General features: G+C 53.4%; 1 protein-coding gene across 1 annotated transcript; it reads right to left on the reverse strand.

The window, feature by feature from the left end:
* Positions 1–25,347: 25,347 nt before the first annotated feature.
* On the reverse strand, positions 25,348–58,701 carry Kiaa1755 (KIAA1755 ortholog). Its single transcript, XM_071607379.1, has 14 exons — positions 58,552–58,701; positions 49,300–49,497; positions 47,378–48,722; positions 46,717–46,914; positions 42,200–42,323; positions 39,816–39,909; positions 38,907–38,993; positions 37,207–37,323; positions 35,162–35,260; positions 34,158–34,306; positions 31,632–31,770; positions 30,345–30,467; positions 29,446–29,667; positions 25,348–26,261 (listed from the first exon to the last, which is right to left on the reverse strand). The coding sequence occupies exons 1-14, from the start codon at positions 58,552–58,554 to the stop codon at positions 25,560–25,562; spliced, it is 3,600 nt and encodes a 1,199-aa protein (XP_071463480.1). The 5' UTR covers positions 58,555–58,701; the 3' UTR covers positions 25,348–25,559.
* Positions 58,702–70,368: the final 11,667 nt, after the last annotated feature.

Consider the following 70,368-nt stretch of genomic DNA (forward strand, 5'->3'; position numbering starts at 1 on the left):
AAGACTAGACTCGTAGGCTTTCTAGAACATTCCAAAGACATTGTATTGTTCTGAGATCACCATCAAAGGAGTATGAGCAGAGCAGAGAAGTCGTCTGCCTTGGGTTTGAGCAGGATGTTCTGAATGCTGTGCAGGAAGCACACATTGAGGGGAGTCTCAGAGCTGATGGACAGGAGAGGGTGCTACTGCAGTAATCCAGGCACAAGGTGAGAGCGGGGGCTGGGGAGACAGTGAGCTTCACCCCAAAACTGAGTGTGGGTGTGAGAGAGAGCACGGGAGGAGAATGCAGGGTGTTGACCCGAGCAGGGGACTTGTCATGGGTGGGAAGACTGCAGGAGCCGCCGGTTTAGCCTGGGACGTGTGACGTGAATTGCCTCAGACGTCCAAGTGGGGGTGTCAGACGCTCCTCACTAAATTAAGAAGCCCCGGGGCCACTCCCCAGTTAGCGGGTGACCCGACAGATGCACTGGACTGACGGATGCACTGGACTTTCAGAGCAACACCGCTTGGTGAGGAGGCAGGAGGATGGAACACAGCTTGGTCCAGCATGAACGTGTGGGCCTTCTGGGACTCTGTTCTCACTCTTTGCTCAGCTGCTGCTTCTCGAACTTTCCATCCTCCTGCCTCCTCACCAAGCGGTGTTGCTCTGAAAGTCCAGTGCATCCGTCAGTCCAGTGCATCCGTCGGGTCACCCGCTAACTGGGGAGTGGCCCCGGGGGCTTCTTAATTTAGGGAGGAGCGTCTGACACCCCCACTTGGACGTCTGAGGCAATTCACATCACACGTCCCAGGCTAAACTGACGGCTCCCGCAGCCTTCCCACCCATGACAAGTCCCCTGCTCGGGTCCACACCCTGCATTCTCCTCCCGTGCTCTCTCTCACACCCACACTCGGTTTTGGGGTGAAGCTCACTGTCTCCCCAGCCCCCGCTCTCACCTTGCGCCTGGATCATTGCAGTAGCACTCCCGAGTCGCTGGGATGACAGACGCGCACCGCGGGGCCCAGCTCTCTGCTCAGCTCCTCAGCACCGGTGCCTCATCTCCCACTGCCTCCCGTTGGGCCTCTGCTCCAGCCCCACTCCACGGCCGCTGCTTTTGTCCTGCGACACTCTGCGTAGAGCTGGACATACTCAAGGCAGCCTGTATGCAAACTCAGGTCACCCCGAGCACCCCTCCCCAGGGAGGCAGAATCCATCGGCTGCTTTTGGGTAACGCTGCACCAGGTGAGTTGGTTCTCTTTAAGTGGAATTTCATGCACGCAGAAGGCTCTGGAACCATCCCTGCTGCTGAACGGTGAGGAATGATTTGCGAGTCGGTCTCCGAGTCTGTGCAGTGGGCATCAGGTCTTCACCTGAGCCCACGGGGAGAGATGAGCTGAGAAAGCCCAGAGCTGCCGTGTCCTGCCTCTGGCTGGGCGGTGGCACCCCCCTCAGCTGCTTTCTGGATCCAGCTCGGATTGAATTGTGCTGGACCCAGCCTGCCCGCGTCCTCCGCGTGCCCACATCTCTTAAAGGAGCCCTCCCCCAATCAGAGACAAACCCCTCCACCGCAGCCCAGGTTCCTTTCCTGGGAGTCTCCTCCTCCCTCCCCCCTTTCTGTCTGACCTGCTGCCCATCTTCCTGGCTTTACTCAGGCCCTTATAAAGTAGATCTTGAAGGCGTGGACTTCTGGACTCCACAGGTGCATGGACCCAAGTATGAACCACAGGGCATGTGCTGTGCCCCAAACGCTCACTCCTGACTAACTACATATTCAATCCCTCAGAGGCACTATCATTTGCCCATTTTACAGACAAGTACACTGAGGACCAGACAAATTGCAAGGCCAAGTTTGGAGTCAGAAAAAAGCAGCCGTCAACCCTTACCCACCATGCTCTGTTGTTCAGAGACCTTGCCCTGTGACAGTAAATTCCTAGGGTCACTGCCACAGGCAGCACCCCAGGCTCAAGCCCACGCATATTTCAGGTCCAGGAGAGTCAGGCCTTTTGGGGTGGCCTCCAGGGGAGATATGTCCAGGCAGAAAGCAGGGGAGGCCAAAGTGGGGCCAGGTTGGTGTCAGACAGGGTGACTGAGCCAGGCCAGGGTCACTTGCTGGTACCTCCCACCCCAGCCGAGGCTTGGCTGGGCCCGGGATGAGGTGAAGCCCTGTGGGCCAAGGAGGGGCTGCCCCCAGAGACAGCCAGGCCCTGGAAAGCAAGCCTCCTCCCTTGGCCAGCTCAGCGTGCCCAGCCCTACAAGGGCCTTGGTGGCAAAGCCACTGTCCCCAGGACCAAGCCTGGGCTTCTGAGGACATTCAGCCCCAAGAGCATGTATCCCCCAGTCTCTCATCATGACCCTCTCCTGATAAGAGACCCTTGTTTTATCCCTAATCACATATTTTGACCCTTTATTTTCCCCAGAGGGAAGAAACAGGCAAAGAGTCCCAGAATGCCTGCCAGGACTTCTAAGCTGTCCATTTAACACCGGGGGAAACTGAGGCACCGAGCAGGGAAGTCACTTATCTAAGATCAGCCAACGAGCAAAGGGTGGCCCTGGGACTAGAACCCGGGTCTGACAGTCCCCCTCTCCACAGCACCACTGCGACTCCCAGAGAGGGTGGGGGAGACTGGGCGGGACCTGCGCATGCTGGGACCCCCCCAGAAGGGAGTGTGACCATCACCCTCCAGCCCTGCAGACGCTGCCACGGTGCCAGAGCCCGCACTGTCTTTCACAATGAGAGGTTTGGCTCAGGGCCCTTCAGGGGACGAAAACCATTTTCTTAAGAAAAGGAGAAACCAAAAGAAAACGCAATCAGACAAACCCACGATGGGCAGGCCTCCCCCACCCGCTGACCTCTGAGCCACAAACTCAGACGGGGAATCCGAGGTGACCTGGTGTCCTAGTCCATTTGTTCTTTTGCTCATCCGGTCTGTTTGACCACCTGCGTGGTGTCTTTGGGTCCTCCCTTTGCTGGGTCTTCAGGTTTCAGCTCTGTGCAAGCCAGTCCTGATTCTCCAGGAGACCCGAGCTCCGAGCTGGGGCAGGAACAGACGTGGGTGCCCAGAGAGGGTGTGGGGCCCAACCTGGGCACAGCCTGGGCAGGGAGGGCTTCCAGGAGGAGGTGACCCGGCATCGGCTCTGAAGGCTATGTGGGAGTTACCCGGGTGGGCAAGAGGGAGCAACAGGAACAATATCCTGAAAAATGTGGCCTCCCCAGGGAACGGGAGGGGGTCCTCATCCCAAAGGAGGTGTGGGGGGGAGGAGGCATGCATCATGTGGGTCTGCTGGCCACTCAGGCTCCAGGCTTAGGTTTCTGAAGGATCAGGAGGAGGCCACCAGGATACTGAGGAATGGGCCAAGGAAACTCAGCAGTGATGGAGAACATGAAGTCCAGACCCCCAAGTTCCTGGCACATCCACAACTCAGAGCCAGGGGGACTGCTTTTCTGAACTTATATTCCCTACCGGAGGCTCAACAGGTGATGGGATCCAGGGTTTTCGAGTCAGAATTCAGTGATAATGGCGACGTTGAGCACCCATCTGGGCCTGGCCTGGATCACGCACCTCACACACATGGGTTCTAATTCTTGCCCCGCTGTCTGCGATCCAGGCCAGGGAGGTGGATGACGTTTGGCCCAGAGTTGTAGAGCTGGTGCGAAGTGACACTGGGATTGGACCCAGGGGTGTCTCCCTGGAGCTCTAGCCAGGAATGGAAGGTGTCCTGTAGGGGTCCTTCTTGGGTGGCATTCCCAAGCAGACCTGAAACAGGATTGGGGTGAAAGGGGTTTATTAGGGAGCACTCCCAGGAAGCCCCAGAGACTATGGGATAGTGGGACAGGGAAGGAAAGGAAGCCACTCCCAGGGGTGCCAGCCAGGGAAGGGCTCTGGAAGGGCAGAGAGTGCACAGCTGGGGTCGCTGCACCTCAACAAGGGACTGGGGAGGGGCACTTCCAGCTCCCCCCATGCACAGGCAAAAGGACTCCCATAAGTCTGGGCAGACACAAGTGGGGGCCGCTGGAGATGAGCACCCCTGATGTCCTGGAGACCGGGAGGGGGATCCACAGGCACTTAGAAGAGCTGAGCAACCATTCCGGTCCTCGGCCAGTCTTTGTGGTCACTTCATGGTGTGAAAAATGCTCTGCACTGTCGCACGTGCACACCTGACGTGCATGCCACACACGTTCCCTGAAGCAGCGGCCTCCCTGCACACCTCCCTGTGAGGAGGCTCAGGGCCTAGAAGTGCATGAAGCGGCCCTGAGTGGAGACAGAGGTCGGATTGCTGCTGAGAAGAGCTGTGGGCGCCGAAGGGCAAGAGTGTGGTTTTCTGATAACAGAGGGATTGACCTAAGTGAGGGTGTCAAACGTTACTGGAGGAGGAAGTGATGTCTGAACTGAGAGCGAGAAAGGAAGAGGCACAGCAGAGGCTGTGGGAATGGCCGGTGGCCCCTTGGCCCCAGAAGCCCCTGTTCAGGACACCTGGGCGGAGCCCCGTTTCCTCATCTGCACAGAATGCAGAGGGGGCTCCGACCCCCAGACACCCACTGAGGAATGAGTGCAGCAGCCATGGCAGAACTCTCTGGGCCCTCTGTCCCTGTGACCTCGAGCCTTCCTCTCTTTGCCCTCTGTGGTCAGACTGTGACCTCTCGACTTATCAGCCTGTCCCTCAGGGCCCCACTCAGTGCCTGGGTTGCACAACGACTGCCAGTTCCTGATGGGGCAGCCAGCTCGGGCTCCCTGCAGGCCAGACAGTCTTTGTCGCCTGCTTAGGAAATGTCAGCCCACAGGGACACTGACCTGGGGTCAGGGCTTTGAGAGTGTTCTAGAAACAGTTCCATTTCTGGAGAAAAGCTGGCCTTGGTGACAGCAAGACTGGTGTGGGTTCTGGACTCAGGCTGCTCCGTGTCCCAGGACAGCCTGTCATATCACGGTCATTACCTCTCATCCTTCTGAGGCCTCTGCACCTTCAACATTTAAAGCAATCGTTAATGTTTGCTGAGTCCCTATTATGTCCCAGGGGCTCGGGGAGACCGCAGAAGCCCTGCCAGCCAGGGGCTGACATTCTGTCCAAACAAACAAACAAGCAAACCAAAGACACATCCCGTCCGACACCTTACACAATGACGTTGGATGGTGACTAGTATGTCCCCCCAGAGGGTCGGAGGGCTGAATGACAGGGAGGTGTTTAGGAAAGGCCTTAGGGAAGTGGGACAGGGAACCACTGCTTCCCTCACTGGGGAAGTGTGTCCCAAGCCCAGGGAATGCAGGACACCAGGTGGCACTGTGTTTGAGGCCTGACTGGAGCCCCAGACAGTGAAAATGGAGAATGAGTTGGGCTGCACACCAGGGAGTGTGTGTGTGTGTGTGTGTGTGTGTGTGTGTAAGACACAAGCAGAGGGAGAGACAATCAGACTCCTGGTTTCCCTTTTTTTTGCCACCATCCCTCTTCCTGGCATTAAAAAGCCACAGATGATCAAATGATTTCAATGTGAAGTGAAAGGACACCTCCGTGAGCACATCATGCAACTCCATCCAATTAACATCACAAATGAGGGGAAGCCACCAGGTGGAGGGGCTCATTTCTCTGGGGTTCCAGCTCCACTCTTGCCCCTCCCTGAACGTCAGAAACTTCCATGAGGGCCTTGGCCTGCCCCTGGCCGGAGCGGGAGCAGTTACTGCCCTATTTTGTGAAGAGAGATTGAGGCCTGGAGAGAGGGAGGAGACTGGGACCCAGATCTCCTTATGGTTTTTTCCTGGAAAACATTCACCCTGGCCTTGGGGAGGTTGGAGCTGTTCGGAGGGCTGCAGCTGACCGCGGCCTCCCAGTGGCCTCTAGGGCAGGACTGAGGGCAACTCTTTCCTCTAAGGGGCCGGGTGGTTGGTTTCGTAGAGCAGGCCCCACTCTGCCCTTGTGGTTTGAAAGCAGCTACAGATGATATGGAAGTGAGTGCGACTGTGTGACAATGAAAACTTACTTATTTATAAAATCAGGTAGTGGACCTGTCACCGGGAGAGATCTGAGGAGTTCCAGGAGAGGGGGACCTCGAGTCAGGACAAGTTGGGTCTTGGAAAGAATCAGAGGCACAGACAGATTTGTTCACGAAGGCAGATACACAGTCAAGGGAGAGCGCGGGTGATCTCAGGCCTTTTAGGGTCAAGCAAGGAAGATGTATTCAAGGGAGAACGAGGGCCATCTCAAGGGCAAGAGATGCTTTGGGGTTCTCCGACATGGGAAGGTGTGTGAGGATGACATCAGTCTGGTCATTCTGGGGACCCTTAGGCTGAAGTGTTCTCTGTGATCTGATGTGTAGATACCACGAAAACTTCCCTAAATTACAGTTTTCTTAAAATGTTGTCTCGCTCTTTGCCTCATCTATTTATTGCCTGAGCTGATTGACAGCGCGCAGGGTAATTTTCGTAAGTGGATATATTCAGGGTACCTAGAAGGTTTACAGATTTCCCAGAAATTTAGAAATGGCTGACCTCGGAGAGGAACAGGCTTCAGGGGTGACGGGCCTGGAAATGCCTGCAGAAGCCACTGAAAAATCACGTTCCCTGTCCTTCCCTTTGTCCTCTTTCTTGGGTTTTGTTTTTAATTTCTCCTAGCCTACCTCTGGCGCCCCAGGCTGCAGCCTGCCCAGGGCTGTAGGGAATCTGACCTGCCAGAGATTCCGGGGCTGCAGGGCACTCAGCCACGGAAGGCTGGGGCCTGGGAGGTCCCTCCTCCCTCTGAACCTGTTTTTTTCTGAACAATGAGGGAATGTCTGAGAGAGGCCTGTGATGATGCGATGCTGCAAGGGCAAGGAAGCCACCCACAGTGGGGGTGGCCTGGGAGCTCGGGCAGCTCAGCCCCAGCGAGGCCCCGGGACCTGGTACCCTCCTTGCACTCTAATCTCCTGGTGCGAGACCAGCACGGGTTCTGTGAGTCAGGAGTCAACCAGACAGGGCACAACCAGAGGCAGGGTGTCGTGGTCTGTGACATCACAGCAAACACTTGCCGGCTGAGTCAATCCCCGGAGGCTGGGATTATCCCGAAGCAACAATGTCGCTTGCAGATCCGGGGACTGATGTTGGCTGATACGGGGGAGCTCTCTGGGCTGTTGGCCAGAGCACCTCCATGTGGCCCCTGGGTGGCCTCTCTGCGTGCATTAGCTTGAGCTTCCCCACAGCATGGTGGCCGGGTTCCAAGAGAGCAAAAGGCAAAGTCATTTTTGTGACCTAGCCTCGGAAGCCACTGTGTCATTTTTGTTACTCTAGGGTCAAAATAGTCAAAAAGGAAGGGATCATAGATCCCCCCACCCCCAGCTCAACAGGAGAGTCAAGGTCACACTGTAAGAAAACCATGTGGGCTGGGAGACATGGTCGCCTCATCTTTGGAAGGTATGATCTACCCCCTGGGGTGGGATGGGACCCAGAGCCTTGCTTCATTGGTGCACAGCAGCATCTGTCCTGTGACCAGCGACCTCCTGAAGACTCAGGCGAGCCTCCTCTGTCCAAGTCCGATGGCTTAGTCTGATTCCCGTGCAGAGCGGGTCCTGGGCCGTTCGTGGCAATGTTATCTCAGCAGTGAGACTGGTTAAGCCTTTTCCCAGCAAACAACGAAGGAAACAAGGCAAACAGCCCCCACCCACACAGCTTCTCTGTGACCCCAGCAGTGGCAGAAGTGTTGCCAAGCAGATGGGGGAATGGTGAGACAGGCCAGCTGCGAAAGGCCTCCCAAGCCAAAGAGGCCTTTGTGTGTCGAGGGCCAAGGGTGGAGCCAGAGGCCTGGCCTGGCCCATGGAGCAGGGACCCTTAGAGGGGAGCTGAGGGGAACATGGCCCTGCTAGGGGCCGGGGCACCCCAGGGTCACACAGCTGCGAGCAGATGCAGAGCAGAAGGAATCCTTAGGATCAGGGCTGCTGCGCCTCAGTTAGATTACCAATGGCCCCCTGGTCCGGCTCCTTCCAGAACTCCTCCACCTTCTCCTCCTCCTCCTCCACTGCCTTCCAACCCTTTCCCCAGCAATAGAGTGACCCTGGGGACTCCCAGGGGACTCAGTAAGGTAGCAGCAGAACTGGGACTTGAGCTGGGGCTCTGGCCCTGCGACCTTCCACTGAGGTGGTCCCACAGAGGCCTCTGGGGGTTCAGAATCCCTTGTCAAGGGTCTACTTATTTTTTTAAATATTTATTTTTTTAGTTGTAGTTGGACACAATACCTTTATTTTTATTTATTTTTATGTGGTGCTGAGGATCGAACCCAGGGCCTCGCATGTGCTAAGCGAATGCTTTACTGCTGAGCCCCAGCCCCAGCCCCAGCGGGTCTAATTATTAATAACCAAGCCACCTTAGGGCACTTCGTGTGCTGAGCATTGCACGTGTGACCTCACCCAACCCCACCACAGCCCTGAAGGCTCAGACTCTCGCAGTTTCTCTACGCGTCAGAGGAAGAAACGTGCCTTACGCAAGGACCAGCTGAGCTGGGTGAGACCTGAAGCCTGGCGCATGCTGAGGGCATAGTGCAGGAGCCCTTGCTGAGGGTCCTGGGGATGCGGGCACTTCCCAGCCCCTGTCCAGACACATTGGAGCTTCCAGATGATTGACAACCAGGACTCCCAGGGGACCCACCTGGATGAAGCTGCCCTGGTAGGGGTTCCTGGAAAGTTTGGAGGCAGGTGGGTCCTGCAGGCACCCCTTCCGGAGTCAACCTGGCAGGAAGAGCCAGGATAGGTGCCCCCATTTAACAGATGGGCAAACCAAGGCCCAGAGAGGAAACCAGGTCACCCTCCATTGGAGGAGTTGTGGGTGGGATCAGCTGCAGCTGGGGCTAGCTGCTCATGTCCTGCCCACGGCTCCTTCCCCAGGGTGAGCTAGATGTGTGGGAACCACGAGCATCGGGGAAAGGCCAGCAGCTCCTCCCTGCAGATTTCAGCTGGTCAGACAGCCCATGACTCATCCCCAATCCCAGTGGCCCTAAGGCTGCCTTGGCCTCAACATTTCTGGCCTCAGCCTTGCTCTTTGGCAGTGAGGTAGGCATCAGGGCACCTGCTAATGCCCAGGGAACATTGTTCTTTGATACAAGTATCAGATGTGTAAAGTGGCCATGTCAGTTGCTGGCCAAATGGAACACTGTGGGGCGGGGAGATTGATGATTATACGTGATTATACAGGGGCAGCAGGCATTGTGGGGACTGTCCATGGCAAACAGAGGTATCTGGTCATCTTACTGAATAGTCATTGTTTAACTCAAAGCATTAGAAGCACTACTGTCAGACACTCAGGCATCGGCCACAGGTCAGGGTTAATGATTTCTGGGGCAGGTACATTTTGGAGAATTCCTCAAGTCCTGAGGTACCCGGAGGGGGAGTCAAGTCTATGTGCAGAGGTAGAAATGAGACCTTCTGGGCTCACATCCTGCTCGTCCCACTCATGGGCTGTGTGAGCTCAGGTATGTTACTTAACTTCTCTCTCAGCTTCCTCACTGATAAAACTACCGTAGGACTGTAGTAAAGAGGATATGACATAACACGAGTCAACTCCCCACAACAGTACAGGCTCAGTAAACAAGAGGCCATTATCATTTTGTATTAATTGAATGTTATTAGTTAACTATGCTGGTGCTGAGACAGGTGAACCTCAAGGGCTCAGCCACGGTCCTGCCCTCAGGTTATGGGTAAAGTGGCCATGTCAGTTGCTGGCCAATGGAACACTAGAGGGCAAGGAGTAGAGGCCATGTTACAGGCATGAGAGCCGGGCACGGAGGAGACACGAGGGCTGTGGAGTTCAGGGTCACAGGAGGGCCTTTCGCACTTGGGTAGGGGCCTCTGGGTAGGCTTCCTAGAGGAGGTGGCCCCTGGGCTGGGTCTAGTCAAGGCCCTTTGGAAGATAAGTCATTGGATGCTCTGTTTTGCTTGCTCTGTGTGGTTCTGGGGATCAAATCCAGGGATCAAATCCAGGGGATCAAATCCAGCACATGCTAGGCAAGCACTTTACCACTGAGCTACAACCCCAGACTGGACCCTCCTGCTTCTAAAGAGGTTCCCCCCACCCAGAACTGGGGATTGAACCCAGGGCCTCACACATGCAGGGCAAGTGCTCTACCACTTTAAAAGGTTTCCGGAGGCCCCATCTTGAGGTCTCAGATATTGTTCTTTTTCCCACAAGTTCCTTTTGAAGTCCTTGAGCTCCCGTTTCATCTGGCCATTGTTTCGTCCAGGTCGTGAGGACAAACCAAAGGGGGATGGACGAGGGGGTGACAGGTGAGATGGGTGGTGAGTGGTGGGACCTGGGTGAGCGGAGCAGCTTGGCTGGGTGGGGCCGGACCCAGGGCCAGGGCTATTGCCACCTCCAGGTCTCGAGTCTGGCTCTGAGCCTGTCGGCTCTAGACCTTCATCAATGCTATAGTGTCCCCCAAAGTCTCATGAGTGGCAAGCTTAGTCTCCAGTGCAGCAAGGTATAGAGGTGGGGCTTTTAGAAATGATCCAATCACGAGGGCTCTGGCCTCATCAGTACGTTGATCCATGTGATGCACTAGTGATTCCAGTGGACCACTGAGGTGTTGGAAACTAGGGAGGAGGCCTGGTTAAAGGGGCTAAGTCCTTGGAGGTGTGCCCCCCGGGGACTCTATCTTGTCCCTGTCCCTTTCTTCTCTCTCTGTTTTCTGGCTGCGATGAGCTGAGCAGCCTCCCTCCCCCACACCCTTCCACTGTGATGTTCTGCCTCTCTGGAGGCCCAAAGCCATAGAGTCAGCTGACCTTGAACTGAAACCATGAGCCCTCATTTAAGTTGCTTTTCTCAGTTATTTGTCACAGTAACGAAAAGTTGACCAATGCCCTCCTTGAGTATGGACACACAGTGGCCCTCTGAGCTTGAGTTTACCCACACGCTCAGCTCAGAAAGCACCTGTCATCTCCGGTTCCCAAAGGCAAATGCTGGGGAAAAGAATCTTCCTGGTTAGCATGAGTCACATGTCTCTCTCTGCACCCAATCAGCCTGTGTCAAAGCAGCCAGTAGCACTGGGCAGAGAACTAATGGGAGAGGCTGGTGGGCATTCCCTGAATGGTATCTACCGTTTGAACAGGCAGAGGGGAGAGAGCTTCTCCAGGAGGCGGGCACAGCACGGGCAAAGGCTTAGCAGTGGGGCATGGGGAAGTCTCTGTGGAGAACACTGAGGGGCTAAGTTTCCATCAGCCTCCCTGTGGCTACCCGCCCAGGTGCCTGGTGCCTCGTGCCCCAGAAACAGTCTGGAGAGAAAGTCACAAGTGAATCAGCAATTGAACCCCAGCTCAAAGCTCTATTTCCTTTTCCCAGCCCAGGTTTGTGTGTCTGCGGTGTAGGCAGGAGTGGGGGCAGAGGGGCAAGGGAGAAGGAAATCAAGAAATAACAGGCTTCGCAGGAGCACTAATGACATTTTAACTTGAAAATTGCAAGGAGAGAGAGCTGTGGAGGCATATGCAAATTTCATGTAGATGTGATGCAAATGAGCCTGCCTGCTCCTGCCTGGTGCACCTGGAGGTGGCTCAGCAACAAATCCTAACAGACACTGCATGGCTGTGTGATTGATTATCAAGGCCAGCTGGGATGACAACTGCACTCCTTTCCCGGGAGCTAGGGGAGGGATGAGACTGTTCCTAGGCAGCCCTGAGTGCCCTCTGATTAGGGACCTCTGAGGCATGGCCCTATCTAGTTCAGGAATAGTAAATTTGGTATATATCGACTAAATATATTCCTGTCGACACCCATGGCAGACGTCATTAATCAATCATAGAATTCTTTCCTATTGAACGAACCAGGTGTTCTAGGCAGCCCCTACTAATCAAAGAGTTGGCACACAATTTTTAATTCATTCATTCATCTGACACACTTTATTAGGTTTCTTCCCTGTGGCCAATGATACTTGGAGCAGGTAGACTCAGTTCCCATTCTCACAAAACTTAGTTTGGTAGGGTATATAGATATTAATAAAATATTGCAAATGGCAATTGAAAATATGTGTTATGAAGGAGAACTTTTTTAAAAAAATCATTTATTTTAAAAAATAACTTATTTGTTTGTTTGTTTAATAAGTTGTTTATTTGTTTCAGTGCTGGGATTGAACCCAGGGCCTAGAGCCTGCTAAGCATGTGCCCTATCACGGAGATACACCACCAGCCCTAAGAGGGGGCTTTGACCTCTTCAGTGAGGCCAGCAAAGGCTGACCCTGCTGCTGATATCTGAAGAATAAGGAAGGCTTAGCTGTTGGACAGGTGAGAGGAGAACATTCCAGGCCCGGAGGCCTGGGAGAGCTGGTAGCTATTCTATGCTCATCCCCTGTGACCATGTTTTTCCCCACTGGCTCCTGTGTTTCAGGGCGTTGAGGATGTGTTTTTAGTAGTTTATTGAAATAGAGCTCACATAACACTTGTATGGTTTAGATTTGAGGTGTCCCCCCAAAACTCATGCGTGAGACAATGCAAGGAAGCTTAGAGGCGAGATGATTGGGTTAGGAGAGCATCACTCCCCTGGTTGAGATGAGCCAAGTGGTAACTGAAGGCAGGTAGGGTAGGGCTGGAGGGGGTGGGTCACGGAGGGCATGCCTTTGGGGTATATATTTTGTATTTGGTGAGAGGAGTGTCCCCCCACCCCCACCCCCACTTTCTGGTGCCATGTCCTTAGCTGCTTTCCTCTGCCACACCTTTCCGCCATGGTGTTCTGCCTCATCTCAGGCCCAGCGGCCGTCCATGGACTGAGACCTCTGACACTGTGAGCCCCAAATAAACATTTCCTCCTTGAACTTGTTCTTGTCAGGTCTTTTGGTCACAACAGTGAAAATATGACTAAAATACCATGAAATTCACCCATTTATGCGGCTCAATGGGTTTTAGTGTATTCACGAGTATGTGCAAACATCACTACAGTTGGACTTTAGAAGATTTTCATCATTTCAAAAAGAAATGCTGTAGCATTCAGGAACTCTCCTACCCCCAGACCTAAGTGAGCCTAATATATTGTCTATCTCTATACATTTACCTATTCTGGACAGTTTGTATAAATGGAATCATGTAACATATAGTCTCTTTATGACCGATTTTTTTCATTTATCATAAAGTTGATAAGATTATCCTTATTGCCACATGTATCAGTACTTGTTTCCTTTAAAATCTTAAAAAATTGTTGTAAAATATGTGCAACATAATATTTGCCATTTAACTATCTTTGGTGCGCAATTCCTTGGTATTAATTATACATGCAATGTGTAACCATCACCCCTATTTCAAAAACTTTAGAAAAAAATCACTCCAAATAGAAACTCTGTACCCATTAATCAATAACTGCCCATGCCCCCTCTCCTCCCAGCCCCTGGTGACCTCTAATTTATGTCTCTATGAATTTGTTCTAGATATCTGATATGACAGAATCGTACAATAGTGGTCCTTCTGAGCCTGGCTTACTTCTTTCAGTGTAATGGTTTTAAGGTTCATGCCTGATACAGCATGTGTCAGAACTTCATTCTGTTTTATATGGATATAAATTTTACATTTACCTACTGCTTGATCTATCTGTGGAATCTGTTGTTTATCCATTCATCTATTTATGGTCATTTGAGTTATTTCCGTGTGCACCAAGAATCGATGTACAAATCTCTGAGTCCCTGATTTCAAACCTTTTAGGTATGTATTTAGGAGTGAAATTACCTGATCATTCAGTGTTTAATGTTTTTATTGGGGGGGGGGGTACTGGGGATTGAACTCAGGGGCTCTCGACCACTGAGCGCCATCCCCAGCCCTATTTTGTCTTTAATTTAGAGACAGGGTCTCACTGAATTGCTCTGCACCTCGCCGTTGCTGAGGCTGGCTTTGAACTCCTGATCCTCCTGCCTCAGCCTCCTGAGCTGCTGGGATTACAGGTGCCGCTTCAGTGTTCAATGTTTTGAGGAATCACCAAACTGCAGTGTATAAAGGTTCTAATTTCTCCTCATTCTCACCAATATTTGTAATTTTCTGCACTTTTATTATTTCATCCTAGCTGATGTGAGATGGCCTCTCACCGTGGTTTTCGTTTGTCTTTCCCTAATGACTAATGATGCATCTTTCCATGTGCTTCTCAAGTTCTTTACCATTTATTAGTTGGGTCATTTGTCTCTTTTGTGTGTGGAGTTGTAGAAATATTTTGTGCATTCTGGATAGTAAACCCTACAACACATATGATTTGCAAATATTTTCCACAAATATTTTTCACTTTCTTGATAATGTTCTTCGATGCACAAAAGGTTTAAATCTTGATTAAACCTAATATATATATATTCACTTCTTTTGCTTGTGCTTTTGGTGTCATTCATTGCCAAATCCAAGCTCATGAAGATATGCTCCTGTGTTTTCCTGAGTTTTCTAGTTTTATCTCTTCCATTTAAGTCTGTGCTCCACTCTGAGTTAATTTTGTATATGGTATGAAGTTGGGATCCAACCCCACCCTTTTACATGTGGAAATCCAATTGTCTCAGCACCATTTGATGAAGAGACAATTCTTTCCTCATTGAGTGGACTTGGCATCCTTGCCAACCATCGACTGGTCATGGACATTTAGATTTATTTTTAGACTCTCAATTTTATTCCATTTGTCTGTGTTTAGCTTTATGGCAGGACCATATTGTTTTGATTACTGTAGATTTGGGGGAGGGGGTGCTGTTAGGATCAAACCCAAGGTCTCAGGCAAGTTCTCTACCAGTGAACTGAATCCTCCGCTCTGGACTACTATAGATCTGTAGTCTTGAAATTAGTAATTTGTTTGGCTATTTGGAGCTTTTTGCAATGTGATATAAATTTGAGGATTAGCTTTTTTATTTCTGCAAAAAAAAAAAAAAGGCTGTAGGACTTTTGATAGGGCTTACTTTGAATCTGCAGAGTGCTTTGGGTAGCAATATTGATGTCTTAATAATGTTAAGTCTTTCAATCCATTCACATGGGATGCCTTTCCATTTATTTAGGTCTTTTTAAATTTCTTATTTTAGCAACGTTTTGTAGTTTTTAGTATATAAATCTTTACTTCCCTGAGTACTTTATTCTTGCAGATGTTTTTGTGAGTGGAATTGCTTTCTTAATTTCCTTCTGGATTTTTCTTGCTGATATACAAAAACAGAGGTAATTTTTGCATGTTGATCTTATTACTCTGCAACTTGGTTAGCTCTAGTAGCTGTCTTGGGCATTATCTGGGATTTTCTATATATAGGATCATGTCATCTGTGAATAGAGATAATTATACTTCTTCCTTTCCAATCTGGATATCTATTATTTCTTTTCTTATCTGATGGCTTTGCTTAGAACTTCTAGTTCAATGTTTAACAGCCATGGTAAAAGTGGACGTCCTTGTCTTGTTCCTGATATTGGGGCAAAGTTTTCAGTCTTTCTTTCACCATTGAATTTGATGTTAGTTGTGGGTTTTTTCATAAATATCCCTTTCTCATGTTGAGCCAATTCCCTTCTATTCCTAGTTCCTGGGTGCTTTTGCATTGAAAGGGTGTTGGATTTTTTTTTCAAGTTTTTCTAAGTCAATTGAGACCATCATTTGTGTGTTTTTTCTTTCATTTTATTAATGGGGTATGTTACATTGATTTGCTTATGTTTATGCATGCCTGAGAATCCCACTTGGATATGCTATGTATACGATGCAATCTTGGGTTTGCTAGTATTTTGTTGCAGTTTTTGCATCTACATTCATGTGTAATTTTCTTTTCTTTGTGATTTATTATTATTATTATTATTATTATTATTATTATTAGCTTAACATAGAGCATTGTCTCATAGTTCTGGAGGCTAGAAGTCTGAGATCAAGATGGCCCCAGAGCTGATTCCGTCTTAGAGGTTTGGGGCAGAGTTTATTCCGTACCTCTTCTCTAGCATCTGATCATTTGCTGGACATTTTTGATGTTCCTTGGCTTGGAGGAGAATCTACCCAACATACATCTTCATCTTTAAATGGTATTCTTCCTGTGGGTGATGGTGTCCAAATCTGTTTTGTGGTAAGGCTCACTCTCTTCCAGTATGAGCTCATCTTAACTATTTAAGTCTGCAATGATCTTATTTACAAATAAGGTCACATTCTAAGGTACTGAGAGTAAAGACTTGAATATACCACTTTTTCCGGGGGTGCAGTGGGGTGGTGTAGTATAACCTACAACACTCTTTTGTCTGGTCTCTCTCAACTTTAACTGAAACATAGCATAGTACTTTTTAGACTATTTCTTGCACTACGTTCTCAAGGTCCTTTGTAAAAGTTACAGAACACATTTCTAGATATTAAGACTTAAATTTAAACATGCACTTATTCATCTACTCTCTTTCATATATAGGAAGCCATGAATCCCTCTCATTTCTGTCTCTCTTCATGTATCCATGGCTTGAGGTACTCACTAGGTTCCACTTGATTTGGGTGATGTATTTATATTCTTAATATCCTTCCTATAACCTAAGAAGCATATTTGGACTGTGTTTCTAGGATCTCTATGTTCACTCCTTCCCTCTCAGGAACCCGAATGTACCTTTCCACCATCTTCTAATTTCCATTGTTGTGGATGAGAAGTCTGACGTTAGACTGACTATTGTTCCTTCACAAGGAATTCATTATTTTTGCCTAAAAGTTGGTCATTTTTTCCACCTCAGGATATGTATGGGGTCTATGTTTTTCTACCTGTTTGACTCATGTGCCCACTCTGCTCTGTGAATAGCTGGGAGATTGGCAGGAGACGGTGAGGTCTTTATCTGGTTTTGCTATCAGGATAATGCTGGCTTCCTAGAATAATTCAGGAAGTGATTCATTTCTTTTTATGGCTGAGAATATTCCACGGTATGGATGTATCACATTTTTGATAATCGTACATTAGCTGATTGACATTGAGTTTCTTCCAATGACTTTCCTTTTCCATGTTATTTTCATAAATGCTTATTTTTACACTTTAAAAGTAACATTTTTACCTTTACCTTATATCATGTACAAAAATTAACTTAAATTGTATGGAAGACTGAGACATAAGAGCTAAAACTCTTAGAAAAACAGGCAAAGAGCTTCATGACATTGGATTTGGTTTTAAAAAAAATACTTGGGTGTAACAAAAAAGCACAGGATACAAAAGAAAAAAAAAACGGATTAACTAGATTTCATCAAAATTTAAAATGTTTGCACATCAAAAGGTACTATAACCAAACAAAACAGTAGTACACAGAATGGAAGAAAATATGTGCAAATCATATATCTGGTAAGGATTTAATATCTGAATTATGCAGAACTCCTACAAATCAACAACATAAAATCAAATATCTTTTTTTAACAACATAAAATCAAATGTCCAGGCTATATGGACAATGACCAAACAGACTCCATTTTACCCTGAGATTCCATATCATGTAAGAAATGCTTCTCCCGTGGGAAAGCCCCACCTCTGTACCCATTAATAGTTACCTAGAATAGTATACTTGGCAACACAAAACAGCAATTCTGTATTTTTTAAAATTTTTATTTATTTATTCATTTTAGTTGCTGAAGGACCTTTATTTTTTATTTATATGTGGTGCTGAGAATAGAACCCAGTGCCTCACACATTCGAGGCAAACCATCTACCACTGAGCCACAACAATTCTTATACAATGTAAAATTGTTCTCTTTGGTTTCCATTTTTCTTGGGCAATGTGCCTTGTCAGAGATTGATTGTCTAGACATTAGTAGCCATTCTTTTATAGTGAACTAGGGTCATTTTGACCCCCCTCCCTTCTGCTTGCTTGCTGCTCTGCCAACCTGGAGAGTCCCGTGGGAAATACCAACGTACCCATTGCATTGTCTCGCTAACTGCTTCTGTACCTGCTTGCTTGCGGCTGCGTCAATTCGGATGTGGTTTTTGCCTTTAAATATCCTAAAATGCTCAGGCTTGGAGCTGTTCCTTGCAGAGACAGTTATGGGTCCTGTGGGGAGCAGTTAGCGGCCAGCTAAATAAAGACTCTTCAATTTGGACAAAACTGGGACTTGGTGTGTTTTCTGAGCGACCTGCCCCACAAACAGGGGGAGGTACCAGGGATTAAACTCAGGGGCACTCGACCACTGATGCACATCCCCAGCCCTATTTTGTAGGATCTCACTGAGTTGCTTGGTGTCTCGCTTTTGCTGAGGCTGGCTTTGAGCTTGTGATTTTCCTGCCTCAGCCTCCCAAGCTACTGGGATTACAGGCATGCACCACTGTGCTGGGCTAAAATAAAATATCTTGATTAAAAAATACACAAAGAACTCAAACAGACAATGTTCTAAAGAAGGTATAGAACTGGCCAACAAATACACGACACAATGTTCAACATCACTAATTGTTAAGGAAATGCAAATCAAAATCCCAGTGAGATACCACCTCTCACCTGCTTCCAACTTTTGACAATTATGAATAATTCTTCTGTAAATATGCATGTAGAAATTTTTAGGTGGACATCTATTTTCAATTCTCCTGGGTGTACACCCATGAGTAGAATTGCTGGGTCACATGGTAACTTGATGTATCACCCTTTGAAAAACTGCCAAACTATTTCCCCAAGTGGCTTTGCCATCTTGCAGTCCCACCAGCAGTGTGTGAGGGTTCCAGGTCTTCCACATCCTCACCAGGGGCTTGTTATTATTTAACTTTTCAGTTGTAGCCATCTCAGTGGCTGCAATACTATCTCATTGTAGATTTTTGTTTTGTTTTCTTCTATTTATTTGTGTGTGTGTGTGTGTGTGTGTGTGTGTGTGTGTGTGTTGCTGGGGATTGAACCTGGGGCCTTGCGCATGCTAGACAAGCGCTCTACCACTGGGAGTTACATCCCTGAGCCTTTTTATTTTTATTTTGAGGATATGCTAACTAAGTTGTCCAGGTTGACCTTGAACTTGTGACCCTCCTTCCTCAGCCTCCTATGTAGCTGGGATGACAGGCTTTGATTTGCATTTCCTCGAGGACTAATGATGGTAAGCAACTTTTCCCAGGCTGATTGGCTATTTGTGTATCTTCTTTGGAGAAATATTTATTCAAATCCTCTGGGATTTAAAGATTACTCTTGTTTAGCCGCGATACCTTTTTATGTATTCTTAATACAGAATAACATCTCCAATAGGCTCAGATCAGCAACTATTTTTGGAAGACTGCTCTCAGGCTCCTGGACTCTCACTTTGTGCCACACAATTTTGCAGACAGCCTGAAGTGTAACTCAGAGCTGTGAATTAGCCCTCGGAGGCCCCACGTGTCCCCTCCTGGCTCCCCTGGCATTCATCTCTTCAACAATCACCCACACCTCCACCCCATCTCCAGTTCTGCTTTGAGGGACTTGTCCTCAGAAAGACCTTGGGGTGGCGGAGGAGCTAAAGGGAGGCCAGTGCTGCTGGGAGTCAGGAAGCTCCAGACTGGGGTGGGGCCAACCCTGGGCAGGGCCCCACAGACGGGCTTTGAGGCGCACAGTGGGCTTCTTTTTTTTTTTTTTTAATGTGGAGGGCTAGGGGATGCCCTTGGGCAGTGTGAACAGGGACTGACATTTGCACAGACCCCTGTGGTTTCTGTGTGGGGAAGGGATGGAGGGGGATGCTTGTGGCTCCTGGAAGACCATCAAGGATACAGTAGAGCTGTCTGGGGAGACTGGATGCAGGCTGCAATGAGGACGGGGAAGATGGAGGGGGTGCAGCAGAAGATCAGAGAGACGTGGACGTGGTGTTGATCCTTTCAGAGTCAGAAAACGCAAAAGCCAAAACTTTTCTATCCTGGGTACCCGGCTGGATGCTCAAGGCACAGGGAGGGAGGTAGGTTGGGAGGGTGGATGTTGGGAGTTGCAATTTGGGAGACAGAAGCTTAGCTATCTCCCAATCGGTATTCTAAAGGAGGTGGGAGCTTGTGTGTGATTTATTTAAAGTAATAACCATTCTTTGTGGGGAAGCATCTGTTGCAGGCGAGAACAGGTGCAGGGGCCACGTGACTGATAAAAGATAAAGAAAGGAATGTATATTCAGAAAAAAAATTTTCCATAAAACACGAGCCCCATAGCCTCCTGATGACACCCGGGGTCTCTGGGCACAGGGTAATTAGCTGTCCAGCGGCCTGCGGTCAGAAGAACCAGAGCTCACACCCCTGCCTGTGGCTGGAACGTTCTTTCTCCTTGGCCGCCCTGGCTCCATTTTGAAAGGCTCTTTTCATGGTAATTTTTCCCTTTTATTTTCATAGTGAACTTGGGCGATGGGGAGGTTCAAGGACAGGCTGTGGGTTTTCTATCCCGGGTACCTGGCTGGATGCTCAAGGCACAGAGAGGGAGGTAGGCTGGGAGGGTGGATGGGGAGATCCCTGGGCACAACATCGCCAGATTGACGCCTTGGGCTGGTCAACCCACCCGCTGAGGAAATAAAAACAAACCATTTTCCCTGCCCTCTTCCATAGCCACCCAGCCCAGAATACTCCTGTGTCTGAAACACGGGTGCTCCCACATACCAAGCCCCTCTCCAGTGGACGCCAACAGAGTGTCAGCTGGACCCTGTCCACCTGGGGTTAGAGTGACGTCCACAGGTCGAGGGCTTCATCCTGTAAGACTGCTCCCGCTCAGGAGCCAGTCACGAGCCCTGGGTGGTGACCTGTGTTTCTGACCAACCGGCTGCAAATCAGGGTTCCCACCTCCTCCTCCTCCTTGGGTTCAATTATTTGCTAGGACAGTTCAGAGAACTCGGGGAAATGCTAACAGGTACTGGGCTACTATCGGGGATACTGCAAAGGATACGGGCTAACAGGCAGATGGCAGAGACGAGTAGGGCAAGGTGTGTGTGGAGGACGCAGGGCTCCCAGGCCCTCTCCAGGAGCCCTGCCTGCCAGCATCTCCACAGGGTCGGCCATCAGAAGCTCCCCAAGGAAGCCGGGTCCTGCTTGATCTGTCACTGACCATCGATGATCAGCTCAACTGTCAGCCCCTGCCCCTGGGACTGGGGGCTTGGGGCTGAAAGTTCCCACCCTCTAATCATGCCTCAGTCTATCTGCCCCTATCCTGAAGCTGTCTAGGGGTCCCCAGCCACCAACCATCTCATTAGCATAAAGAAACCCATCTCACTCTGAGGATGTCAAGGGTTTTAGGAGCCCTGAGCCAGGCAGGAACCCGGGACAGAGACCAAATATAAACTTCTTACTCTATCACGATATCACACTCCCATTTCCTAGATGGGGCAAGTGAGGCCTGAGAAAGTTCACCTACCAAGAGTCCTCTACCAAGCCCCATGTGGCAGGGATCGGACCCCAGTCAGACACGTACTCTGAAGGGGTTCTTGGACTCCAGCCTCCCAGAGCTATTTTTCATCTGGGAGAGGGTGGGGTTTGGGGCCAGACGTGTTTGTCCTGGGCTGGAAGCCAGTTCACAGCCCCTGGAGAACAGAGCAGCTCTGTTTAACGAGGGCAGACTGTGCCTTGACCCCAGCCAGCTGTCCCGACTGGGTCTACAGCGGGTAACTCGCGGGCAAGGGGGGTGGGGGGGGGGTGGGGGAGGTGGGGGAGGTGGGGGGGTGGGGGAGGTGGGGGGGGTGGGCGCCTAGCTCAGAGGAGAGCTCAGCGCTGATCAGAAAGAGGTGTGGGCCTCAGGTTCCCCCTCTCAGCCCCTTTCCTGCCCGTGTGACCTCCGGCCAGTCACACCTCCCTCCAGGCTCTAGTCTTCTCAGCTGTAAAGTGGGAATGACCCAGAGAAGGACTCCACGCCCCTCGGAGTGGAGGGAAACATCAAATGAGGGAACAGATGGGTAGAAAGGTACTTCATAAACTGTAGAGTGCCTAGACTTCTGTCTGGTTCATCCCACCTCTGTCCCACGTCACGGCCCAGCAGACTTTCAAGCCTTTGCTCCTTCACAAGGCCACCCCCTCCCCTGGAAAGGAAAGTGGCCTGGGGTGGGGCTCAGGGGTCCAGATCTTACCACCCTGACCCAGCAGCTTCACAAACCCATCAGACAGAAAAGGAAAACCGAGGACCGTCATCTCCTCTGAGGCTGTTAAGCCTGGGTTCAAGGGAGGGCTCTCTGTTCCCAAGATGAGAGTGACCCCTAGCCATCTGAGACTTAGACCATGGCGGGGACTGACCACCAGGGACAGGGAGCAGCCTCCTGGGGCCTGGAGGGTAGAAGTGGCCCTGAGATCCCTGGCTCCCAGGCTGCCCGCTGCTTGCCGACCCCCCAGACTTGATAAAGGCTTCCCATCCCAGGGCATTTCAGGCATGTCTCCAGCAGACTTGGGGTCCCTCCTCTTCCCATCAGACGGGCTGCGAACTTTGCTGTAAAGTCCCCTGGGAGGACACTGTGGCCTCCGTTTCTGCAAAGCAGCCTCTCGGGAGCTGAGGTTCCGCTGACTCAGAGCCGCCTGGTCAATCCTGGGGGAATTTCCCATGGGTGGGGACCTGTCTGCTGTGTCCCCCAGTGAGAAGGTTTGAACCAAAGCTGATAAATTAGGCCCCTTTGACCTTGGAGAGACACTGGGGACTCAGGAAATGAACTCACGTGATTCAAGGAGGGAAACACTCCCTGGGAATCAGTAGAGGCCTTTAGTGGGGCCTCGGGAGAGACTTCCTCCTTGAGTTTCCAGGTAATGGAAGCAGAGGCTGTGGGGCTGGTGCCAAAGGGGAACACTAACACCCTCCAATGAGCAGGGGTTGTATCTGGGCATCTTTCTAAGGGAGTTCTGGATGCTAACTTGATCAAGTCTCCGAGGCCTTATTGTGCTCATTTTACAGCCGAGGAAGCCAAGGCTCAGAGAGTGTCTTGGGATGGAAACCCTTGATCAAGTCTGAGGGGTTGGCAGGCAGGGGGCATCCTGGGAGCCAGGGGTCTCAGGGCCACTTCTACCCTGTTGCTGGTGGCCCTAGGAGGTTGCTCCCTTTCCCTGGTGGTCAGTCCCCGCCATGATCTAAGTCTCAGATGGTTAAGGGTCACTCTCACCACCTGACCAAGGACACACAGCATGTGAGTGGTAGAGCCTCAGTGAGAAATTGGCCAGTCCAGAGCTCTGTCACTAACACTGTGCAACACTGCCTCATGTGCAACAGAAGGCCTGGACGCAAGTGCTGCCCAGAGGACTAAGCCCAGCCCTCCCAGGGCTCCTGGGAATGGGGCATTGGCTAGGCATGGTAGGATGGCAGAGGAGGCAAATCCATGACCACTGAGACCCAGCAATCAGCCTGGGGGTGGTCCAGGGCTTCAGTGTCTTCAGCTCTGTCCCTCCCTGTGACATGGGCAAGACACCTCCAAGCCACTCTGAATCTCAGTTTCCCCCTCAGGAAATGGTGAAATGAGTACCAGCTTCACAGAACTGTTGCAAAACATTCCACAAGCCCTGGAAATCTTTTTAAAGAGCTTAGCATAAAGCTAGGGCTAGTATTATTATTATTCATTATTTTAAAACATTGTTACTCATTCACATTTCATTTCTGCATCCCATTCTCCCCCAGGAACTGCTGTGAGTAGAAAGGTTTTGGGGGGATAGTTCTTTTTGGAGATGGGGCGGGGGATGAACAAGGTGAACTTGAGGACCCCTGTAGCCCTCCTCAGCTCTAGCAGCAGCTGCGGTCTCTCAGAAGTCAGTTTCCATCCCTGCACCCCAGGTTCCCTTGCTCCCTGCCCGTGGTCCCCGCTGGCTGGATGCTGTTGCTATGGCAACGGTGTTTTAAGCATCTTGGACTCCCCCTCTGAGGCATCAGGCATGGATGGGCTAATCGAATGCCTCATGCATTCTCGGGCCGTTCTGGATGCAACGTGAGGGAATGGGATGCAAGAATCAGAGCTGGCTGGGGGTGGGGGCTGGGCCTGAGTGCCCCCCCCCCCAGCCCCCCTGCTACAGTTTAACTGAATACCCTAGCGTTTGTGTGTTCCAGCCCCCTCCCCAGTACAACCAGGTTGAGAGGAGGGACCTTTAAGAAGTGACCAGATTACAAGGGCTCTGTCCTCCTGGAGGGATTAGGGTCCAAGAGGCCTCCTTACAGCAGAGGGGTGAGTTCAGCCCCTTCCCTTACGCTGGTATGCTCTCACACTGGGTGACGTCCTCTGCCATGGAGGGGGCCCCTCCGTCTTGGACCTCGCAGTCTCCAGAACGATAGCAAATAAACTTCTATTGTTTATGAATCTCCGTCCCGCGGTCCTCTCTGATAGCAGCACAGCACAGTCTAAGCTCCTCCACGCCTCACTGAGTGACCCGGGAGTCAGAGGGGCAGACTGCAGCCACCACTCCAGCCACCCCTGGCCCTGAGAGTCTGATTTTAGTTGCTGGGGGCGGTATCTCCTAGGAAACCGCCTTTTGATCACTTCCACTCACAGTTCTGAAGCAGGCAGGCTCCAGACCACACCTGGAGAATCTTGAGTCTAATAGAAGATTCCTGAAGCCACCTGGGGCCTTCTGTGTGTGATTCTCTTTGCTGAGAGCCCCCCTGCTCCAGGCTACCTCTCCCCACTTCCACAGTCTCACTGGGGGAGGATGTGTGCTCCCACCCTCTTCCTGGGGTCAGGAAAATCCAGTTAGGCTGCCAGAAGGCCATTCTGATAATGCACTCGACTCAGAGAGGAGGGGAACACCCTCTGCCTAGTGATGCTCAGAGGAGGCACTAGGGGGCGCTACTCTGGCCCTGGGAAGGCTGTGCCACCTGCCACAGGCTCTACCTTGGATCAGATAAACCTCTTCCCCTGACACCCCCACCTGGTGGCTGGGTGAGGATGGTGCTCCCTTCTCTCCCCCAACCACAACGCCCATTCACCCTGACCCCCTCCCACAGCACCTAATGCCACCAGGCAGGAGAGACTGTGCAGAAAGAGGCGTAAAGCAGGAGAAGGTGAGTCTGTGACTTGGTGGGACGGAGATCTATCTAGAGGACTGAAGTGAGTGTTCTCTCTGGAATGCAAGGACCGGGTTCTGGGGGGTTCCTTGAATTTGAGCAGGTGGCCCAGCCCCTCGGGGGAGCAGGAGATGGAGTGGGAAGCAGCTCTTCCCTTGCGGGCACATGAAGCCAGCATGGCCTGCAGTCCACCCGTGCCAGTGCCTGGGAGTCGAGGGACACATACCCACCCCCTGTCCTCTAGGAGGTGGCTCTGGGGCAGGTTAGGTGTTCCACGCTGTCTTCCAGAGGTCCCCAGCAGCACTGAACTCCGGTAGCCCCCCTGGGGATTTGCTTGACTATACACCTTTGTGGGTCTCCCTATTCTCCCCCAGCGGTGCCTGGGATCACTCGCACACCCCAGTTCTTGTCTCAGGGAGACCCAGACAACAGGCCACTAGGGTTCTCCCCACAGGGAAGGCGTGTGCGGGTCCGTGATCTCCAGGTGGCCATTTGAGCTCCTACCCCTGAGGCCTTGGGAGGGTCTCGACCAACAGGGCCTTCCCGCTGACAGCAAGAGTCTGGGCCAATCGGTGCTTTATTGGGTCTGGACCGGGCTCCGGGGCTCGCTGTGCCGCACACGTGTTTGCACCAGGACTTCCTGGGTGCTGGGAGCAGGACCGCGTCCTCATCTTCCCGCTACAGGCAATGCGGGAAATCAGTGCTCCACCGCACAACTGGATGGGGTTCACCAGGGCTCCCCGCTCCTCCTCTCCCCGGGCCTCCCCCCGCCACCCCAAGAGCCTGGTGATTGACGGGGGCTCCCGGCTAGAGAGACGCCGGCAGGCTTGTCTGGGGTGAGTCCTCCAGGGATGTCTGTGAGTCTGTCCCCTCTGAGGAAAAGCTGCCTCCAGTGGGGCAGGGGACCCGGCTCTGCCTGGGGGACCGCTGCCAGGAGAAGAGGGTGGCCAGAAAACTCTCCGGGGCCGGCTCAGGGAGCTCGTGGGGGCCTTTGTCCTCGACGGCCTCTACAGCTCGGCCAGCCTCCTGGGGTGGAGGACCTGGCTGGGAACTTCTAGGCTGCTTCCCTCTGGTAACCCGAGGGGGCCAGGACGACTTGGGCAAGTGCTGTACCCCCAGAGAGTCGTGTAGGGGCAGGTCCCCCCTCCCCTTGGAAGCGACTTCGCCATTCAGACCGGGGCCCTTGGTAGCTGTCCCTCTGAGCTCTGGGTGTGACAGGCAGGCAGCGGGAGCCCCTGGGCACAGGCAGGGGACCAGCGCCTTCCTCAGGAGGCCCTGGATCTCCTTGTGCCTTGCCTGGGCCTCTTCCCACGGGCCCTGGCCCAGGCCTGCCTGGCTCAGGGAGGCCACCTGCAGCCCCATGGCCGTGAGCCTCTCCGCCGAGAACTCGGATGCCAGTCGCTGTAGGTAGCGTTGGAGGCGGCGCTGGTCCGCAGGGCTGGCCCTCTGGGCCTTGCCCAGCCTGAGCTGGGTCACCAGGTCCTGACAGTCCATGTGGAACCAGGTCATCTGCGGGCGAGGGAGGGGTGGAGACCGCATGAGGACATGAGGGCGTGCCTCTCTGCGCCGGGGGCTCTAGGCTGAGTGTTGCTGGATTGGATTAATCAGTCCAGCGAATGCTAGGGCTTGCCCAGCTTGGAGGCCATTTTCCCCATGGACGATCACGACAATGGTTTCCCTTCCCCCTTTTCTCCCGAGCTATGCCCACTGCTACCTGGAAGCAGCCTCTAGTGCCCCTGGGTTCTTCAGACACCTTTTTTATTTTGGTACCAGGGATTGCTACTGGTGCTCAGCCACTGAGCTACGGCCCCAGCCCTTTCAATTTTTATGTATGTACTTGTTTATTTTTTGAGACAGGGTCTCACTAAGTTGCTTAGGGTCTAAGTTGCTGAGGCTGGCCTCGAACTTGCAATCCTCCTGCCTCAGCCTCCTGAGTCACTGGGATTACAGGCGTGCGCCACCACCCCTGGCTCCTCAGCCACCCTCTAATAGACCTATGGGGCCAGCAGCACTGACTTCTCTTTAGGGCTCATTTTCTCCTGTAAAGTGGGAGCTGTGCCAGACAGCCATGAAGTCTTTTAAGAGCTGAAGATGTGGCTCCTCAGGGTGGATGGACTCCTGCAGGTGGTGCTGAGGGAGGAGTCTGGCTACTGTGTTTGAGTGCCGACTGTTTGCCAGGCTCTCTGGGTCTCTTGGAGGATCACACTGAATTGGACCAGCAACCCATTTTACAGAGAGGGAAACTGAGGCCCTCGAGCAGTGAAATGACTTGCCCTGAGTCTCAGAGCCAGCAGGGAGGAGCTGGGGTTCCACCTCCCATCCTCCTGCCTCCCAGAGCGTCCTCCAAGCAGCTCGCTGGGCAGAAACAGACTGACCGAGCCTGGGTGGACGGTCAGGCCCCAGGGGCCTCCCTCCAGCTGGGTGCCTGCCCCCCATGGTTCTTCTGCCTGGCCTGGATTCCGCCACAAAACGTCTGCAGGCTGCAAAGGAGCCTCCGTCCCCAGCAGCTCATGAGGAACCTAATCTCTCTCCATTAACTCGGAGCCGTCAGCGAGCCCCCGGGCTGCAGGGCCGGGAGGCGTTTCTCCACTGAGACCATCTTTCCCCAGATTAAGGGAACTTGTCTTCAGATAAATGGCTTCATTTTTGTGGCAGCCCATGGAGCTTATGGTCAGGAAAGGGCTGCATAAATCTCCCTTAGCGCCACCATCATGTTATTACCACTCAGTGCCAAAGATGCCCCACCTGGGGTCCAGCATGGCACCGGGCTGTCCTGTCTGTCTGTCTGGGTCTCGACATTCCCAGCCAACCTGGACAGACATGGACAGGGATCCAGAGACCATCTTGCCTGATCCCTTGCTGCACAGATGAAAATTCAGACCAGAGAGGGGCAGCGCCTGGCCAAGAACACACAGTGAGAGTCGTCGGAGGCAGGACTCCAATTTTGGCCTGCCACCACCTGGGATACAGTTCCTAGCCTGCCACAAGCCGGTTTCTCAGTCTTCCCCAGTCCGCCCTCCTCTCTGGCCTCCTCACTCATCTGCCTCCGCACCAGTGGGCTGCTTGGACCTGGTCCCAAAGAGAGCTCACCGCCCAGGGGAGCTGTGAATGGTGGTGAGCGAGTGGTGAGAAGCAGGATTGTTTCCACAGTGAGTCCTTGAGGACATAAAGCAGGTGGCAGGAGAGAAAGGTGTTTGGTTGTGGGATGTCAGGACAGGCCTCAGAAAGAAGCGCCCATGGGTGCTGAGAGAGGAAGAACCAAGAGGAGCCAAGTCCCAGGAAGAGGTTTCCAGCCGCCAAGATAGCACGTGCAAAGGCCCAGGAGCCGGAGCAAGTTTGGTTGATCCAGGGGAGGCCCCTGGGCTGAAATCAGTGAGCAAGGATAGAAGCTTCCAGATGCCGGTGGCATTTAGGGCACGACTCCTAATGATGATGACAATCATGGTGCTAATAATGGTTCCAGACCCGAGCAGTCCTGTGCAGGGGTTACTTAGGTTTAATCTCATTCTTTCAGTACCCAGCAAGGCGGGCACTAGGGCCAGAGGGTCTGGGTTTGAATCTCAGCTCTGCCCCTCTCCCAGCTGTGTGGCCCTGGGTGGGTTACTCCATCTGTCTGGTTCGTCATAGGTAAAATGGGTGTAATGCTAGTATTCGGTCCATGTGACAATAAAACAAGATGTGAAACGACTAGTACAGAGCCTGACCTATACAGGCTACATAAGCATCAACCACCACTACCACCATCATCATCACCACCACCATCATCACCACCATCATCACCACCACCTCCATCATCATCACCACCACCATCATCACCACCACCTCCATCATTACTACCACCTCCATCATCATCAGGGCGTTGAGACTCAGGGCAGCCAGACTGCCATTGCGGTGACAAGGAACACATGTGTCCCTGACTCTGAGTCCCAGATTCTGCCTCTCCAGCCCCTGGGCAGCGAGGGAGGGGATCCCTTCACTGCCCCTTGTCCTCTGCTGCCCCAAGGAGACAGAGGGGGGCCTGTCCTCCCGGCATGAGCTCACACTGCCCTCTGGGGCATCCTGTGTGCTGGCCGGGTCAGCCTGACTGCGAGGCGGAGGGGTCAGGCTCTTCCCACACTGTCCCTAGTGACAAGTCCGCTGACCAGGGGCCAGCCTTGTGGGTCCCTGTCCTAGCTCTCCCAGGCTGCTGCCTGCTGCCCGTAGGCCTTGATCTCCTGCTCAGAAACATGAGAGGTTTGGCTACGTGGAGTTAGGAGGGTCCTCAAGTCAAACCCTGCTTGACACCGGGATTCTGGGTGGCCTTGGGCAGGTCACGTCCCTCTCTGGGCCTCGGTGTTCCTGTCTGTAAGATGGGTACAGCGCTGGCACCCCAGCTGGGGTGGGGACTAAGGGAGGTGTGGGAGGGGCTCACAGAGGGGTCTCCTAAGGACCTCGCCACCCCCTCCGCCATCGCCACGTCTGCCTGTGTCAGGGACTCTGATGCCACTGTCTCTTCTTCTTGGAGGAGGACACTGGGCATGTCAGCAGCTGTCCAAATCCCAGCTCCTCCTCTGCCCGGGGCTCTGTCCCCTTCCCAGGACGATGGGAGGGAATCATGCCCAGAGCCTATTGCCAAGCCTAAGCCACCCTGTTCCGCCACCCGCCCAATCCCAAGGACAGGGGACACGGGCCTAGGCAGGGGCCACGGGCTCACCTTCTTGCAGAAGCGGTGCAGGTGAAGCAAGGTCTCGAGGTCCGTGCGCTGCCTCTCGGCCGCCATGTAGAAGTGGGTCAGCTTTGCCTGGAAGGCCCGCTGGGTGCGGGCAAAGGCCACCAGCTCTGGGGACTCTGTCCCTCCAGCCTCACCAGCTGCTCCGGCCGCCGCTCCCAGCTGGGCCGCCTGCTTGGACAGCTCCAGGCCTCGGCGGTACTGCGCCTGGGCAGGGAGACGGGATGTCCCCTGGGTTCCCACGTGGGGGCCTCCCCAGAAGCCAGTCGCCTCCCACTGCCCACAGCTGAGCCTGAGGCTGCTGAGCCTCGGTTTCCCATCGGTGGGGGGGCGATGGCACCCGGGACCGCAGGGCCTGGCTCCTGGGGCGGGACAGGAGGAGCAGGGAGGACGCTGGACAGCCCCAGGTCTTAGCTTTGGCAGTTCAGTTCACTTCCTTCTGGAAAGTTCTCTGACCTCACATCCTGGTCAGAAGTGCCCTCATGCCCTCAGTGTCCCCAGTTCTCCCTGTTGGCTCCCCTGCCTGTCTCCCAGCCCCATCCGTCCTCCACGGGCTTGAGAGCTCCCTGCTGGGACAGGCCCCGGGCTCAGCTTGTCAACGGCACAGCTTGTTGGCCCTGCTCTCTGAGGCCGACAGCAGGTCAGGGCAAGACCCCGGAATCTGTATCTTAAGACCCCCTGGGATTCTAAGTATTCTTTGGGTGTGGTGGTCTGGGAGGGCCTCCCGGAGGAGGTGGCATCCAAGCTGACCCTTTGGGGGCTTGGATGTCACCTCTGTGAGTTTTCTTGCACTGTCCTGCCTCCACCTCTTGGCCCCACCAGGGCCACCCCCTCTAAGGCCCTATCCGCCCACGCCCGTCCTGCTCCGGGTTCTCCCAACGCACTGCAGCCTGAAGGAAGAAGTCCTCAAACTCCGCGTGGGCCCTCTCCACCGTCTGCAGGCCTCCGTCCTTGGGGGCAAGCGCTTGCAGGCACTGGCTGCCTTCCTGCTCCATCCAGTTGCTGACCTGGGGCAAGGACACAGGTTTGGACTTGAGGGGCTGCTAGGGAGACATCCCTCTGCCGGCTGCCTGGTTCCCTGGGAGGCCAAGGTCCTCCTGCACTGTCACCAGCCTGGTCTCAGCCCTCCTGATTCCGGGCAGGAGCCTGGGGGAGGCAGGGCATGAGGCCATGTTCTTCAAACATCTGAAGGGGATGGGACCCCCAGGCAGGGCCCTGGTGGGGAACTGGCCTGGCCAGCACCCTGCACACAGTAGGCCCTCAGTGCACACGGGGTGCGGATGATGTCACAGGGTGGCGAGTCTCGGCTTCGTCTAACCACTCATGCTGCCCAGCCATAAAAGGGACAACCTCAGGGGTGATGAGCTCCTCGTCCCTGGGGGCCAGAAAAACGCTGGAGAAGCAGCCGCCAGGGGCAGGGGAGGGCCCACGGGGCGGCCATGAACTCCCTGGGCAAACGGAGCTCGTCACTGCCCGCTTCTGGCCTCAGCTGATCAATGGGAACAGGGTGGGCGTGGAGATTCAGAGGGGCCAAGGGTGCAGGGGGACTCTAGACCCCATGGGTGGAGGCTCCTCTCTTACTCTGGGGTGTCTTAAGAGCACATACTGACCCGCTCAGCCCCTGAAGCCCAGGGTGCCAGGCACTAATATCATCCCCAATTAAGAGGCGAGGACACAGAGGCCCCAATAATGAGGTCATCCGTAGGCACCCGAGCCAGGCCATCTCTAGGGCAGTGGGCGCAGCCCCGGGCAGGAAGGGTGCGCTGGTTCTAGGCACCGGCAGCCAGACCAAGTGGTGCTGTGCAGGTTCCCAAGTCAGACCCGTGTGCGACGTGGCGGGTGGCGCACCCCCAGCCTCAGTGTCCTCGCCTGTGCAGTGGGGAGGCCCTAGCTGACCTGGGGCAAGGACATAGGTTTGGACGTCCTCATCATGGGCAAGAGATGAAGTTAGAAGGTGATGAGGTACACAGAGGCTCTTGGCACACAGTTGGTGCTCAATAAGTGCAGCTCTTGCCATTATGTCTTTACCCTTTAAGAACTTATTAATTGCCATGTCATGTACCTTGCCCCAGGGACACCAGTCCTTGCTTCAGCACTAAGCGTCTGGCTGGGGTCGGCCTGGGGAGGGCAGCCTGGCAGAGCCCCACCTCCCGGCCAGCCTCCCTTTTCACCTGGAGGATGGCGGCTTCCAGGTGGCCCAGGCGGACGCGGAGCTCCAGCCTCCCCAGGAGATGGTTGGAGGCGGTGACCAGGACGTGAAGCTGCTCATCCACAAGGCCATACAGGGCAGCAGCCTCCGCCAGGTGGCTCCTGGGAGGCAGAGGAAGGTAAGAGAAGCCCACGTGCCCTCCCACCCCATCCTGTGCTCCTGCCCGGCACAGGCCTGCCCCCAGCTCTGTGGCCCTCCTTGGGCTCCCAGCTGCTGGCCCACCGTGTGGCCATAGGCAGGTCCCTGCGTCTCTTTGGGCCTCAGCCTTGGAACCTAAGAGCTTCAGTGGGATCAGGAGGACTGGGGGACACAGCAGGAAATGAAAAGGCCCTCCTTCTTCCGGAGGAAGCCAGCTGAACAGACCTGGGTTTGAATCCCAGCCTTTTGATGGGACCTCGGGCAAACTTCTCCACCTTCCAGTGCCTCTGTTTTCCCATCTGTAAAGTGGGAATAGTAACAGAACCCACTTCACAGTGTGGCTGTGAGGACTCAATGGTAGAAAGCCTGGGTTCTCCATGCCAGCTACACCCCAGAGCCTGCCCCAGGAGCTTTGAGAAATCTCAAAGCCCACGTTGTACCCCAAGCCAATGAAGTTGGTTTCTGGGTGAAGCCGGAACATGGGGTGCTTTCTAAAGCTCCTCGGGACCTCTAGAGAGCCGCAGAGAGAACCACCCTCAGGCACATAAAGCTCGTGATAGGTGTTGGCACCCGTGATGTGCCCCGGCATGGGGCGCATGGGGTGCATGGGCAGCCCTGGCACCTTCACAGAGGGGAACACAGGGGTCCAGAGAGGGCAGGGACTCTCATGGCATCTGAACTGAAAACAGGCCAGGGCTGCTTCTGCAAGGACTTTTTAAACATGGCCGAAGACCTGAAAGGAGGGCGGGATGGGGTTCCGGGCATGGCGACCCTGGGTGTGGGAGGAATCTCAAATCCCAGCCGCTCCCCTCTGCCCTGGAGCATCTGTCCGTCTTTAGGAGGAAGGAGGAACACAGTAGAGAGCCTGCTTTGCAGGAGGGAGCTCTGCTTTGCGGGGCCCCACACCTGACTGCAGCCCCCCAGGTGGCCACCTTGCAGGCCGAGGGGTGACGGTGCTTAGGGGACTGTAAACGCCAGCACGGAGCCGCAGGAGGGAGGAGGCGGGGCTGCAGCGCCTCGCGCAGGGCCACAGCGCCCCCTGGTGGGGCTGCCCTCAGCCAGAGGTCTGCAGAGACCGAAGGTGGACAGGAGGGCCCAGCTGCAGAGGTGTGGCAGGGGCATGCTGGGAAAGACAGCGCCAGCCCCACTGGGCATTGCGAGGGGCAGGGAGGTGTCCCTACACCTGGCGCCAGGACCGACTGCTGCCAGCGCTCCCATCTGCCTAAACATGCCCTGAGTCCATGGAAGCCACTCAGTGCCATGAGATTCTGAGACCAGGCTGTGTTCAAGTCCTGGCCCCACCACCTCCCAGCTGTCTGACCTTGGGTTAGTTACTTAACCTCTCTGTGCCTCAGGCTCCTCGGCTGTCCCAAGGATGTTACTGGGCTCTACCTCAGCAGTGGGAATTAAATGAGTTCATGTTCGTAATCCCTTAATGCTACCGAGGTGCTGGTTCAATAAACAAATTGTTCCTAAAAGCTTATGCAAACTTTTCACTTGACTTCAGCATATAAGTAGTTGTGTCCAGAGAAAAACCTTCCAATTACTGAGCAATGTAATTACAGTTTGAATGTCCCTTCGCCTGGGACCAAAGTGTTTCAGATTCTTTTGAAACTTTCTATAATGTTTGCCTATACATTATGAGCTACCCTGGAGGAGGGGACCCGGGTCTAAACACGAAATTCACACCTTCCATGTCGCCGGAAGGCAATTTTATAAAACATTTTAAATAGTTTTGCCCATGAAACAAAGTTTTGTAATGTGGAATTTTCCACTTGTGCTCAAAATGCTTCAGATTTTGGAGCATTTTGGATTTATTTCTGATGTTCAGATTAGGGAGGCCCCGTCTAAACTGGATGGACTTTTCCCCTCTCTGTAAACTGAAGAAAGCCGGTGCTTTCCTGGGGTGTCTGTCATTTATCCCAAGGCTCCCCCGAGACCCCTGACAGCCATGAGATTCTTGGGCCGTGTCGGGCAGCTGGCTGGGAGGGCAGGGCCCGTCCTGGCTTTGGGTCCCCAGGGGGCCATCTTTGGCTGCTAATTCACTTGGCTGAGCCTCGGTCACCATCCCCAGATGAGGCTGCTCTGGGCCTCACAGGGTTCTTGCCAGGAATAAATGAGATGGGCTTTGGAGGGGCTCAGCCCAATGTCTGGGCCAGAAAAGGGCTTGGTCCATGGGGGTGAGCAGAAACAGGGAGGCGAGGTCCCCCTGAGGGCCACGGAGGAAAGGGGGCCCGTGACTGGGCCTCCGGCCAAGCCAGACCCCTGGAAGGCCTGGTCCTGGGCTTCCATGGGCCCTGGCTCCTCTGCGTCCCAGGCTCGGGGAGGAGGAGGGCCTGGGCGTCTGTACCTGACGTCAGGGTTGGAGTCCAGTCTGCTGGCCTCACGCTGCAGCCCGGCCAGGGTGGCTCCACCTTCCCGCTGCAGACCCAGCAGGCCCGGGTCCTTCAGCACCGCCTCCATCAGCTCCTTGGACTTGCTCAGGCACCTGGCAGCGTCCTGCCAGCAGAGGGAGGGGTCCTGAGGCTCCATCCCCACTCCCCCTCCACAGCCCCCGACCCCAGATCAAGCCTCACTTCCCTAGTGTGGCATCTGGGCTCCTCCACAAAGTCTCAGCCCCTCAAGCCACGCCCCTCTCATCACCATGGCAACTCCCACCATCCTCCAAGCTCCGACGTCGTCTCTCTTTGGGACACCCATTCCAGCCTCTGCTGGTCCCCCTACAGCCAGTTCCCCAGGGCAGTTACAAGGATGGGAAAGTGCAGATGGTCATCCCCTATCAAAACTCCTGGGTGACTCTCTGTCTGCTCAAGATGGAGTCCCAGCCCAGTGTGTGGGTCCAGCCTATGCTGGACCTACAAGATCCTCCAGAGCTTCTCTTCTCCTTCCCTTTGACTCACTCAGCTCCACAGTGACTCCAGCTTCCTGCACGCCCCAAACAGCACCCTGCCCCAGGGACTTTGCACCCGTTGGTTCTCTGCCTGGAGCAAGGTCTCCCTCCAAAGCAGACTCCTTGAATTTCAGGCCTCAACTCAAATGCACCTCTCAGAGAGGCCCTCCCTCCTCCGTCTGTTCTCGGTCTTCATGGTAGTTTGGCACAATTGGCAACTACTGGTCTATTTCTTTGCTTATATTTGGAATGACCACCTCTGCCCCCCAGCATGAGCCCCACCAGGGCAGAGGGGAGTCTGCTGGCCCCAGGCTGAGGCCCCAGTGTGCGACACATCACGGGAGCCCAGCAAACACTCATAGAGTGAATGAACAAGACAGGGACCATGACGCCCTCCCTCTGTCCCCTTCACTGAGCCCGGGGTCCGTGAGTCTGGGGGTGGTGTGGCTCCGCTCCAGGCTCACCTGCACCCCCCCAGGGGGGTCCCCCTTCTCCAACGCCTCGATGGAAGCCCGTAGCAGCGCCGAGGCCTGGCGCAGGTCTGCAAGGAAAGGGTCCATCTTCTGCAGGACAGAGGCCAGGGCGGGCTGTCAGCCTGGGCCAGGCAGGAGGACACCCCCCGCCACCCAGGAGGACCCGGGGGCATTAGGCAGCAGTTCCCAAGCTTCAGATGCCTCAGAATCATCTGGAAGGATAGTGAAATGGACTTCCAGGACCCGCGCTGAGCTTCCTGCTGAGGTCCCCTCGGGCAGAGCAGGAGAGTGCCTTGTAGACAGTCCCCAGGCCACATTACTGCTGCTGGCCTGGGAGCTGGGGGGACACTTTGGGAACCACTGGTATTGGGAATGAGAGAGGGAGGAGAAAGGAGAAAAGAAAGAGATGCTCCCAGAGCCTTGTGAGGAGGGGGAGACAGGAAGTAAGAGGACAGGATCAGGGGGACATCCTTGGCTTGGTCCCACTTCAGCCCAGCTCTGCCACTCCTAGCTGTGAGACCTTGGGCAAGTTACTTAACCTCTCTGGGCCTTCTCTTCCTCCTCTGTTGAAATGAGGGCCACAGGAGTTCCTGCTTTGTAGGGTCGAGTGAGGATTGGATGGACTCACTTGGGAAGCCACTTAGAATAGAGCCTACTGGACATCCTCATCGATGTTGGATTCTGGGTCTCCGGGTCAGATTCATTTAAAGGAAAGGTCTGACTGCTGAAGTACAAATTCAAAAGCCCCCGGAGAAGGGAACTGGGAACCTGGGGATGAGTAGGGAAGGAGATTCCTCGGCACATATCACCTGAAATTGGAATGTACAGTCACCGTTGGGGATCTGTGGGGTGAGTCCAGGACCCCGTGGACAGCAAGCTCCACAGGTAGGAGTCCTTATGTAAGGTGGCATGGTGGTGGCACATAATCTGTGCACATTCTTCTGTGTGCTTAAATCACCCGACGTCACCTAGGATCTCTGCCACGCTGGAACCCTCTGTAAACAGCTGTTTCGCAGCGCGGTTTAGGGAGTAATGACAAGGAAACAGCCTGTGCGTGTTCACTGCAGGGACAATGTTTTCCCACAGTTTGTTCATTCCACAGCTGGCCAAGCCCAAGGTGGGGACTGCAGGGTGTGCGGGGCCACCCACTGCCCGCTCCAAACCAGACGTGATTTTGAAGAGGCTGCCTCCTGAACAAACAGAAACCGATGGGAGAGAGGGTGACCTGACCCCAGGGAGACTCGACAATGTCTGGGGACACTTTTGAGTGCCATTAATTGTAGGGAGAGGCCACACACACCGCAGGGCCACTAAACACACCAGAGTACACAGGGCAGCTCCCAACAGAGAGGAACGGCGGCCGGGTGGGAACAGGCTAAGGTGGAGCGGCACTAGGTGGGAGGGCCCTGGGCAGTGGCAGGGTTTGTGGGCAGTGGCTTCTCCATGTTCTGAGCGGAGGATCGGGGCTGTCCTGGGGAACCCCTCCTGGTGTGTCCTCAGGTGTTAAATTGGGCAGAAATGCCCCCTCACAGGGGTGTGCTGGGAGGGATCGTGGCTTGCAGGAAGGAGCCGAGCACTGGCCGTTCCCTTATTTCCTACCCCATACAGGAGGGAGCTCCTCCGCCTCCCCCACAGACCTGCAGTTCCCTGAGTTGTGTAGGTCTGCAGAACAGACACCTGTCATTTGTTTTCAGCTAACACATAGCTCTCAGCATGTGACAGACACTCGCCTAAGCCCTTTACTCACATTAATCCAGTTCACACAAAAACCCCATGAAGAGGTACTATTGTTTCCCCTTGCATTTTTGCTGATGGAAACCAAAGCTCAGAGAAGGTGAGTAACCTACCCAAAGTCAAACAGCCAGAGCTGAATCGGAACTCAGGCAAGCTGGCCCTGCTGAGCCCTTACTCATTCCACTCTCCATCTTCAAGGTAAACATCCGTTTGAACCTGACAGGGTTGGTGGCTCCGTGGGGCAGGATTGTGAAGGAGAGAAGAGAAGGAGGGACAGGGCTAAAGGCTGTAATGGTAGACACCTGGAAGAATTGCACCCACTCGCTGTGACAGTAGGGGAGGGGGCCTTCCAGGGCAGCTGGCAGCTGACTGGGGTCCACGTGGTGGCTGAGGGCCTTCAATGAGGTCAGCACCTCCATCTGCAGACAGAAGAAGTGAGTCAGGAGGACCAGAGGGTTCACTGTGGGAACAGACTTTGAAAAGGTCCCACCTAGATCCCTGCCCCGGCACCAGTTCGTCTTCCAGAGGGAAAGTGCAGAGTTGCTCTCTGGGCACCCGATCTCTCTGGAAGCTCTGATCAATCACAATCCAGAACCAGACCCGGGTTAAGACAGCAGCTCCACAGCACTGGGACGGCCGGTCGCTGGCCTGTGCCTGAGGCAGACATCACTAATCAATCGCAGCATTTGTTCCACCTGAGCTTGGCTCTTTCCCAGCTTTTGGGGGGCAATCACACAAACTGATTGCAGCGGGTCCTGTGATAAGCCTTCCCTAGAATCCTTGCATTGTTCTCTAGTGACCTGCCAAGGCTGATGAGAAAAGCCACCAAAGCCTAACAGTGTCCCCAAAGATCTGGGGAAGGGACAAGGTGACTGCTTCTCCCAGGCATTGAAGTTTCAGGCTTATCCTGGGGACAGCTCTAGATACCCAGGCTTGGGGTGGGGTGGAGTCTGCAGGGTTTGGGGCCCATCTTCCATCCCTGATCATCAAAGGGGGCTGTGGATCAGCAGCACCTTGGAGCACACTAGAGACGCAGGACCCCAGGCCCCACTCAGAGCCTAGGTTTTGACGAGATCCCTAAGAGATTTGTCCTGCCTGGGTCCCTGACCTGACACCAGGCCACTTCCCACCGGGTAGGCGGCTCCTCAGCGTAGGAGTTGTTGCTGAGAAACCAACCTCCACAATCCAGGCACACCCAGGGCTGAGGAGTACAGCCTCCAGCTCACACTGTGCCTCTACTGATCAGGAAGCAGGGGCCTTTTGAACCGTTTCTGAAGTGGGGCAGAGGCTGGGGTACAGTACTAATTAAAGGGAGCTCAGGGCTCTCCTGCCACGTTCCCAATCAACTCCAGCTGTATTAATTAGGGAAAGAGGCACAATCAGAGCCAGGCACAGTGGTGCACACCTGTGATCCCAGCGGCTCGGGAGGCTGAGGCAGGAGGATTGAGAGTTCAAAGCCAGCCTCAGCAACTTAGTGAGGCACTAAGCAACTCAGTGAGACCCTATTTCTAAATAAAATATTTAAAAGGGCTGAGGATGTGACTCAGTGGTTAAGTGCCCCTGGTACTTAACCGAGTACCAAAAAAAAACCCACAAGCAGAGCCGGGACAGCGTGGATGAGGCCCTGGGCCTCGGGTCAGGAGATGCTGCTCTGTCTGGTTTGCTGGGTGGCCGTCTGCCTGATCTCCCCGTCTGGAGACAAGGGATGGCCTGACTAGGCGAAACTTCAAGTAGGTTCCATGTCACGTGCGACTCCCCGTCACGTGGCAGTGTCCACCAGGAGTTGCTGGGGTAGCCAGAGGGAATGATCCAGTGATGGTTGGGTGATGTCTGCCACAGAGGCAGCCTGGAGAGGGGCAGCCCCAGCCCTCGCCCTTCTTCCCCTACCCTAGATCATTTCAAGGCCTGACCTGTCCACTCTGCAATTCTCCATCTTCTCTACCCCCACTCAGCTCCAGCCCAACAACCCCGTCCTCAACTGCCCGAGCGGCTTCCTGCTCACCTGGACGTCAGGTAAGGCCTGCAGCTGGAGAGCATCCTCCTTCTCCCCCAGGAAGAGCAGGCTGCGGAACGGGGCCGGGGCCAGAGCCTGTCAATGAGAACTGCTTCAGGCTGCTCTGCCCGAGCCTCCCCTCAGCCTCCCATCCCTCTATGGCCTCTCCCGCCCTGGAAAGACACAGGCAAATGCGTCCCATAGTGGCCAGGGTGGGAGTGACTGCGTGCTGTCTGGAGGGAGGAAGCACTCCAAGTGCAGAGAGCAGCAGGCCCAGGCTGCGCTGCAGGCTTCCTGGATGCCCTGCCCCACCCGCCTCAGTCTGCCCGTCTATGAAGGAGGGCTCAGACCTGAGCATGTGGCAAACCTCCACCGCCCCTGCTGCCCGGGGTCAGCTGGGACTCTCCTCCCTCCTGCCCGCTCTGGGATGAGGTTTTGGTACCCGAGGCTAAGGCAGTCGCAGCGGTGCCCTTCCCTGGCCCTGGGATTCTGTAATGGCTGGACGTCTGAACCAGAGAGACACAAGAAACTTGCTGGACTCTGGGGAAATAATCTCTCACTCTTTTCTGCTGGATGTAAGTGAGAGACCATGGGAACTTAGAGCTGCAGGGACCCTATGGCCGCCCGAGGGGGGTTGTCAGAGATGGCACCCTCCCAGGAGGACAGGGCCAGAGATGGGGAGAAGGGATGGTCTGGTGACAGTGTCGGAGCCCTTGTATGGAGACCTACCGAGCTGGATTGGACTCCTGGCTTGTCCAGCTACATGAACCAATGAAGTCCTTTTGACTTAAAGCTCATTAGCCCTGAGCTGTTAGCAGTCCCTGGTTCCAACCCTGAGCCTGCCGCATGCTCCAAGCATGTCAGAGGCCCCAGGTGACCCCAAGGCTGGCAGGGCTGGGGCACTCTGTCTGTATTCACCTGGGTGGCCTGCAGGGCGCTGACCAGATCAGGCTGTGGGGGCTGATTCCTGGCATCGACCACGACCACCAGCCCCTTGGCTTTATCTTCGGGCCTGTGGTTGGAAAACAGTATGACGTCTCGCTGGGCAGCCCTGGGGACTCTCCAGGTGGCAAGACCAAATGGAAGGCCGCAGAAACTGGCTGCTGGGAGTCTTGACTCAGTGGTGAATGGCCTACCCTGCAGGGCCAAGCCCCAGGTCTCCCTGCTGGAAGCCCCCCCTTTCTCTTCCAGGAGAGGCCACTGCCTCTACCGCAGGCCCCCGCACTGGCCCATGCATCCTCTCCCAAGGCCCAATAGTCCTAAAGATAGTCACTTATAAAGTTGGAGTGGGTCACCTGAGGTGAAACCTCATTTAATTCAAGAATCCCACACCCCCAGGGGTTGGCTTCTGGTTGGTGGAGGCCACTGAGTGACCCGATTTCTCTGGGCAGTGACTGGTCTAGATGGAGATCATGTGACATATCTCTGCCCAATGAGATGAGAGGGCAAATTCCCTGGGGCCTTTGGAGAAAGACATTCTCTCCTTTGAACAGTTCTTACAAAGAGCTGTGAGGCAGAGACTCAGACTGATACCTTTGCTCATCAGACCAGACGTTTTAAATTGCAGTCGGTTCCCCATGGCCAACACAGCCCTGGGCTGAGCTGACGGGGGCTACGCTCTGTCGTTTACACCAGGACTTCCCAGACTGGCCCGAGTGTCCGCATTTGTTAAAATAAGGATTCCTCATCCCACCTCCTCCCCTGTCCCCCGAGACAGTTGGCAGCAGGTACAGGGTGGGTCTGGGTGATTGCAAGTGCCCTTGGTCACTCCGATGATCAGGAAGGTGATCATAACCCAACTGCCTCAACTCTTCCAATCATCCAACTCACAGACAAAACCAGAGGTGGCCCCGTGTGGGTGCTGAGCTGTGGCATTGCCTTTAGTATCTGGTGACCTAGACGCGTTCTTGTACCTCTCTGAGTCAATTGAATAATAATGGTACCAGCTTGAGGGGGCCTCGTGGGGACAGATGAGGTCATTGATGTCATGCACCCAGCGACTGTGCACCACAGGAGAGATGTAATTTTTTTTTTTTACAAAACTTTGCCATTGTTACTGTCCTAAAAGGGGAAACCGAGGCACAGGAGGCAAAGCAGTGGCCAGCAGGGAGAGTCTCTGGGAGGTGACACCAGGTCCCTGACCTCCCGTCCCACACCTTGCCCGTCTCTGGCTAGGCCCCTGCCGGAACAGTGACTCATTCCAGACCTGTCTCTGCCCGGAGCCTGGAGGCCCCTCGAGGACAGGGCCTGTTGGGAGACTCCTCAGGTCCCCAGCACCATCCAGCATAAAGCCGGGCCCTGAGCAGGTGTCTCACCAATGTTTGTTCAGAGCACAAATGGAAAGGCCAGCTGTGCAAGGGACCAAGAAGTCCCCAAGGCACAATTCCCTCCCCTGACACTGGGACCCCCCCTTGGTCCTCAGAACCCACTGGCCATCTCCTTCTGTCAGGAGAGCCTCAGAGAGGAGAAGGTACTTCCCCAAGGTCACACAGCAAATCAGTGGGACACCAGGCCAGAGGAAGAAAAACCTCAGTGGCCAGCAGGTGGCAGTACTGACTCCCTGCATGAAAGAAGGTCCCCAAGGGTGCCCTGGGTCCCTCACCCTACCCCCCCCCCCCCCGCAGTGAACCTTCAGGTGGGGTGGGGGGTCTGTGCACAGTCCCAAGGCTCCACTCTAAGGCTGCCCTGGCTGGGGGCTGGTCTCAGAGGGAAGGACATGGCTCTTCCCCGCCAGGCGGACATGGAGTCTGAGGACAGGGGGGTGGGGGGTAGCAGTGAGAGGAAGGGAGTTGGAGACCAGCCTGGACCCCCATCTCACTCACATTCATGCTTTAATTCTCTCCCTCCTCCCTCCCTCCCTCACCCACCCCTTCACATTTCCATCAGATATTTATCTTTCAGATGCCAGTTCAATTATCACCTCCTCAGGGAAACCTTTTCTGATTTGCTAATTGAAGGTAGCTCTCCGCGCCCCTCCCCCACACTATAACAGTGGTTCTCAAAGTGTGGTCCCTGGTGTGACCAGGTGACCGATCAGAAATGCAGCTCCCCAGGCCCCCCACCCCAGACCCACTGAATTGGAAACGGGAGGTGGGGCCCAGCAATCTGTTTTCACAGCCCATCAGGGGAGTCTGAGGCGAGGGGCTCTCAAGTTCAAACACCAGGGACCGTCAACGTCCCTCTGTTTCTACATCATGTTCTGGAAAGTCACCTGTCCATCCCTCCCCCCCTCCACCTTGGGAGTCTCCCCGTGGCGGGGTTGAGAGGGTGGAGGTGGAGCGGTCAGGCGGCCCGGCCCTTACCTGGGGATGCCGCACAGGTAGGAGAGCAGCTTGGTGACCTCGGAGCCCGAGCACCACGGTGCCTCCCAGGCTGCCTCTGCGGTCGACACCAGAAGCAGGGGCCGCCCCTTCCTGTCTCGACTGCCTGGAGGACAGAGGACACCCTTGAGCAGAGCCCTTGCCTGTGGGACCCCCTCTGTGGCCTCCATGCCGGTCCCCCTGCCTGGAATGCCCTTTCTCTCCTCCTTCTGTGAGCTGTGAACCCCTCACCCATCAAAGACCCAGCCTAAAAGTCACTTCCTGAGAGCAGCCTTCTCTGAACCCCTCTCCACAGAGGAGGTGGCTGACTCCCCTGGGACCATCCTGCGGACAGGGGACCCTGGGAGGCAAAGCCTGTGGGGTGAGCTCTGGAGTCACAGGGACAGGGGCTCCCGTCCTGGCTCGGCATGGACTCTGCGTGTCCTGGGGCAAGTTCCTGCATCTCTCAGCCTCGGTTTCATCTGTTCCACGAGACAAATGAAACACCAAGCTGATGAGGTTATTTTGAGGATCAAGTGAGACAGTTCCTGAGAGACTGTCGCACCAGGGATCCCCGAGAGGCAGCTGTGCTGTGAGCAGCGTCTCTGTCCCCTTCTCCAGCCAGGCTGTCAGCCTTGGGACCTTGGCAGGCTGTGTCCTGCCCGGGGATCTGGGCTGGGTGCCTCACTCTTCCTGTGGGGGTCATGAGGCCAATGAGGACACAGGGGGAGGGCACAGTGAAGAAAGAAATATCTGTTCAGTCACCATGTCCATGTGGCGCTGTGTCCTGTCAGTCCCAGCAAATTGATGCATGATGTCTCCCCTTGTGGCCTCTGGCCCAGACTGGCTCCTCTGTCCCTGTTCCCTGCCCTCTATATAAGCGTGTCCCCCACCCTGGGTTCTCACAGCAAACACAGGCTTCTGTCACATCCTGCGAGACTGAGCCGTGCAGGGAGTACCCTGGGTCAAGCTCTCTGCTGCTTCCCGGTGCTCAGCACGACGCGGGCTCACACCCTCCAAGCCTGGGACCAGTGAAGGCAGGGTTAGCATAGTGCTTTCCAAATCCCGCGTGCCTGGGGCTCTTGCCAGAACTCAGACCGTCACTCAGCAGGCCTGACTCTGCCTCTCCTCCAAGCTCCAAGGTGAGGCCCAGGTTGTTGGTCCCTGGGCCACACTTTGAGTAGCGAAGGGTCCGAGCACCCAGGATGTTCTGTCATGGAACACTGTGATTGAGACTAATTCATGTGACTTGTTTCCCATTAAACTCTGCCTGAAACAGGGCTCTGCACACAGCCAGTGCTGCCTGAGTTGAATAGAATGACAAGCAGCTGTCCCGGTGATTTGCTTTTGACTGGGCCAAGGAGACCTCTTTGCCCCAAATGTTGCCCTGGCCTGACAACTGGTGCCGGAAATGCCATCACGGTCACCTCAGAACCCTAGATTGAAGTTGTGATATCCACCCTGGGTTCTGCATTTCAGATGGAAATGGGAAGGGCAGGTTGGGACAGGGGTGGGCAGGGGGCTACCCACAGCCACCGGAAAACCTGTTGTACCTTTTGGCAGCGTTCTGTGCCGAGGGTGGGGGAGAGATGGCAGATAATGGAATGAGCAAGCAACTTAGAGCCTTCACACGGGAAACAAGGGTAAATGGATTCTTAAACAGAGCACCACGGGGCTGAAATGATGAAGACCAAAGGTCCAAGGCAGGTCTAGAGCACTGAGGTCTCAGGGCGAGGCCAAGATCAGGGACCCCTTCACTCTCTTTGGCATTAGGAACGAGAAGTCACCGGTGACCTGGACGAAACCTGCCTCAGCGTCGAGGTGGGGAAGGAATCCTGCGTAGAGTGAGTGGAGAGGAGAGAGGGTGCAGAGACAGGGAGCACGGCCACTCCTGGGTGGAGTTCCCATGTGAGAGAAAGAGGGGACAGTGACGATGTTGGGGCCTGAGGGGGTCCTGGTAACCGGGCAGGGCTCCGGGTGTCCTGGTGCTGGTGGCAACGGACGCGGGAGGGGGACCAGGTGAGGTGGTGGAAGGGTGTCTCAAGTAGGGAAAGAGGAGCAGTGCCCCGGGGGGTTGGCCTCAGATAGGAACACAGAGGACAGTCCCCAGAGGTTTGCTGCGTCTGTGGCCTGGATGTGGTGGGCAGGTGACTACGGTAGCTCAGTGAGACCCGAAGGAAGGTCACCAGCTGAAACTGCAGTTGGGTATGGGGGCGGGCACTGACGGTCAGAGGAGAGAAGTCACTGGCTCAGGACGGTGAAAGGTCACTCAGGACCCAGGGTGGAGGAGGGTCCATGTGACCCACCAGGTGGTGTGACTTTCCCAGCTTTGTCCAGGGGCAGGGGTAGCAGGTGGAGAGTTTCCGGGGCTTCTCCAGGTAAGGGTGAAGGGGACAGAGAAAGGCAAGGGAGTCGAGAGCCATCGAGAGGAAGCGATTATAAGGATGAGCAGGGCGTCTAAGCCGCAAAGGAGCAACCGAGGACATGTTGGCCACTGGGGGGACACAGTGAGAAGGCGGCTGGGAGGATGGGTTGAAGTTTGGGGAGCAGGAGGATCCAAAGATAATTAAGATTGGGGCCGTGGGTGAGACAGTAGAGTAGGAATCTCAACATTGAAAGCAGGGAGGGAGCAGCTAGTGATGGGGGATGGCCATGGGAGTTGTCACTGGGGGACAAGGACAGGATCCCTGGAGAAGAGAAGGCCAAGGGCAGTCAAAGGCGGGAGCAGAGGAAGCATCCACATGGGTGCTGTTCACTCATCATGTCCCTTCTGAGCACATACTGTGTGCCAGGCACTTGGGACCCAGCTGCGTGTGCTGCAGTCCCCAAGAATTACAACACAGGTAATGTAGCAAAAGTGACAAGGAGCCAGGTTCTTTCTGAGGCCCAGAGAAGGCAAGCTACTTCTCCAAGGTTACCCAAGGAGCTGACCATAGAGTTGGAACTGAAACCAAGTTCTCCTAACCCTAACCCTAACCCTCCATGAACAAAAGCCGAGCTCTTGGAACATGGCAGCCCCAGAGAATGGTGAGATCCCTGTGGGCAGTTCACATGGGAACAAGCGACAAAAGTTCCAATCAGAGTGACCAGAAGGACAGACAGTGCCCACCAGGAGCTGTGAACCAACAGGTGGTGCCCAGGATCCTGCAGAGATGTAGAAATCTCTGAAGGAAAATAGAATTGCAGGAGAGTCCGTTCCCCAAAAGCACTGAGGTCTCCGGTGTCCCTAGACCTTGGCACATGCTATTCCCTCTGTTTGGAACGCTGTTCCAACACTTCACCTGCTCACTGCCCACTCACACTGTACAATTGCATTTTATATCACTTAACTTGTCCCAGCAGAAGCCTGAGCCAGGGCCCCATCTGTGCTCCACAGGGGCTGGACTCCTCATGGTTCTAATTCTCTTATGTCAGGTTTTAATAAGCTGTTGAATTTTCTCTACCACTAGAATATAAGTTTCCTGAGGACAGACAGCACATCAGACTTGTTCCCTAATAAATCCCCAGTGCTACACCCAGAGACTCAGTTAATATTTACTGCACAAATATTAAACAGAAATAATAATACTTTCAGTATTGGATATTGATAATGCCTCACCCAAAACCCTTTGGTAGGCAGAGGACTCATTCCCCAGAGGCTGGAAGTATTGGCAATTAATGGCTTATAGGTGCCTCCTTCTCAAGAATTGCCCTTGGCTGAACGAGATCACTGGCTTACCCTGCATCTATACCCAGGATCAGCGTGCAGTTAATGACTGACAGATCCAGGATCAGCCTGCAGTTATTGACTTCAGATCCAGGATCAGCCTGCAGTTAATGACTATAGATCCAGGATCAGCCTGCAGTTAATGACTGACAGATCCAGGATCAGCCTGCAGTTATTGACTTCAGATCCAGGATCAGCCTGCAGTTAATGACTACAGATCCAGGATCAGCCTGCAGTTAATGACTGACAGATCCAGGATCAGCCTGCAGTTATTGACTTCAGATCCAGGATCAGCCTGCAGTTAATGACTATAGATCCAGGATCAGCCTGCAGTTAATGACTGACAGATCCAGGATCAGCCTGCAGTTATTGACTTCAGATCCAGGATCAGCCTGCAGTTAATGACGACAGATCCAGGATCAGCCTGCTGTTAGTGACTACAGATCCAGGATCAGCCTGCAGTTAATGACTGTCATTCAGGCTCCAGAGCTCCCTGTGGGGGTCAGACCACAGCTTGCTCATCTTTGTCTTGGGCTGCACTTCTAGGGAACCCAGCTCTATCTTAGCTGCCTCACTGGGATTTGAATGGATGGGCAGGTGAGTAGATGGCTAGAGGATAGATACCTAGGAATTGCTTTCATCTAACCCAAATCCTTCCCTGGAAAGGTGAGGAAGCAGGCCCAGGGAGGCTGGGGCTAGAACACTGGCCTCCTGGGCTTTCCCGACCTCCTCTCCACCCACCCGTGTCTGAGGACGCTCTGGGACTCCCAGCTCCCTCCCGTCTCCCTCCGCTTCCCTGCTAGTCCCCCGGGACCTGGCAGGCATGCTATCCTGGAGTGGAAAACCTCGACACCCAGGGCTCCAGTCCTGGGTACGGGCCCAGGGGACTCTTCCTGCAGGCTGGGGCCTCTTCCTGGGTGGCCTTCAGAAGGTTCCGAGAAGCCAGCCTCTCCCCCAGTCTGTGGGTCTGAGTCAGCAGGAGGGCCAGATGTTTTGGTGTGAGTTGTTCCATCTGGGGAAAAGCAATAACAAAGTAAAGGATGTGAAGCAGAAGATGGATTTTTCTGAGGCGAAATGTTTTGTCTTCTACCCTGGAATGGACAATAGAGCTTACATGTATTGACCTACTACATGCCAGGCCCTGTGTAAGAGCCTTATTTCTAGTATCTCTTTGAACCATTAAAGCATCTCTATCAAGTAGATGAGATCCCCATCCCACAGAGAGGGAAACCTGAACTCAGAGAGGTTAAGTACCTAGCCGAGGTCACACAGCCAGTGCATGGCAAAGTTAGGATGTGAACTTGGGCAAGTGAATCCCAGGCCCGTGAGCCTTCCAGCCCTAGCATGCTACACTAAACCTCTGAAGCAAAGCCAGCCCAGTGGTCCCTGCCCCTCACAACCAGAACCACCCTGTACCCCGGTCTCAGAGTACCCAGATGATAGCTCCCTGTCCAGCAGAGCACGGGGCAACTTACCTTTCCCTGGGGATTTGGCTCGGGAGGGTTTAGGAGGGTAGAGTGAGCACAGGGCTCTCCAAGGCCCATCCTGCTGGAGCGAGGCTTTCTCCGCGGGCACCGGGGATTGCCTCTGCCCTTTCAAGAAGGAGACTTTGAGTCTGGGAATGGGAGACCTGGAGGAGGAGGTGTTTCGGCTGGAGCGCGTCGTGGGCTGGGGATGTCTCCCACTTTCTTGCTTGGTCTTGTCCATATTTGTATCAGAGGCTGGGGCAGCCGGGGCAGCTGGGGACAAGTAGGGAGAGGACGTTTGCCTTGGTCCAGGGCTGGGCTGGACCGTGGTCTCTGGGTTTCCCAGAGGTCCCTGTACCTTGGAGGCAGCCATCTGTTCTGAGACACCTGCCCTGAAGCCAGAGTCACAGTCTAGTGGCTCCCCGAGGACATTAAGGCAGGGTCCCTGGGGCTGTGGGTCTGAGTCGTGGGCAGGCGATTTGCTCTTGATCTTCCTCCTAGAGCCCAAAACACAGGGCTCATCCTCGGAGCTTGCTGGCTTTGCACAAGCCCATTTTCCCAAGGAAGGGCCCCGACTGGACTCAGAGAGGGACAGTAGTCTTTCGGACAGAGGAATTTCCTCAGTTCTAGATAGTTCCTCCAGTGCCCCCAAAGTACAGCCACTAGGTGTCCCCAGCTCCTTAGTGGGAGACCCTCCTCTGCTCTCCTGGGAAGGGTCCAGAAGAGCCACGTAGTCTCCTGCCAAGCCCTGGCTGTCCATGTTGTCCATCCTGAGGGCCACCTCCCCAGGCCTGGCTTGCTCCACCTTGATGAGGCCTGGATACTTGTCCCCAGACGTCCTGCCCCTGCTCTTGGCCAAACTCGGGACAAGAAGCATCTGGCTGCCTGGGGAGCTGGCCTGGTGCAGCTCTTGGGGGGTGCTCAGATCCAGTGCCTCTAACTGCAGGGAGCCCCAGGCTGGGGAGGGGACGTTCACAGCTGGGGGTCTGTCATCCACAAACTCTGGGCTGGCGATCTTAGTCCAAGGCACAGGGGAAATCCCATTCTCGGAAGCCACTAGGCAGTTGTGTAAGGGACTTCCCTCAAAGTCACTGTTGATGGCCTCCAGCCACTCTTGGGTGAAAATCACAGGGTAGGATGACTCGGGAACGGGCTTCTTGTCCACCGTGCGGAGGTCCAGGGAGAGGCGTTTGATCATCATGCAGACGGACTGCTCCTCCTGGGGCTCGACTTGGAGGTAGAAGTCACCCTGGCGCAGCAAGAGGGGATTGAGCGGTGCCAAGTGGACCACGACCTCGTCGCGTAGACAGAGCGGCCAGCCCTCGTGCAGGAAGAGGCAGTGGGAGTAGGGGCCCTGTGGGCGAGGACGTCACAGAATCAGGACCCCAGAATCCTCAGCCCTGGACCCGCTTCCTGCCCTCTCCAGATGAATCCGGAACAGCTTGGGGATGGAGACGGGAAGAGAGGTACCCAGGAGCCGCACTGAAGGGCCCTGGCTCTCAGGGCTGTGCGAGGGTTGACTCTGCCTCACCTGACCCTGACCTTGAAAACACTTTCTAGACCACCACACCAAGGGACAAACGCTGAGAGCCATGGAAGTGCCCCACTTTGGCCAAGGAGCCTGGTGATGGCCAGGATGCCAGGCCCCAGGCAGGCTCCTAAGGACCAGCATCCCCCCCAGAGCCTCTCTGCAGCGGTTCCTCCTGCTGCCACCAGCACGTGTAATTGACTCCCAGATGTCAGAGGATAAGGGCCAAGTGACCCTCCTGCTCCACTTGGGAGCTGACAAGCAATGATATGTGGAAAACCATCCATGTCCTCAGCTCTTCTATGAGTCAACACCCCCCTCTGCCCACCTGCTTTTCTGCTCCCCTCCAGCCCCTGGCCCTCTGGGAGAGACTGTCCCTGGCGCCACCGCCCTCCCGACTTACACAGGCTTCTTCGCGAACTTGCTCACACAGGCGCTTGGCAGGGATCAGGAAATTCAAGAGGAAGCTCAACCCGTCTCCCCGGAAGTCAGAGTCCAGGAGCCGGAACACCTGACCCAGGACCGTAGGTGCTGTGGCCTCAAAAGGGGGATAGAGGCCAGCCAAGGCGTGCTGGATGGCGGCATCTAGGGACGGAGGGTCCTGGGGGAACAGAAGGAGAGGATGAAAAGTAATGGTAGCAACCACGACAAGGGCAGTGGGCACTTCCTGTGACCTCCCAGGTCTCCATGACTGAGCCCCTGCTAATGCTGCCTGCCACTCCTATCCCCTCCCCCTGGCTCACACCCCACTCAGGGGAGCTTCCCAAACCTGCTCCTCCTCCACCCCCTCCCTGCCCAGGGACATCCCAACATCCCGTCAGACTAGGAGGCCAGAACCCACGTGTTGAGCTGCCCTCTCCTGCCACCAGCCTGTCCCCTGCCCCTGACCGAGCTGGGTCTCCACCACCTCTTCCCGGGAATCACCTCACTTTGGATGCTGGCCTCGGGCCCTCCTCCCTTCAGAGACCTCCACTGAGGCCCCAGAGTGGCATTTCTCACATGTCAGTCCCCTGCTCAGTGTTCCTCAAGGGCTCCTCATTGCCTTCAGGACACGTGCAGCCCCCGTTCCAGCTCCCCAACCCGGATGTGTGCAGGCCCAGCCTCTCCATGCCTCACCACGATGGCACAGGTACTCTCTTGTCCCCTCCAGGCCTTTGCCCTTGCTGTTCCTTCCTCCCGAACACCTTCCTCTTCCATTGCCCCCTCACCTGGCCAGCTCCTTATTCTCTAAGGCTCAGGTCAGCCCTCGTCTCTGACCTGGTACCTGCCTCGACCCCAGAAGGGTCAGGTGTCCCCTCCTCTGTGTCCCTATCATAGCAGTTCCCACTATGATTTCTGGATCCCTAAGAGTAGGCAGAGTAGCCCTCAAAGATGCCCACCTCCTAACCCCTGGGATCTGAGACTGGGTCACTTAACAGGCAAAAGGGGATTAAGGTTGCAGATGGAACAAAGGTTGCCAATCATCCGGCCAGAAAACCCAGAGAGTCTCCAGGAGTCTAAAGTGGGCCCAGAATACTGAGAAGGGTTTGCAAAAGGGGGAGAGGAGCCAGGTGGGGTGGTGCATGCCTCTAAGCCCAGTGACTCTGGAGGCTGAGGAAGGAGGATTGCAAGTTCAAGGCCAGTGTCAGCAACTTAATGAGATGGATTTGAATGAAAAATAAAAAGGTCCAAGTGGTAAAGCACCCCTAGGTTCAATACCCAGTACAAAAAAAAAAAAAAGGAGGGGGAGGGGATAGTCCAGAAGACAGAGGGAATGTGACTGTGGAAGCAAGGTCAGAGAGATGCCAAGTTGCTGGCGTTGAACAAGCAGGAAGAGCCAGGGAATGTGGGCAGCTCTCTGTAAAGAGCAAGCAAAGGAATTCTCCCCTAGAGCCTTTAGGAAAGAATGCAGCCCTGCCCACATGGTGGTTTTAGGCCAGCAAGACCCATGTCAGACTTGGGGTCTACAGGACTGCGGGGCTAATAAAGTCGTGCTGCTCTAAACTCCTGCAGGTGTGACCATTGGTGACAGCAGCAATAGAAAGCCAGCACAGCGCACGCTGGCTCCGATTCACCCCTGGGTCCTCCACACCTGATCCAGGGCCTGGCACAAAATAGGTGCTTGGCAAATTTGGAAGCAGGAAAATAGTCTTCCCTGAACCACATTTTTTTCTATCTGTAAAACAGGCAAGAGGAGAAGGCCAGAGACTGTCAACCGTCTGCAGCAAGTGGGTCCGCGGGCTTCGATTTTCTACTTTTAAATAGTGTAATGGAAGCCATTCTGGTTTCCCCTGACTGACCGCAAGCCCTGGTCCATCAATTGCTGAGGTGCGAAGGGAGATGGAAATAAAGATCCAACATAGAGCTTATTTAGGAGAGGGGCCCTTTCTATAAACGAAGACCCCGAATACAAGGAAATAAAAGAGAGACTTTGAAGACGGGGTGGGGGGGGGGGGACGGAGGAATGTCGCAGCCATTCTGAAGGAAGGTGGACCTGGCACTGACATGGCAGGGGGCTCTCAGGGATGCCCGGCTGTCAGGGACTTGGTGCCAAAGTGCAGGAAGAGCTATTTGCACAGCGAGCTGCAGAGAGGGGTCTTCTGGGTGGCACAACAGCCCGGTGTCTTCTTCCCACTCTCCCAACCCTCATCAAGCAAGGTTAAACCCTGACATTTGTCACCCCACGCAACCCTGAGGACCACAGGAGGAAGGATGGGAAGTCAAGGGCGGCATCTACCCTCTGTGAATACACACACTCAATCATTTAGGCTGGGACCTTGGCACTCCTGGCTTCTATCTCGCTGCGCAGCCTTGAGTAGGTCCCTACCCTCTCTGGGCCTCTTTTCTTACATGCAGATTGAGCTAGGCTGCCTGTTTGTCTTGTTTTGGACACTTCCCAAAGGCTCAGCCAGTCTCTTCCTTTCTCCCAAAGCCAGACTGCAGCACATTAGGGAGGCGGTAAAGACATCTGATCGCCAGGGGAAGGCTTCCTAAGTCTGCAGAAGATCAGAGAACTCTGTAGGGATTGTCTGACCACGTGGTTCCTGGTTGTTAAGTTCTGGCCAGAGACATAAGTGAGGTCGTCTCTGTAGCTGACTGCAGTGCTTCAACCCCTAGGAAACAGCGGGCCAAACTCTCCTCCCTCTTGGAGCCTCGGTTTCCCCATGTGTAATCAGGATCCTACCTCCCACCCTGCCCTGATCGGAACTGCTCTCTGGGAAAGAGGGGGGACTGCTGCAGTTCATGTTTTCATTGTAATTGATACTGAGTGAGCCTGCCAGGCAAAGCTGAGGTCCAAGTTCCTTTCCTGTTCCTTTCTGAGTCCTCTACTGTCACCCCAGGGACAACAGCAGGCTCCAGGCACCCACTGTGCCAGGCTCTCAACTCACGTTCTCTGGCTGACGCACACAGGGAACAGCGCCATCCCGGACAGATGGACGGACGCAGTCAGTGTCTGGGCCTCCAGCTGTTTGTTCTGCCTGGAGGCACCAGCCCCAAGGGTGGCCTGCCCAGCACCCTGTCCTTCCCTGTCTCCACCGTGCCTCAGGAAACTGTTTACTTCTGGAAGAGCGAGCCTGGCAGACTGAGGTGCCCCTGGCTTTGACAAATTGGCTCTGCTCACCACACACTGTAACCATTTAAGGGGCAGCCAGCAAAGCGGAGCCCGTTCCAAGTTCCCAGGACTCTGTGTTCTTGGCCAGCACGCTACCTGCTCCAGGCCTGAACCCCAGGGGCTCATCGGCTGTCAGGGAAGCGCACAGGGAAAGGGGAGCGTTGGCCACTCACCATCCCAATCAGCCCAGCCCAGGGCCACAGGAACCCAAACACGTGGAGCCCTCGAAATGATTTCCATGAAACTTAATCGACTTGTTTCCATTAGTTCCCAGAGAGGCTGCCTGGCAGGACCCTTAACTGTTCCCAGCAGGAGAGAAGCTGAACAAGGGAGCTAAGTCAAAGCTGCCGCCGCCTGCCCACCCCCCTCCGCACTCCAGGCCAGAGAAGGAGCCCACCTGTGCCCCAGCAGACGCTGACATGTGCTCTGACTTGGGGCCATTGTTCCTACTGACGTGGGCACCTTGTCTGTGCTGGGACACCTAGAAAACTACCTACTACAGACGCTGTGTCTGCGCAGGGAGCAGCTGTGTTCGTAGATGTCTGTTTTCATGTCTTTGTAATGAGCCTCTATTACTGTTGTATTATTTTTTTATCAAATAAATAAAAAAGTTACAGGACTATACATTTGGACCTAGAGACGGACTTCTGTAACCATTATCCAGAACAATACGCAACAGATTTCTGCCACCCCACAAAGAGGCTCCTTCATAGCCAAACCCCCTCCCCACATACTGCTGACGGGTGTAGATTTTTTAAAGAAAAATTTCCATACAGTGTGATCTTCAGAGTGTATGTGAGCCTAGGAAGAGTCCAAGTGGCATTCAGTAAAGTGTTCACTGTAGTTACCCCGAGGGCGGGGGGAGGGGGGAGGGCAGGTAGGGGCAGTATTTGAATTTTCTTCCTAGTGTGCTGCGTTTTCAAATTGTTCTATAATCAGCTCCTATAGCTTTTATGATGGGAGGGTGTGATTGCATGTGTTTGGAAGGCTGCCTGCCTCCTTTTTTAAATGGTCTCTCCAGATGTTGTTAGCTGGGCCTTCAGAGACGTGGGCTGAACTTTTCTTAAAGGTTCAGTTTATCCATTTAGTCCAACAGGCGAAGGATTTAGCATCACCTCATATGAGAAGAGCTGAGGTGGGTGGGAGGAGCCCCAGGGCTGCCTTCCACCTGGGCAGAGATGCCTGGGGAAGGTGAGGTTCTGCCCCCGACTGGCCAGTGAACTGGACCTCGGTCCCCCCCGCCCCCCCGTAAAAGGGAAGCACTGAGCATATCGGTCTCCAAGGATCCTTCTTCTGGTAGGAACATGCTAGAATTCAAAGCAAAATCGGGTTCAGGAAGGTTTGGAGCCAGAAGGTGGTTTCTTAATGGGACCAGTTGACCTTAGCTGGTGAGAAAACTTCTAATGATGTGTCTTTCTGCCTTGGGACCAGGGAGACCTAAACCAGTAGCCACAGACTCATAGGTCTTCAGGGAACCACCAGGTGATATGGAAGACAGAAGTGGTCTAAGTCGAGAAAGCAACCCCTCCAGCCCTTGGAGAGGGGCCCCTGACAGTCACTGTCCCCATCAGGGAAGCAATAGGGAGCCGTGGGGCCTGGGGCAACACCCATTTCATCGGCATCAACCACATGTGGCTGTGGCCCCTGTGCCTGGATTACGGATCTTTTGGTCAAACCTCTCCAAACCCATCTGTGAGCCAGGTGCAGCCCAGCAGGTATCGGGTTGTGACCTCTGGACTCAACTACTGGGGACACTCCTCATGAACTGGCCCAGGCTGAGGTGCTGAATCCAGCATTTCTGCTCACTTCTCAAGTTCTCGCTCACTTCCAGCTGAAACTTTCCCTGCACTAAGCCCTTTTTTTATTTGGGTGTGGGGGCAGAGATATGAGAGAGAATTGGCTCTTTATTTAAAACAACAACAACAAAAAGACTTTCAAAACTGAATAAACAGCCCAGACACAGTGAACCAAGAAGCGAGCAGGCCCCAGAAGACCCACGTTCAAGTCCAGCTCCACTGTGTATCGCCTGAGTGACCTCCAGCAAGGCACTTCACCTCTCTGAGCCTTAGTTTTTTTTTTTGTTTTTGTTTTTTTTTGGGGGGGTTACCGGGGATTGAACTCAGGGGCACTCCACCACTGAGCCCCATCCCCAGCCCTGTTTTGTATTTTATTTAGAGGCAGGGTCTCACTGAGTTGCTTAGCACTTCACTTTTGCTGAGGCTGGCTTTGAACTCAAGATCCTCCTGCATCAGCCTCCTAAGCCACTGGGATTACAGGCGTGTACCACCGCACCTGCCTTGAGCTTTACTCTTGTATCTGTTCCTTTCTCTCCCTCTCCCCTTTGCCTCTGCCCTGGGGTGCGCCATCTCCCACCCAAGCCACACAACAATAATTGCAATGAGCGCTGCTTCTTACAGAAGTTAGTCTCTGGAGTCAGGCCCGAGCCAAGCAATTCCCATGATCATTGTATTTTATCATCCTAATAATTCTATGGGCCGGGTATTTTGTTCCCATTTCACAGGTTGAAAAACTATGGCCACAACTTTCCTGCTAATAAATGGCAGAGCTGGGGTATAAAACTGAGAACCAGTCCAGGTTCCCGTCTGCCCCCCCCCTCCCCCAGTGGCCTTTCTCACACAGAGATCCAGATTGGGCTGATGCTTGGAGCCACCAGTCAGCTCCCAGCATTCTTGTCCTACTTCTTCTAGACACACTGCATGCTCTAGCCAGGGCTTTCTGGTCATCAATGGGCCACACACAAGAGGTTTTCTTGCATATCCTCATTTATTATTTGCTTGACAGAGATTTATGATGATTTGCTTAGTATTTTTCTTTTTGTCTATTTGTTTGCAATTTGAATTTATTTTTATTGATTTTCATGTGTTTCTGCAATTTAAAAACCCCCTAATGCTCATTAAGATGAAAAGCTGTAAAATAAAAAATGGTCACCCAAGTGCCACCTAAAATCTCCCTGCTAGAATCCAAGGTGGGGACCCCAACTAAGGAAGGGCTGCCTGGATGCGGCCCTGCCTCTGCTCACCCTGCACCCCTCCCTGGACTGGGCAAGCTCCTATCTATACTTCAGAGCCCAGTGGTCTGCATTGCTTCTCTTGAGCTTTCCAGGACACATGTGGTTCCAGGAAGAGGGGCCTCCCACCACCCATCAGACAGCTCAGGACCCTTAGTGAACAGGCCTGAACTCCCCAGGGACCTTGAGGCCACGAGGGACTGGCCCACATAGGGGCTGGGTGGGGAACCACCATGTAGTAGGTTCCTTGGCAATGTGGAGTGAATTGAGCCGGATTTGAGCAGCTTTTCTCAAAGTGTAGGATGGAATTGCAGGTGGCCCACAAGACCATCTTGGGAGGACTCGGACTTGATGTGAAATCACAGCAAGAAACCTACTCCAGTCCTCTCCAGGCCTCCTGTTGACACCCAGGAGAAAGCCTCATCAGGTGTCTGATATACCTCTCAGATACCTCATCATTACTCCCCTTAGCAGATGAAATCAGTCCTCAGGCGAGGAAGGGTCCACGGTCAGCCTCATCCAGCCAGAACCCACTAACACAGATCTGCCCTCATTGCATAGATTTTTACAGTTACTTTTTAATATATATATATATATATATATATATATATATAAACATTTTTTTTGTACCAGACATTGAATTCAGGGGCCCTTAACCACTGAGCCACACGCCCAGCCCTTTTTTGTATTTAATTTGAGTCTCACTGAGTTGCTTATGGCCTTGCTAGGTTGCTGAGGCTGGCTTTAAACTCATGATCCTCCTGCCTCAGCCTCTCAAGCCACTGGGATTACAGGTGTGTGCCATCGCATGCAACTTTTACAATATTTGGTCAGATAAGTGGATTCATAAGTTTTTCCACAGATACTGAAATTTGGGAAGTGTGGAAATGGATAAGCCCTAAATCCCTTTACTGTAAGAATCTCCAACACTGAGCTGCCCCTGAACACTGGACAATCATTAATCAAAGCATTCCACAAAATTACTACTGTAATGAAGGCCATGAGGGAGGAGTCTCTGGCAGGCTAGAGCAAGGGCCAGGGGAGTCAGGAGGCTTTGCTAAGATGATACTTAGGTGGAGACTTCCGGGATGAATAAGTATTCCTTAGGTAAATGTGCTTCTTCTCCTAGCAGGTACAGCTTGTATAAAGGCCCTGGGGCAGGAGGGAGCATAAACCATAAGAGCTTCTAAACCAAGGCCTGAGTGGCTGGAGTGGGTAGGTAAGGCCAGAAAAATGGACAGATTATAATCTGTAATACAAAAAGACAGAAAGGTAGGAAAATCTGCCCATTGTACCCAATGAAGAAAGAGATGTTGAGTCTTTGAGAGGCCCAGCCCAGTGACTGACCCTTAATCTAAGTATCTGGGGTTTGGTGAGGGGGTGTCTGGATTCTAAAACTAATAACTAGATTAGGTCCAGCCAGGAGAGGTGGGCAAACACCCCTTGTGCAGGCTGTGGCTTGGAGTGGCAGTACAGCTGGATGCAGGTTTAGAATTCAGCCTGCCCTGACTTGCACTTCCTGGTGGAGTGACTTTGAATAGTCACCTAAGCTCCCAGAGCAAAGGCCCCCGCCTGTGGGGTAGAGATATCAGCAATCTACTACTCCTAAGAGTTGGTGTAAAGCCCAGCATAGCAGCATATTCCTGTAACCCCAGTGACTCAGGAGGTAAGGCAGAAGGACGGCAAGTTCAATGTCAGTGTGGACAACTCAGTGAGACCCTGTCTCAGAATAAAGAATAAAAAGGATTGGGGATGTAGCTCAGTGGTAGAGCACCCCTGGGTTCAATCTCCAGTTGCACATGTGCGCGCACACACACGTACACACACACACACACACATTGGTGTGAATGACCTGAACTCCCACATACATAGTGGAAGGTCTTGCCTGTAGGGAGAGGTAAATAACAACTAGTTTGTAATGGTTATTTTCAAATAGCTCCAAGGGCAATGTGTGTCAGTGTGTCCTGCTGGTGCGATTTAGGCACCTGTATATATATATATATATATATCTCCACATTTTGGCAGCATGGGAGAGCAGGTGGACAAGGGTTGCTTATACGAGGAGGCACATGTGTGGAGCTGTGTAAGTCAATGGGAGTGTGTTGGGTGTGCTCCGTGTGTGTGTGTGTGTGTGTGTATGTATGTACCCACTTCTGTGCAGAATTCCTCTGTGTGGGTGTGCACATGAGTGAAAACCCACACAAATTCAGCCTGATGGATCGCAGTCGAGGCATTAAAGCCCTGGTCTGTCTTCACAGCCGCCTTCCAAATCCCCTGATTAAGAAAATGGCTCCTGTGAATCTGCCTGGGGCTCCTGGGCCTGTCTGGAGCTGAGCTGGGAGTCTTTGAAAACAGTATTTTCTTTCATTTTCCGTTTCCAGATTCTGGCACAAACACACATACACAACTCTCCCAGAGTGTCCCAGCCTTCTGGAGGTGCCAGTCTGGAAGGTCCAGGTGTGGAGGTATTGCCCTTCCTCTGCCCTCCCCGCCCCAGGTAACCCTCCCCCAGTTCCTCCCAGAGCACCCCATGTCAGGACATTGGACTTTCCAGCCCTGGGTCTAAAACAGCAGAACCATTAGTTTGGGGAAGCAGTCCCTTTTGCACTCTGCACCAGGAGTCCTCCCTGCCCTGTTTTGCTGGGCCCCTCTCCACCCAAACCCCACGTTGGAATCGTGCCTAGCTGACCATCTGCCCCACATCTAAAATGCAAAACCACCCCAAGCTTTGTCTGAGGCCCGGCGAGCTAGGGTTCAAGTTCAGCTCTTGACTCTGGGTTGGGACAATAGGAAAGTTAACACATCGTCCCTTATTCCATCCATCTCACGCCTGGAGAGGCCCAGGGAGAACTTGGCCAAGGAAGGGACCCTGCAACCCCTCAGACCCCACCCGCGCTGGGGCTGGGGCGGTTAGGAGTGGACTCCTGTCCAGGCACCGAGGGTTGTCCCCGCTGTAAGGGTCGCGGCACCGCCCAGGGGCCCCGGGGTTAGGGGAGAAAGGAGCAAGCGGGGTGGTCCAGCCTGGGCAGCGTTACCATGGTGACGGGACCGGCGCTCCTCTCGGCTCCTCTCCTGCGCTCGGGTCTGTGGGTCGGGGGTGCTGTTCTCCCGTGCAGCCGCCAGGCCTAGCCCCGGGGACAGCGGGACTGGCCGGCCCCGGGCGCTGACCCCAGCTCCATCTGCGAGGGCCGATCCGGGCCCGGGACAGCGGCCGGGGCGGGAGAGCCGCGCGGAGCCGGGGACCGAGAGCGAGGGCGGCGCAGGGGCGGGGCGGAGCGGGCCCGAGGTCCGAGCGGCGGGCGGGACAGCGGCCCCTTTGTGCCGGCGCCTCGCCCCCAGCCCGCCGCCGCCGTGATGAGAACCAGGCGCCCCGCCCGCCCCTCGCGCGCCGGCGGCCAAGAGAACTGGAGCCGCTCCGCCCGCTCCCCACGGCGCCCGCCCGAGCAGTCCCGGGGCAGAGGCGAGCCGGCCAGTGTCCCCTCCTCCGCGTCCAGCAGCCACTGGAGCCTCCGTCTCTCCAGCTGTGCAAAGGGGAGGGGGCGTGGGGGTGGCGGTGATGGTGATGGTGATGGTGTTGGTGTTGGTGGTTTTCTTCCCCCTCCAAGTCGGGGTTGGACCCCAGGGCCTCGCACAGCCAGGCGAGCACTCCTCCACGCCCCAGCCCTTTTTCAGAATTTTAGTTTAGAGACAGGGTCTTGCTAAGCCCCCCAGCCTGGCCTGAACTTGGGATCCTCCTGCCTCGGCCTCCCAGGAAGCTGGGGTCGCAGCCCCACGGCCACTCAGGACCCACCTCTTAAATGGGATTGGTGGGCTTCCGCCCTAAGGGGGTTCCTCCGTGAACTCCTCTGCTCATCCTGACTGCCCAGTTCAGGACTTTGAGATGATGGTGTCTGTTTGAAAGTGCGGTGTTCTGACTTGGGGCCATTGTTCCTACAGGAGAGAGAATGAGCAACTAGGTGATGGTTTCTGTGGTGTGAAAGCTAAATGCATTGGGTGATTAGATGACCAGGGCACAGCCCTCTTCAAAGGGATGTGTCCTCAGCCTGAAGATGTGGCAAGGCCAGTAGGATCACAAGTTTAAGACCAGCCTGGACAACTGAGTGAGACCTTGTCTCAAAATAGAAAAGGCTGGGGATGTGGCTCAGTAGTAGGGCACACTGGGTTCAGTCCCCAGTACCTGATGGCGGTGGTGATGGTGGTGGTGGTGGGACCCCAGAGAGCTACCTTACTCCTCTACACAACTAGAAAGCACATTCTGTGAAGCACAACACAGGTCCCCCACCAGACACCCAAACTTCCTGTGCCTAGATCTTGGGCTTCCCAGGCTCCAGAACTGAGAAAAATAAATTTCTGTTGCTTAGAAGTCATCAGTCTAAGGCATTTTGTTATAGGAATCCAAATGGACTAAGAAAATGCCCAAAGTTATTTCTGATTGGAGGACTCAGGGATTCATCCATTTATTTATCAAATGCCGCGCCAAGCGCTGGGTCAGAACAAGACAGAGTCTCTCTTCTCAGGTAATATAGGATCTAGTGGGCAAGACAGGTAAAACACAGATAAGCAGAAAAAATAACTGAGTGAGGTGACTACTGAGCAGGAAAGACATGAATGTTGGCATTAGGAACTGCAGAGGGATCACTTAGGACTGATGATTTAGAAGGGGAATGAGATGCCTTGTTCTGAGAGGGAGGAATTCAAAGAACAGCATGTGGGGTAGCAGCCTGGGTAGAGAAACAGAGCTCTAGGCTGTGGGAACAACATGTACAAAGGTCCTGAGGTAGCATTAAGGTGAAGGAAATTGGGGCTGAGTGAAGAACTGAAAAAAGGAGAAGCATGGTGGTAAGGGTTAAGTCCAAAGCCCAAGATTTATCCATGGCCCAACTCGCACCCCCATACCTCCATAGGGAACCAGTGTTTTAGCAAAGGGAACCTGAGCTAGGAGCCACCCATCTTGCCACATAACTTTTGGCAAGTTCCTTCACATCCCTTGGACCTTCGTTTGCTCATCATTCATTTGAGACTAACAATCCCTCCATAGTTCAACTACACCACACCGCCCTTGAGGATCCCTTGATGATGTTTATTAGGCAATGACAAACCCCTCTACAACCCACAGGAGAGCTGGGTTTTGGTATCACTAGTGCACGTGTTCAGGAGAGAGACTTAGGTCTGGTGCAGAAATCTGCAGGAGTTGGGGGTGGGGGTGTCGTAGTTTGGAGGGTAGAGTCCCAGGTTGCAGTGAGACAGAATTAACATAACAGCCAGTATTCTGGGGTTGCAGGCAACAGAAACAGATTCTAACTTAGTTAAGAAGAGAAAGTGTGGATTGGAAAGGTATCAGGTGCTCACAGAATCAGTGAGAAGGCTGGGGGTCCATCCTCTGGAAGGCACAGGGACAAACAGGATGCTCCAGGGGCCGTGAGTCCACAGGAACAAACTGGAAACCCCAGAGACGGATGGAATCGCGCCAAGACAGACAAACACACCATGACAGAACTTCTCCCAAAGAACTTGCAGATACTTTTCTACATGGACGAGTCACGAGTTTAGATTCAATTATTGTCCTCATTTGTAGAGCTGAAGAAGAGATTGTCCATCACCAGATAAAGAGGAACTGTGGATTTCAGAACTGGACAAAACCATGCAATTCTAGAGTCTGTTGTTCTCTAGGTGGCTGTGGGACCTGAATGAATCCCAAGCGTTCTCCCTGCCTTGGGCCACTGCTTGCTACATTCAAACCCTGAAAAGAGAGATTCTAACAGGGTCATGTGCCCAGGCCCTCACTAAGACTGCACATGCCAGCAATAGCTGGTCACCCAAGAGAGAATTAGATGAATAAGGAGGAGGAATGGACATGAGATAGTCTATAAACAATGAGCGCCAGGCCTGTCCACCCCCTGGACCCCAACACCCTTCATACCCTTATGCACATGCATGTTCTTCCAGAAATATACTCTACCGATGTGATACAATTTTACATGCAACCCACACTGCAAACGCACACACACACACATACACACACAGACACACCCCTGTGTGGTTCGGACCCTTGGTATGTGTGAACTCGAAAAGGCTAAGCTGTCTATATCTCAGATTCTTCCTTTGGAAAGAACAGAAACAAACAGAATAAGACTTCTTCATGGGAACTGTGGTGGGGGATTAAATAAGTTGGTGAATGTAACTTGCTTTGCCCTGTGCCTGGTACCTGGCATTTAATATGCAGGACGTGAAATAGTGTTTGTTTATGTTTAGGGATCGATGGTTGGGAAATCAGCCTCCAATATGCAGGTTCAACTATGGGACTGGGCTTAGTTCATCTCTCAGGGACTTTCCAGAGAATTTTCCAAGGACCATTCAAGCATTCACTTCCTCTCTCATTGGCAAATGAATAACTGAATCATGCTCCGATTGCTACACTAGATTTTGAGAAATAACAAAATTCATCACTTGTTTGACAGAGGGTGGAGTGGAGAAAATGGAGAAGGGATGTGGAGGTGGTCTCTGCAGCTGATTTTCTGGGTGGTCCTGGGTAGATCCCTCCCTTCTTGGAGCTAGAGTTTCCTCAGCCTTGGAAGTTATAATCTCTCCTCAGGAAGAGATTGTAAGAATCCCGTGAGATAATGCATTGAAAGAGCTTAAAATAGTGCCAGGAAAAATAGATCCTCAGCAAATGGCAGTTCTACCTATGATTTTTGAATTCCCAGGACCAGGTTCAAGGACACCTCACCAAAGGTCAGACTTATTTGGGAGAAAGGAGCCACCTAATTTAAGCAGAATATTATGAAATTCAGGATACATTCACTTATTCAATAAATATGCATGTTTCTACTGTAAGGGTGCCAACTACTTAGTACACATGTATACACTTACCTTCACCTACCCACGAGAGACATCAAGAATCAATCATGGAACTTCCTGTTGAATCCAGAAGCAACTTCAGAATCCTCCTCAACACAGAGCACAGACAGCTGCTGCCAACCAATATGATTTCTCATGGATTCCACGTTTACATGTCATCTGAGGTCTAAGATGTATAAGGCAGACTGACATTGAAGAAGATACAGGCTCTAAAGCAGAGCCTGGTTGTAATAATAAGCCCTTGTAATAATAAGTAGGTCCTAAGGCAGTGTCTCAGTCATGGACAGCCCTCTTCAAGACAGGATCCATGATACATGGATGCCATCAGGATATGCGTCAGCACTTGAGCCACGGCTGCATGCTTCCTGGGCAGCCCCTACCAAGCACTGTAAATAAGAAAGGGTCTTAGTCCATTTTCTGTTGCTATAATAGAATACCTGAGACCAAGTAATTTATAGAGAAAAAGAGGTTTATTCAACTCATGATTCTGTAAGTTGGAGAGTTCAATCTGGTGAAGGCCACAGTTCAAGGGTTCCACAAGTCCTCTTAATGTGGGACTCTTCTATGAATAACCTCTGCCACTGCTCCCTGTTGGGCTTCTGGATAAGATTTTCTCAGAGCTGCGCTGCAGTCTGCAGCTCTTTCTACCCAGTCTTCCTCCTTCCCTGGCTCCTTTAACAGACCTCAGGTCTGCACCGGGGTCCAGTGGCTCTCTCTTTCTCCCTCTGCCCCATCTCCCCTTCACCATCATGGCCCTTAGCCCATTAATCTCTTGGACATCTCTGCCTCTGCCATCTGTTTCCCAGGGGTCGCGGCAGCATGAACGCGGAGCTGCAGAAGGCTGGGTGGAAAGAGTGGTGCTCTCTTGGGTGGATGGAAGTGCAGTGGCGACTGTGAGAGTCGCGGTCAGTGAGTGACAGGCAAGGGGACGGCGGGACACAGCAGAACTACCCTGGGCCCCACCCTCCCCATCCAGGACTTGACCGCCCTGATTGCAAGTGACAGAAACTCAACTCAACCTCGCTTCCGTGAAAGGGGCCCTAAGGGTCTCCTAAGTGAGACGTGGTGCCAGGTCGCGGTCCCTAGGGCAGGACAAGGGCTCAGCGCAGCAGTCCTAGCTCGAGGACGGAACTTTTTCCTGACACCAAAATGGTAACCCCTGTTGGCCTTGCTTCCGTCACGTGTCCACTTGTGACCCGATCTCTGTGCCTAGGGTAATGAGGAAATTCTGATGGGCTAGAATAGCTTCTGTGCCCACCCCTGGGTGACCGCACAGGATGGTGTCTCCACCCGGGTCTTCCTGGACCGGGGAGGGGTTCTTCCAGGAAACTAAGGAGGGGCCTGGGTACACAGGCCAGATGCTCCTGCCTCGGCCTCCTTCAGCCTCCCGAGTAGCCCGGGTCATGGACGGTCGGTGCCACCACGCTGGCCAGTGTGGGAGAGAAAAAAGCATGAATCGGAGGGACCCAATGGAGTCCAGGAGGACCCCCCTGAGGGCTTAAGCTGAGACTCAAAGACCGGGAGCATCCACTAGTGACAGACCTGAGGGACAGTCGGAGGAACAGCACATGCAAAATCCCTGTGGCACGAGAGCATTTCAGAAGAGGCCCCGAGTGACAGGCTCAGGGGTGACAGAGAAGAGCGGGCTGGGCGAGGCCTGCAGACCAGAGAATTCGAATTTTCCCCTTAGAGCCACAAAAAGCCATGGTGGGAGGGAATTAAAGAGGTGGTAATATGATCAGATTACCAGATTAGCCCCCAGCCCTCCCCAAAAAGATTCTTCTAGTTACTGGCTGGAAGAGATAGCAGGAGGGGGCAGGGACACAGGGACTTCTGCCAGCAAGGGACTGCCATAGGGGCTGGAGAGGGTCAGGCTCCCAGTGTATCCGAAGCCAAGAGCCGGGGTTCTAGGAGGATTGGGGGCTGGAGGCCTGGAGGCAGGGGGCACTGAGGGCCAATCAGTGTCCCGACCCACAGGGACACTTGCCTCTGTCCCTGGGTCCTGCTGTCCCTCTTTTCCTCCCAGTCCCGCCCTTCCTTGTTTCTGTGGGACCAACTCCAGTGACTCATCCGGGACCTGGGCTTCTTGTTCAGCTGTCACTGACCCCTGGTGGCTTTGGGCTCCTGGGGCCTGTAGGTCTCCTCCCTGGTCATCTGGGGAGGGAGTCATAGCCCTGCAGCTGCTGGGGGTGGGGGGGGGTCTAGAGGGGAAGGAGCTGGGACCCTGCCAGCCCTGAGCAGCGGCTTCCCTGCCTCTGGTTTTGCTCATCCCCCCCCCACCCCCACCCCCACCGGGGAATCCCCGTTTTGCAAGTCCTGTGCGTCTTTCCAGACTCCCTCTCCTTGGGGCCCAAGGTGACCTTCCTCCCTCTGCTTAGCAGCACCTCACCTCTGGTGGGGAGGCAGGGGTCACTGATGGAGTCGTAGAGACCGATATGGTAGCCGCCTCAAGGAGGAAACCAGTGACCCCCTCGAGGTCAAGCCAGAAGCGGTTTCCCAGAGGAAGGGACATTTGCACTGAAATCGAAGGAATGGAAGTTCCCTATGGGGAGAAAGATGGAAAAGTATGTCAAGCCAAAGACTCAGCCCACAGCTCGCCGCTGCCATGCGTGAAAAGGGGCCCAGTGCATACAAATGTTTGTTGACCGGCTGAATGTTTGCAGGGAAGATTAAGAAATCTGGTGTGGCTGCATCAGAGTTTGCCAACTGGCAGAGCACACACCAGGTCAGGCAAACAGAAGTTTAAAAAGCCTAACATGGAAAGAGTTGTCAACATCTAGAAATTGGGAGGCCTCACCTAAACTCCTCATCCTCCTTCCAGGCACCACTATCCAGCTCTCCAGAGCCCCTGCCTGGCTCACCGGCCCATCCACACTTCTTCCTGGAGGCTGGGACTTCTGAGTTTTCACCCCTGATCTAGCGCTGCCGCTCCTTCCGGTTCAGGACTATAAACTGTTCACTGGTCTAGGCATACAGCAGGTGCTCAAGTGCTTGTCAAGTAGGTGGATGGGTTCCCACAAATTTCTTAATGCTCCTTCCTTTAAAAGGTGAAGTCCCCTTCAGTGTGGCCTGGACTTTGAGACCTGTAAAGATGTGGAGGAAGTAATAGTGTCTGACTTCAGAGTCTAGGTCATTATGGCCTCTACATTGCTGTTTCTTGGATCACTTGCTATGGAGGAAGCCAGCCACCATCTTGTTAGGACACTCAAGCAGCCATGTGGAAACACCCAGGTGGTGAGGACTGGGGCCTCCTGCCATCAGCCAGCGTGATTACCTGTCATGTGAGTGAGCCCAGCCCATTTAGAAGTAGATCCTCAGCCCAGCCCAGCCTTGGATGACTGCAGCCCCAGACCACAACTTGACTACAACCTCACAAGAGATCCCGAACTAGAACCACCCAGTGAAGGTGCTTCCAAACACCAGATCCACAGATACTATGGGAAACCATGAGTTTATAGCTGTTTCTGGCTCTGAGTTGTGAAATAGTTTGTTAAGTATCAATAGACAACTAACAACAAATGGATAGATGGATGGATGGGTGGAAGGATGGATGGATGCACAGATAAAAGGTGTACTAGGTGGGAGTGGAGGGTCCATGGGGAAAGTTAGGGAAAATCTCAAGTGGGTTTGGTGCCCTGGAGAGCTGGAAGAAGTTTCTAATCCAGGAGTGCCATGGTCACTCTAAGTTTTAGGCTGGTCGCTGAGATAGCCAGGCAGGGGAGGATAGAGTAGATGAACCTTGAGCCAAAGGGTCAACAAAAACATGGGCCAACCATCCTGGAAGACAGGGTGCCCTGTGTCTCAACCCCAGCTTCCCCCAGCAGCAGTCCCCACTGTCCTTCCCACCCCAGGGTCCTCGGCCTGGCAGGGCCTCTGAACAGTGGAGAAGGTCAGGACTCCGGCATTTCTCAGAAGCCTCGTCACCCTCCTCACTCAGAGCCTTCTTTGTCATGGGAGCATTCCTCCCTCAGCTGGTGGGGACTCACAGCAGGGCTGGTGGCCTTCAAGAATCAGAAAGGGGAAGAGAGGAGCTGTGACCCTCTGGAGACCTCAGAGTCCCCAAAGGCATGGTGGCTACCACAGTCACCAACCACCCTCAGGGCTAGGCCCACCCTAAGGCCCACTGTGTCAGCATGGTTTGGATGACGCAGCTCATGTCCTGGAGAAACAGATGCAGAGGGACTGACCCATAGAAGGTTTCATGTCACTCAAAATTGGGTTAAAATGCCATTTCTCATCTATTATGTTCAAAGCCAGACAGCACATGTTAGGGAGGCTCTGGGCACATAGTCACAGTCGTACATTGTGGGTGGCTGCCGTGGTTTGGATCTGGAATGTCCCCCCAAGGCTCATGTGTTAAGGGCTTGGATCCCAACGTGGTGCTGTTAAGACATGGTGGAGCCTTTGGAAGGTGGGCCTAGGCAGAGGTCTTAGGTCTTAAGGTACCCTCAAAGAGAGTGCTGGGAATCCAGCCCCTTCCTATTTCTCTTTTTTTCACTTCCCCACCATAAGATGAACAGCTTTCCTCTGCCACATACTTCCTGTCATAATGCACTGCCTTGCCACAGGCCCCCAAAGCAACCGAACCCTCTGACTGTGGACTGAAACCAGGAGCCAAAATAAACCTTCTCTCTCTAAGTTGATTATCTCAGGTATTTTGTCACAGTAATGGAAAACTGACCAACACCTGAAGATGCCAGGTGGCCGCAGCCTTTATAAAGGGAACTGGTCCTATCCGATGAAACAATGTGTGCATTTATCTTCTGACCCAGTACTTTTACATCTAGGATATACTACACTGGCAATGTCATTCCACAGTACAAGAAAAAAACAAAACAAAAGAACAGCAACAACCACCTTATACACAATGTTATTCATTATCAAGTTCATCAAAGCATTATTTTAATGCCAAAATGTCCATTCATATAAAACTGGATGAAAAAACTAGGATATCATACAAGCGGATGTTAAGCACATGGCCTATATAGAGGGATTTACAACATATATGGTTAAGCAAAAAAAATAAAATTAACGTATAAAGGATTGTATATAGTATGCCACCTTTCACTTAATAAAAATATTTTAAGAAATTCATTATGGAAAAGAAATTCAGAAAGGAAAAAAAAACAGAAACTAATTGAAAATGGTAGCTCTTAGAGACTTGGTGGGAATGCAATGGAGAAAAAAAAAGAGAAGGGAATGACATTTCCCTGAATATATTTTTATATGGTCCTGACTTTTTAACCATGTAAATACACGTTAAAAAATAAAATTAAAAAAAAAGATAGTAGTGTAAACTCTAAACTTAAAAGAATAGAAAAAAAGATGAACTTAACTATCAAATTAATAACATAATCACACAAAGAAAATAATGAATTCAAGTAACTTTAGCCCTAGGATTCTAGTGCATTGATGTTGTAATTCTGAAATCACTATCTGTGTGTTGTACGATGGAAGGAAGGGATAGACACATCCATGTTTTAGGGATTACAGTTCTTACTATGGGGAAAGGAAGTTAAAAATAGGGAAAGGGAGAAGCTGTGTGTCTTTGAATTGTAGTTGGAGAATTTGGCACAAGTAACCAGGTAACAGCAACATCCCCACAGCAGTGAGCACACTTGGCGCCAGATCTTGGTTCCTAAGTGCCATTCTCCACTCAACGAAACCATCATCCCTGGAGAAATGGCAGAGTCCAGCCTCCTGCGTCACAAAGCAAGTGAGCTCAAGGACTGATTTGGCCAAGTCAAGAGGAGCCAAGTCCAAGGGGCTCCCTCTAGCCCCAGTTCTCACAATCTGATCATCAGAAGAAGGGCTTGGGCTCTCTCTGTTTGAGCAAGAGATTACAAACAAGTAAGGAAGTAGGCTGATTCATGAGCTACAGACTAGAGTTGGAGATGGTAGAGTAATAGAGAGATAGATAGGGGTAGATTGATAGATACATACAAAATATTTATACAGAAGTTAGCATAGACACATGTATTTCTTGCTCAGTGAGCCAAAGGGGGCTCAGAAGTCCCTGGCATCCCAGGAGCAATGAGCACACCAAGTACCCAGATCTTGGTGTCTAATCCCATTCTCCAGTAAGGGAAACCAGGACTCCTTGGGAAAACACCTGGTTCTAGGTCTGAGATAGGAAATATACAAGATGACCCTAGAGCATCCCATAGCATCAAAAGGTTAAAACAGACGTAAGAGCCCCCACAGTGGTGGAGGAATGACAAAGGGACACAGGAAACAGTTGAAAGACCTTCTAATGACCAATGCTGGAAAGATTTGAGCAAGGAAATAAAGCATTATGTTGATAGAAGTAAGTGAGTGAATGAGAACAGACAAATTGCCCATGCAGAAGAACACCCAATAATCCCTGTGGGTACCTTACCCTCAAGGAGAGGGAGCACAATTCCCTGCTCCAAAGTGTGAACTGCACTTAGTGACTTCCTCCCAAAGGCTATAGTGTGGGAAAGGGGGAAAAGAGTGACTACTGACAGATACGACTTCAGCCAGGTGATCAGGGTCCATTTCAACAATGGTAAGTCTTGTGGATAGTATGTATGCTGATATACCGTGCACCGACGGGTACAGAGGCCCTCCACTTTGACCCCTTCTGTCTTGCAAGATGCACAGAAAGGGCCACGGTCTTCTCTGAGGCCACACAGAATATCCATGGTAGAGTCAGGATTTGAATCCATGATCCTGACCTCTAGCCCAGGGATCTAGCCCCAAACTGTGGAATGCTGGGAATGGCAGGTGCCCAGGAGGCTTCTTTCCAGCTTCATCAGAGCTGCTGCTGTAGGGCACTCACTTCACTCACTTCACAGGGAAGCTGGGGTACACTGGGGGCTTGGAGGGATTGTAGAATCTGCCCACATGATCTTGCAGGAGTAGAACTGCAGAAGAATAGTCCCCAAGCCGGTGCCCTGGCACCCGCCTGTAATCCCACCAGCTCAGGAGGTTGAGGCAGGAGGATCATGAGTTCCAAGCCAGCCTCAGCAAAAGGGAGGCGCTAAGCAACTCAGTGAGACCCTGTCTCTAGTAAAATACAAAATAGGGCTGGGGATGGGGCTCAGTGGTCGAGTGCCCCTGAGTTCAATCCTTAGTACCTCCCCACCCCAATAATAAACTTCTCTTAAAACAAAACAACAACAAAAAAAAAAGAAAATAGTTCCCGAGCCACCTCCCCCAAAAGCCTCGGTTTAGCCCGCCTTTCTCATTCCCCCGGGATTCCCAGCACTGATGTCTCCCTCCCAGAATCCTCGGCTTCCGGAACCTCCTTTCCTCTCTATGGCCCCATTTCAGGGACCGGGGACACCCAAGGACATCCCAGACCTCTTCCCTCAGTGTGAAAAAACTGGGCGAGTGCTCCAGTGACGGGAGGGGGCCGGTCACGCTGGCCTCACCCCTCCAGCCAGCTGAGATCCAAGCTGCCCATGAAAGGGCTCCATTGTCCAGGGCAGCTGTGCTTGTTTTTCTTCCTGAACTCAGTCTGCAGCCCTGGTGGGGAGGGGGTGGGGGAGGTGGTCACTTTTCTTCCTGTCCCCACCCTGGAAGTCCTCCAGGACTGTCCCCTAAGGCCCTCAAGTGCTGCTTCTGCTTTCTGGTTTCTTACAAAGCAGGATCTCGGATCTGCAGAGTGGGAAGAGGCTCCAAAGCCAGAGTTCCAGGTGTTGTCACATCAGAGTGACCTGCGGGGGTTCATTGCAGTCACATATTCTGAGCTTCCCTGGGAAGCTCAGAATCCTAAGGGCCAGAACCAGAAACTGCAGTTTTAATAAACATAGCTAGTACATCAGACCCTTGTTTATAAAGACTGAAAAACAACAGGACACAGAGAGGAACGGGGACCTCTTAGGATCACAGGTATGGCTGCTTAGGTGTGGCTGGACCCAGTCTAACCAATGGACTCATTCACTCATTTATCACAACATACACTCAGCACTGACTCTACCAGGCCCTTTGCTAAGGATTTCCCAGAGAGGGGATTTGCTCATAAGATG

This window comes from Marmota flaviventris, chromosome 2 (genome assembly GCF_047511675.1).
Source record: "Marmota flaviventris isolate mMarFla1 chromosome 2, mMarFla1.hap1, whole genome shotgun sequence".
Lineage (NCBI taxonomy): Eukaryota > Metazoa > Chordata > Mammalia > Rodentia > Sciuridae > Marmota > Marmota flaviventris.

Coding starts and splice junctions, on each gene's coding strand:
- Kiaa1755 (XM_071607379.1), bottom strand. Junction 39,910..42,199: donor TACCTGTGCGGCATCCCCAG/GTAAGGGCCGGG, acceptor TTCCAACCACAG/GCCCGAAGATAAAGCCAAGG. Junction 38,994..39,815: donor GCGCCCTGCAGGCCACCCAG/GTGAATACAGAC, acceptor TCTCATTGACAG/GCTCTGGCCCCGGCCCCGTT.